This window comes from Scomber scombrus, chromosome 13 (genome assembly GCF_963691925.1).
Source record: "Scomber scombrus chromosome 13, fScoSco1.1, whole genome shotgun sequence".
Classification (NCBI taxonomy): domain Eukaryota; kingdom Metazoa; phylum Chordata; class Actinopteri; order Scombriformes; family Scombridae; genus Scomber; species Scomber scombrus.
The window spans coordinates 12,789,404-12,860,362 of record NC_084982.1 but is presented as its reverse complement, the minus strand read 5'-3'; the positions used below and the strand labels follow the sequence as shown (position 1 = coordinate 12,860,362).

At 38.9% G+C, this 70,959-nt stretch overlaps 6 protein-coding genes across 8 annotated transcripts in view; 3 read left to right on the top strand and 3 right to left on the bottom strand.

Annotated features, from left to right (window-relative positions):
• Positions 1–11,037: 11,037 nt before the first annotated feature.
• On the top strand, positions 11,038–21,461 carry glra2 (glycine receptor, alpha 2). Of its 3 annotated transcripts, none has more exons than XM_062431617.1 (9): positions 11,038–11,123; positions 11,837–11,958; positions 14,136–14,203; positions 15,460–15,683; positions 16,764–16,846; positions 16,965–17,102; positions 17,189–17,403; positions 20,232–20,381; positions 21,180–21,461. In XM_062431617.1, the coding sequence occupies exons 1-9, from the start codon at positions 11,038–11,040 to the stop codon at positions 21,459–21,461; spliced, it is 1,368 nt and encodes a 455-aa protein (XP_062287601.1). The 3 variants fall into 3 exon arrangements, with proteins under 3 accessions (XP_062287601.1, XP_062287602.1, XP_062287603.1); XM_062431618.1 differs by lacking the exon at positions 14,136–14,203 and adding an exon at positions 13,993–14,060 and having other exon boundaries at positions 11,056–11,123; XM_062431619.1 differs by lacking the exon at positions 11,038–11,123 and having other exon boundaries at positions 11,880–11,958; positions 20,232–20,420.
• A 6,105-nt stretch (positions 21,462–27,566) lies between these two features.
• Positions 27,567–33,295, bottom strand: fancb (FA complementation group B). The gene is made up of 8 exons (XM_062431636.1): positions 32,372–33,295; positions 32,118–32,273; positions 31,899–31,988; positions 31,390–31,518; positions 30,262–30,434; positions 28,924–29,345; positions 28,589–28,829; positions 27,567–27,984 (listed from the first exon to the last, which is right to left on the bottom strand). Exons 1-8 carry the CDS (start codon positions 33,293–33,295, stop codon positions 27,567–27,569), a joined length of 2,553 nt encoding a protein of 850 aa, XP_062287620.1.
• A 409-nt stretch (positions 33,296–33,704) lies between these two features.
• mospd2 (motile sperm domain containing 2) lies at positions 33,705–49,403 on the top strand. Its single transcript, XM_062431635.1, has 15 exons — positions 33,705–33,849; positions 33,955–34,006; positions 34,442–34,597; positions 35,673–35,759; positions 35,927–36,081; positions 37,257–37,317; positions 37,487–37,525; positions 37,651–37,775; positions 38,555–38,728; positions 43,102–43,220; positions 46,330–46,423; positions 46,773–46,869; positions 47,522–47,642; positions 47,811–47,913; positions 48,780–49,403. Exons 1-15 carry the CDS (start codon positions 33,814–33,816, stop codon positions 48,930–48,932), a joined length of 1,572 nt encoding a protein of 523 aa, XP_062287619.1. The 5' UTR covers positions 33,705–33,813; the 3' UTR covers positions 48,933–49,403.
• A 4,773-nt stretch (positions 49,404–54,176) lies between these two features.
• LOC133993204 (ankyrin repeat and SOCS box protein 9-like) lies at positions 54,177–58,403 on the bottom strand. Its single transcript, XM_062432085.1, has 7 exons — positions 58,249–58,403; positions 58,008–58,087; positions 57,654–57,761; positions 57,178–57,328; positions 56,776–56,910; positions 54,524–54,715; positions 54,177–54,394 (listed from the first exon to the last, which is right to left on the bottom strand). Exons 1-7 carry the CDS (start codon positions 58,331–58,333, stop codon positions 54,243–54,245), a joined length of 903 nt encoding a protein of 300 aa, XP_062288069.1. The 5' UTR covers positions 58,334–58,403; the 3' UTR covers positions 54,177–54,242.
• A 3,586-nt stretch (positions 58,404–61,989) lies between these two features.
• gpr143 (G protein-coupled receptor 143) lies at positions 61,990–68,474 on the top strand. The gene is made up of 9 exons (XM_062432049.1): positions 61,990–62,260; positions 63,356–63,465; positions 63,838–63,932; positions 64,323–64,415; positions 64,749–64,858; positions 64,948–65,056; positions 65,490–65,607; positions 65,693–65,948; positions 67,887–68,474. Exons 1-9 carry the CDS (start codon positions 62,005–62,007, stop codon positions 67,988–67,990), a joined length of 1,251 nt encoding a protein of 416 aa, XP_062288033.1. The 5' UTR covers positions 61,990–62,004; the 3' UTR covers positions 67,991–68,474.
• Positions 68,475–68,629: 155 nt separating this feature from the next.
• tbl1x (transducin beta like 1 X-linked) overlaps positions 68,630–70,959 on the bottom strand; it is a gene marked incomplete at its 5' end in the record, with an annotated part of 22,946 nt that continues 20,616 nt past the window's right edge. The window contains 1 exon segment of the mRNA XM_062431911.1: positions 68,630–70,959. This exon segment is cut by the window's right edge and continues 32 nt beyond it.

The window sequence follows — 70,959 nt, the reverse complement described above, 5'->3', positions numbered from 1 at the left end:
TTTGGATGAAAGTATATATATGATAACATACGTATATAGGAACAATGTATCTTCTTTAAAGCTGTTGTGTTGTCTAATCTGATTATATGATTTGTCCAAAGGTGTTTTGATGTGCACTCATGGCCACTGTATCATTTGGATAGTGCTGGGAATTTGTGCAACAAATAAATAATTCAGGATTTATTCCATCATCATCCTCATCAATCATAATGCGATGCAGCAGAGGAAGAACACTAATAATAGTTAAATATGTAGAAACAGAGCATGACTTGAATGTTTAATTTTCAAATAAATCTAAATATCATGTTTCCTCAGACATTCAAATGAATCTTCTTTGTTCAACAGAGCAGTCTCGCTCATCAGTTAGTACGCAATGGCCTTCATTTAAGTAGACAGGTGCATGTACAAATGTCACATACAGCCCATACCACCCGTTTGTCAGCCGTAAGTCGACATTTTCAATTAACAAGTGGCATTAATATGGTTTTTCTTCCTATCACAAAACGTTGAAAGTAAATTTCTCCAGAGGATTCCTGTTATGGCACTTGGCAGATTAAGAAAGAGTTTACCTGAGGGAAATTATCAACTCATTGGATGACAGGCGACTTATGTTATTTGAATAGTATCACCTCCAAGCAGCTGTGCTCCTGTTGACTCTCCTGAGTCTAAAATGAGAGTATGCAGTCGTGTGTGTGTGTGTGTGTGTGTGTGTGTGTGTGTGTGTGTGTGTGTGTGTGTGTGTGTGTGTGTGTGTGTGTGTGTGTGTGTGTGTGTGTGTGTGTGTGTGTGTGTGTGTGTGTGTGTGTGTGTATGTGTGTTCTCTACATTTATGTCCTTTTTGAACTCTTAAGATTTACATTTTTTAAAAACATGAATCCACAGTACAAGGAGCTGATTACTGGACTGTGAAAAGCTTACCAGCGTTTATCTAAACATAATTCACAGTTGATTCATGTTCAAATTGTTTCCATTATGTATAGAGAAAAGGAAGAATGCATAGGCACAGACGATGAATTTTTTAAAATATTGTGTGTTTTACTGTAGAACAAACCCACAGTAACTACACATGTGATTATATTGCTATGTGTTATACTGTTAAATGTATTGTGACTTGAAAGTGTTGACTTGTATGAATAGAGAAACAGTCGCAGAAACAAAGCAGTGAAATATGAGAATGCTGAGAATGTACAAACTATTGAAGAACAACAACAACAGTTGAAGATGAGATAATTGGCATCACAGTACGCACTTCTCTGAAAAGCTCCTAATGTGGGTCAAAAGCAGAGCAAACCGCAGTTTCACCACAAATGAGAAATTACTGCAGAAATCTTGTACAATCGACTGATTTTCTGCTGGCGTCCCCACAAATATTGAGCTAAATCACTAACTCTTATACCATATACCAAAAGAGGAACACATAAAACTAGAGAGCATGTGGAATCATTCTTTTTAGGAAAATTAAAACATATATTACATATATATTACATATATAAAAACAAACAGACATACACAATTTAAAAAAAAAAAGTTTGACACCTCAACAACAACAACAACAACAACAACAACAACAACAACAACAACAAATGCATGATTTTTTAGTATAGAATCAGCATGTATTATATTTTGAGGATGAAACATTTTTCTGAAAATAATTACTGATTATTCACAAAGGAGTAACATGACAGTATAATCAGAATTATAAATCACTGGAGAGATTTTTACATCATTAACTGTAAGCTCATAGCACAGAATCAAAGCCGACTGGATCCTATACAGCAGTGCTTCTCAAACTTTTTCACATCGAGGACCCCTACACATACAGAATTAGACCACAGACCCCCATTTAATAAGATTTTGTCCCATGGCCCCCCATTTTACTTTTAGATATTTCAATACAGAAAGTGCTAACATAGTCACACATTCAGTCGTTGTGTTACTTACGGATGAAATTATAGTGAAAAGAAATTATTCCCCTTTTTTCTGGGGACCCCCTGGAAACCCCTCAAGGACCCCATGGGTCCCCAGACAACACTACAAACATGTAGTGATATTTTTGACAGTATTTCAGTGTTTTAAGGAGTGTGTTCCACCTGCATTTGATGAAAGTCCATTAGCTGTTTAACATTTTCAGATTTTTAAACATCCATTCTCTCAGGTGTGATTTAAAAAAAATCATTACTGAGGATTTCTTCCTCATTAAAAAGAAAGACACATGTTTAATTGTATATGAGTGTAAATATGTTGTGACCAAATCAATAAATTGATTGGCTCTGTGTATGGACAATCTTGAATACTTGTTCTGTAAACATCTCTGAATTATTACCGCTCCCACAAACAATTATGGTGAAATGAACGGTCGCATCATTCAACTTTTATATTGAAGTAATGCATCATAGTGTCCATTTTCAGGTTGATTACTCGCTGCAAGCCCTGAACATAATTTCCCTGACACATCTTTCACAAACACAGTGTCAGGGCTAATTAGCGATAAATGTACCTTCTCATATTTTATTCATTTGCAGGTTTGGTGACCTCCAAATGGAGATGTTTCACTGTGGTTTTGTACCTCACTCCAACAAACAAGACAGAATTCTCGGAGAAGCCATTAGTGCTGTGAGTCGCACATTAATACTCTGCAGATTGTCTCTCAAGTAGCTATTATTAATAAAATGAATCAATTTTAAGAATAAGTAATCACTTCTATCTACATGAGCTCCCTGTTGCTGTCACAGTTCAGTTTAGAATGCGCTTCACTTCTTCATCTCTATACACACATTAGATCAATTTGCCAGCACATGCTTTAACATGATCTACATGATCTGCAATTTTGCCATAATCATCAACATAAACCGCAGCATTCTTACCTGCAGCCCCTGTGGATCGAGGGAAATTGGGCTTTTAATATTGTGAGCATAATGGTAGATTGTTTTTTGTTGACCTGGTAATAGCAGACCTTCATTACCATTTTCAATTATTTTACCGATGGCTCACTGAAGCTTTTAAATGATGCGCTGATTTTTAGTGTCTGCCACGCTGGACCATTTTGACCCAATTTTCTTTGCTTTAGATATGGCAATTTAGGATGGGGATTTTCAGAAGAGGAACTTTCCATTTCTCTTGCAACAGAAATGGCTTTTCAGGATGCTTCTATCTGTGTATCATTAAATAGTGGTGTATTTTCTACTCATAGCTCCCAAAGTACAAAAAAAGAGTGAGGAAAATGACTGGGCTTTACTTACTGAAGTCCAGTCCAGTAGTATGTCATTTATTCCCCTCTGGAGGCCCTTCTTCATTAGAAAACAGTCCTATCTGACTGCCAGCATGGAATGAGTTCATCACTAAGCCTCCTCCACATTGATCCACACTCAGAATGAGAAATGCATACTTCTGTAGTGTGTTTGTTTGCGTGTTTTGTCAGGGCTTCTCAGACAAACCTAGTGGGGGCATACTTCAATTACAATGTGATATTTGCTTACATTTTTTAACATTACCTGACAGTGGACAGTCTGTGTTTGTCAACGTGGTATTTCACCATCTGGTTCACCGGTACTCTTTGCACTCCACAGATCAACATGCTGTTGATAAAGCTGTATTCTCAGCACTTCACGGGGGTAAAAAGTCTGTGTTTTTAGGTCAGTGCTCTCGTACTTTCTGTGCTGCCCTTCCAGGACCCAGGAAAGCCACAGAGGGGAGATGTGCTGCTGTCAGGCAGAGCATCTCTCACGACACCATTAGTTATCCTGTGATCAAGTTGTTCTCTGTGTGTTTCCTTCCAACAGCTGAGTCTCAGCCCATAACCCTGCTGTAAGACTTAGGACCCTGGTATGCAGGCACCCAATATATTTAATGTGTGTTCATTGTACACTATTAATTAAACAAACTTTCAGTGGACATGTTACAGGCTGTGTTCTTCAGAGTATTTTGAAACAAAGTGAACAAAGCAAACATATTGTGCTAGCCATTTAATACATTAGTTGTATTTTTTTAAACAAGTCTGACCATTCTTATTTTTCATCTGCTTAAGACTATTGACTGATGGCAAATTAAACTGTGCCTGATTGTTTCTCTCCAGCTTAATGAGAACAGCTGCACCAGATCAATATATCCATTTGTAAAGTAAAATCTAATTGGAAATTGTTGCCCATTTACAACTGCTCTCAGACTCAGAAGCAGGCCCTGCTGGCTGGCTGGCTGGCTAGCAGACAGGCAGGCAGAAAGGCAGAGCCAGAGGGTGCTTTGGCAAAAGCCAGATAAGAGTAATTTGTTATCTGCCTCATAATGAATAACGAGAAATCAAACAGATTCCTCTGCTTATGTGGAGCCCTCTTCTCCAATATATTGGCAGCGTTTAATTGTGTGCGCCAGCTGAAACCCTCTCAGCTTTTGAGGTTTCATTCGTCATCTGAGAAATACAGCTGCGCCAATCCGCTTATCAATGTGTGTCTCGGCGATGTTTCCATGGAAACTGTGTTTACTGCCCCACAGTGTTCTAAAAATGGTTCCAAAGTGATAAGGTGCCAGACAAGTGAGAGCAAAGCAATGACAATGATTGACACTATAACAGGTTAAATGAAAACATAAACAATAATATATGTATGTGTTTATGAACTGTAGAAACAAATTTTGTGCATCAGATTGTATTGCTTAACATTATCAGGTGCCAAATTGTTTGTCTTTAGCCATTTTTCTCCCAGCGATTATTTCAAGCACAGAGACAAATTGTGAATTAACAGTGAAGATTTCTCTCACTACCTCTCCTTTCTCCGGACGCTTTTCATAAGTCTCTGGCAGCTCTGGAGAGGTGCTGACTATGCTTGCTACGACTACCATTTAGATAGAGGCAAATTAGAAATTAGAGTTGACCTTGTGGTAATTTCCTGCTCACTGTGAAGTCCAAACAGGGGAATCAAAAAGGCTCACCCATGTCATTATTTCTCTTTCGTCTTCTAATAATGTGAGTTTTTGTTGGCACGTTATCCAAATCTGGACACCTCAGTATATTTCCTGTTATTCCACAAGAAGATTTCAACCTACTGAATTTTCCCCCCTCAGTTTTTTCACATGAAGGTGAGCGACACGATTGCAATATTCAACCTAATTGGATTTATTAAAGCATGAAATAAAATACACATTAAAAAAAACCTTTAATATACATTTATTCAGTCATTATCTGCTGAATTATATTTAATTCCCTCTACTATCTAGTTTCCTGTCCTCACACTATGCTTGCACATGCTGTAAGAAAGTGTTTTCAAGGAGACGATTATCAACTGTCTTAGATGGAGGAGACAGTTACTGCTGTTCCCATGGCAGACAGAGTGGAGGAAATAACTTTGCATTTGTCAAATTTAAAGTAGGATTTTAGTATCAGGGGGTTTCTGTAAAGCCCTAAATTCTTGTTTAATCATTTGAATGTGAACTTTTTATGTGGATTGAACTTCTAAAAGTTAGATTGTTCCTTTGTTCACATTATATGGTGTCGATGGTTGTGATTTCTCTGTTATGTCCTGACATTCATTAGTTTGTTCTGAAACTGTTGAAACTTTGACGGACAGTACAGCATGATGCAAATGACTTCATCCATAGTTGTTAATGACAGAAAGAAAATGCTGTGATAGTTCTTATTAAATTATTCATCAGTCCAGACCACTTACTGGTCAGGGAGTGAATTCGGTCTATCTTTGACTTAATAAGAGTGGAGCAGCTCCATATATAAGACCAGTGAGCTGTCAGGTAACTTCTCTAACCATGCCTCATCACCAGATGATCTGACAGCACCACAGCGTGTCCACCACCCAACAAGGCCTTTTTTCTACAATTACATCTGCACTTTAAAAATGTGATGCTGATGAAGTGAGTGCTTGAAAAAAAAGTACTCTCTGTCTCTGAAAAAATTCTAAATATAGTTTAAAAAATAACATAATCCATTTTCTTTCCATTTTGTCATTATTTTAGAACATTTTACATCAATAAAATTTTATTTCACAAGAATATGTTGGCATGAAACTCTATGACATCTTCACTGAGTGGCAACATGTTGACATCTTTCTATGTAAAAGCTGCATATTTGACATGTACATGATTTAACCAATGCTGGCACTTGTTAAGTGCTTTATACTTTGCACAAAACACACATGTGAATACAGATCAAATGTATTATTCCTTGTTTATTATTTACCTCACCAAATCCATGGAAACCACAGAGGAGGAAATGTCGACAGAATGATGATGAGTAGTGAAAGACTTTTTCAGCTTTGAGACAAGTGATGTGTCTTCAGTATTTTGCATATTCTTTGTAAGTCAGTCAACTGTGGCGTATTTGAATATGGTTTATAAGTCAGTGTGGCCTTTTTTGATGGGTTTTTTTGGAAATCTTAGTAAAGTTGTGTGTTTTTCGATTCAAGAAAACAGATTAGTGTTTTCCAAGAATCAAAGTTTTAATTTACAATTCAGAATTTAAGGTGTGATTATTAATGTTTCATGATTAACTCCAGATTAATAAAAGACACACTGTACTATCAAATTAATGATAAAACACTATATCATTTTTGAGTGAAAATTTAAGTACGGATTGTGAGTACAACTGTGAATATAGTAAACCTGCAATGCTTTCTGGTAGTTAAAATAATACGAACATAATAAGTAGGAGATGAGACATGGCAAGTGTCCAGTCCGCAAGACCTGATGCTCGATAATAGAGAACGGTGTTTCTGAAGGCTGCCAGTGATCCTTTACTGCTGGTCTTCAGGATAACACACAGCAGCTCACAATCTGAAAATGTAGTGCTTTACTTGTGGGTGGTATTTAAATTCACAGCTGGAACAAAACAAAACAAAAAAACCCTCACTAGTACAGTACAGTATGCCTCTCACTTCTATAGAACTGGATTGATTTTGAGTGTGACAGTCAGTCATCTTTAATGTGTTCTTCGGCTTGACAGGCTGCATGCTAATCACTTTTATGAAGACATGTTTGTGCAAGCACATCATGTCTTGTGTTCTCTAAATACAGTGAATGTACCTGCACATACTCCACTGTGACAAGAATCATAAAGTTCCCTATTTCTTTCTGTTCCTTCCTCACCAAAAGGAATTTCCAACCACAGTTTTAAAATTGCTAAATTATGCTGGAATATCAGCACACATTAATATTCAACACAAGCCTCTGTTTATAAGAGATTAGTTTCCCCATAAATATCTAAAAAAGCCAGGGAATAAGCTCTGCCGCTTAGCCAGTGTTCCTCTCATGGGTAATTGGTCTCATAACATACTTCTAAGCTTTGCTGAAAGGAAAAAAAACTGATGTAAACTAGTTAAGCAATTGAAACGGCATTCAATCTTCAATCTATTCTTGCATCAGTTTGACAGCTGCGCAGCTCCAGTGACAACGCTCAGTGAGACAAGCCTGCAAGCTAGAAATAGATAAATCGTGAGCCAGACTCAACATGGAGCAGACACTGGCTGGGGAAAAGGAGTATATGTGTTATTTAGATTTGGATGACTGCACAGAAGCTGGAACTCAAGGGAGGCATCCTCACATGCAGATCTGAGTGAAAACATGATAGATTTCCTCTTCGGCTGCAGCTAGTACCTTGCTCGAAGAGTAATTGCTTAACAAACTGAACACAGTCATTAGCGTTCAATAGCATGTATGCATCCTGTGGCATTTTATTCTGCTATTTGAAAGACCAGAGGCAGAGCGACTATGGAGCGTGTGTGGGGGTCTAGACTGGGGATCAGTGGGTTTTCTGTGCTCAGTGATGGAGAAAGGCTCTGTGGCTGTCAGGTTGCTCCCACTGATGAAGTGGGGCTGTGATTGACAGATGAGCTCTAGTGAAGACCACTGCTGCTCTCCTCACTTGGCCTGAGGGATAACATGACCTAAGGAGCAACATCCTTGTGGGCATTTAGGCTGCTCATTCACCCATGGTTCACTCTATAGCTCCCACTATCTAGGGATGGTATTATTTTAAACATTATATGTGTGCATTGCATCAAGGATGTGTGTATATTCTAAAATTGCTCATTCCATCGTGCGCCACATGTGAGCTTTAAAATAGCTTCATTTTGCTATGACAGAGAGATTATGATAATTGTGTTGTGTGTTGTGGCACTCGAGAATTCACAAATCCTCCCTTCTCTTCAAGAATCCACTCATTAAATCCTTTGCACTCTTCCTCCGGTGTGTCAGTGGTGTGGCAATGCTTCGTCGAAACAGCTCCCACCACAAGTTACTTTCGCTGTATCCTTGCAAGGCCCGGGATCAGCTCCATGAGTTGAATTATAGAGCGAAAAAGTCATTAAGTGGGATAAAGATACAAGGAATCGATGGAGCAATGGATACTCTGCAGCTCTCAATTGTCTCCAGTCCAGTGAGCATGAGCATCTCCAGCCGGTCCACAACAGTTACTGAAGGGGATCAATAACAACAGCCTACCCAGAATACATGGAGCTTTCAGCTGGTTGCTGCTTCGACCTCAAAAAAGGTACACAAATAACACGCTTATGAATACAAATATAGGCAATATTATTTGGGGGGTTCGATGTTATAACAGAGAGATTATGAAACCTTTTGTTTGCATCTTGAAGTTATAAATTGTGCTGCAAATCCTTTTAGAGAACACAATAAACCACATGATGTAAAACCCTTAATTCCCCACAGAATAACAGGCAGTATAGCGACCAATCTTTGTTGTGTGTGGGCAGCTTTAAAATAGCGCCTTCGCCTGTCTAGAGCCTGTAATTTTAATGGCTGTGTGGAAACTGCTGGATAAGTGAGACAGACAGTTCTTGTCCAAAGGATTGTTCTGTTTTATTCTCTCCTTTCACACAGAGGGGTACACTACATCTGCCTCTCCCCTTAATGACACACAGATTTGACTTTTTCTCCTTTAATTATGTGACCCACCTGGCCCAAAGTCTTTCCTTACGGAGACTAATGGCCAATTGAAGCTCTAGTTGGTTGTTATTACACAGACAAGCCTATTGCAGCTGTCTCTGACAAGGGAAATATATGACTTGAGCACGAAGTGGATTTTGGCATTTACCAGTTGGAAATGTATTCATTAAAGTGACTTCAGAGAATATTTGATACTGTGAATGTTATTTTTGCCTTGGATCAGGCACAGTAACATAAGAGTCATCCGCATAAATCTGGATGATGTGCTGCTCATCATACTACCCACCTATTGCAAGACAAAACTGAGTTTATTTGTTTCCCCGTGTTAATTAAAAACCAAACATGGACAACACAGTACATGTGCCTGCTGGTAAATAATTCATAGAGCACATTCAGTATTTATGGAGTCAAACATGCTGTAGAACACAGCATGCACAAGACCTCTGATGACACACCGATGTAAAATCCCCACACCAGAGCAAGCCACACATTCCCAACCATGAGATACAATGTGACACTTGTAATTCGGACCTTAGTATTAAAAGAGGAGGAGAGAACGATGACTCGTCCTCAGGCTGAGAAAGGCCAAGATGATCTGGAAACTGGTCAGTAACCAAGTGCCAGACTAAAGTGTAATATGGCCCAGAGCATGTCACGGCATTGAGGCATGTGATGCGCTGAGAGTAATCTAACAACACGCTGCCTGTGTTTGGTTTAATGTGAATGAAATTCTTTTTTTCTCCCAGTAAGTTTTAATAGCTGTTTCCTCCACAGCACATGCCCGTGTATTCATGTGGAATGAGTCATTCATGCCTGTGCTCCATGAAGCCTCACAGCCCACTCACAACCACAGCCTCATACTGCCAGGTACACATCCAGCCTCAGTATCAATACCAAGAGCTTATAGAGGCCTACATATATATTGAATAACAATTATTGAATCTTTGTGGTGGCCCACTAAACCCCTTTTCCTTCACCTTTGGGTTTTCAGCCAGCCTTTAGTTTGTTTCCTGGCGTCTCCGTCTGTGTCTGTGTCTGTCAGTCAGCTCTCCTTCGTCTCGCTCTGGGAGGCCAACCTTGCAGCATTTCCGATGATGTGCCTTGGAAATCTGTTTCCAGGGCAACCGGGGTACCAAATACTCTCCCAGCGGCTTCTCGCTGGTGCGTCCTTTGTTTACACTTTTCATATCTCTGTGAGGATGTAGGCTGTTCTAAACATACATGGGTCTGACCAAAACAAGCAAAATGGGTAAAAATCCAGCCACAGATGATGTCAGAGTAACTCTGTTATATACACCCACGTTATAGGTGTGATGATCAGTCTGATTTCAGCCGAATTTCATCCCTGAATAATTATGGTTATACATAATTACAACTGTGTGGGTACTGAGTTACATTTTCGCTAAAGGGTGTAGATTTGTGTATAAAGTATCCATATATATAAGTACAGCACTGTCAAGCATTAAAATTAGACTAAAGATAGTTGATCCTTGATGCGCAGCTGCGCGCAAAGGGAGTTTCCCAAGCAAACGGATCTCGTGAGAAAAAAAGCTGTGTTATTAAAAACAGATACATTTTGTTATGTAACAGACACTGACTACAATATTTGGTTGGGTTTGTGTTGATTGCCTTCCTCGTTTATTGGACTTAATTGAAAACCAACTCACGTCCACCACTTTTAAGCCTCGCGCTTGCGCGTAAAGCAAAACGAGAGCTGTCCAAGTGCTGAAATGAGAAAAGGCGTTTCACTCCCATTCCTCAACAGAGGATGGTCCTTCAACTGCGAAAGATTTCACTTCATCAGTAACAACACAGACCTTCGGATTTGTCTTCATAGAGTGAGCTTTTAGATTTGAGCAAACGCCAAAGCGGAAAGCTTCCAGCGGATGCGTTTTGGAGTTTCACCTTCTCGACGCCTGATGTTTCTTCACACGTCCGCTGCAAGAAATCTGTTTTGGGAGTCAGAGTTTCATGAAACTAAACTATGATCTGTGGCTGCGTTAAGGAATGTCTCCTGTATTTTTGTGTGACACAAGAACACCCAAACGCCCACGACTTGGTCAGGAAGAAAGAGGTGCCCCTATTTGGATTATGTGTTTGACCAATGTAAACATATGGAAGAAATAAAAAAGTGAGCACATGAGATCACCGCCCGGAATGAATCTCTCCTTTATTAAGGTTTTGGCAGCTTTATTCACATATTTCATGGAGACAAACAACTTCAGGTAGGCCAATTTACTTACCAATGCTTATTTATTTCATTGATTTATAACAAATTATTCCTTTCTTGCAAAGTTTCATTGGACAATTCATCCGAGTAACTAATGATTTTTTAAACTTTTCGGCAGAGACTAAGTTAGTATTTGCCTGAGCGATGCTTTGAATAAGATTGACTGTAGTTACTCTGTATTTTCAACAGCTTGAATTGTTTCTGTCCTAAAATATTCCTAAATATATAATATTGATTCGAGGATTTTTTTTTTAAACATATGATACAGTCAGTTTACCTTTACGCACGTACTGGTGTTATTTTTTTAATTCTTCTATGGCATCACAACAATCTTAGTTGTATAGTTGCATCATTTGTCACGATAGTCCTTTAGAAAATACGTACGACGTCGAAATAAATGTGTGCACTTTGACGCATTTTTTTTTATTTTTTTATGTCATCTATTAGTTAATTTGTAAGAGAGAAGCAGAAAACATTGACGGTTGCAAAAGCAGTGTCTGATGTGATACACATGTATCTGCTAATTTCCAACATAAGTCCCTTGATGGGTAACCATAGCTCAAGCTCTCATTACAATTACATGTTAGAGTTTAAAATCAGTGCATAGAGTTCCCCTTTGCCCATCGTTGGGTGACAAATGGGGTTTAACTGCTGTGTTTGAGCTGTGACTTCTGTCCGACTTCTCTCTGATCACCGTGTGTGTTTCAGAGTTGTGGATGCCAAGGAGCACGATTCCAGATCATCCACCAACATGTCTCCATCCGACTTTCTGGACTCGCTGATGGGTCGAACGTCCGGGTATGATGCACGAATAAGACCCAATTTCAAAGGTTTGTGTATTAATATATTTGTTCTGGGATTTCTTCACCTACTCATGATTCTCACCGTCTCCCAAAAAAAGCACACAACCACCATCTTTTGCTACATCAGTTTTTATTACTAAGGAGTTGGGTTTTTTTTTACACAGAACACAGTATACATACCATCTAATCATTATCATTGTAATTATATACACACCAGACTTTGACATTATTTCTTATCCAGAGATCCATTCACTATTATCTGTTGCCAAGATACTGTGCTGCTGGTCCTTTGATAAGAACAATCACTCACTTCAGTTGACAGTAACATAGTTGCCCTGGTTGGAATTAAATCATGAGCTCACCCCTCATTATAACATTGCATGCTTGCTTTGATTTTGTAAAATCTGATGTGATCCATCCTGATGCATATCCATTAAATAATCAATCAGAAACTCGAGGGCAAAGGTAAATATCGCAATCAACTCTGAGGTGTGCAGATAGGTACTTGCAGCAGACAGGGATGCCACCATGACAGGTCAAATGATGGATGGTCCCCCTGTGGCAAGGCTGCAGGCTACTGACTTCCTGTGTTGCTGTTGCTGTGATGCTGGGGACACGCACAGCATCTGTCACTGGATCGGAGGTGCGTGAGGAGAGGCACCCTACTGCGGCTCAGGCCCACTCCAGGCTGGGTCAGACGGGCAGAGATTTGTTTGAGGGTTTGGGGATTCCAGTTGTTGAAGTGGCCAGACAGTATACAGACACAGCAAATTGATCAGCAAGCCTCAGCACAGGAACACACAGCCCCAGATCTTTCCTTTCCATCTGGGAGAGCTGTTAAAAGATTACTGCAATGGACTCAAGTTGAGAGGACAGCCTGTTTAACACTGGCTGGTATTTTCTGGGGAGGGATGAAGTGAAAGCAATTGTTTCTAAGGATGAGGATGAGACCACAGATGCATGTGGTTGCTGGTTAAATTTGTGTTCTCTTTTTATTTTTATTAAAGAGCTGCCATTACATTTAAAAAACACCATCTCCCTGCCTTGTTCAGCTTATAGCAGACACTTTTGCATGAACCCACTGCAACTTACAAACATGATTTTGGTTGCGAACCTGCTAGTCATACTTTGAAGAGAGCGTTGAACTGTATTTCTGAAGGCTGACCTAGATTTCCTTGCTGAGTTTGTTGTGAGTACGTACCACTTTATTTTCCTGCTTCTGCCGTTAAATGTAGCTACCTGACGACAAACGGAGGCAAATATTAATACCAAGTCCTATACAATATTGATGAAGAAAGCATAGGGGAAGGGCACAGGGAAGGGCTTACAGCTTCACTTATCAGATAAAGAAAAAAAAATTGCTGTGACTTAAAGACGGCGTAACCTGCCAAGCCTCGCAAAGAGATTTCAGTTTGGGCCACTCTGTGGAGTAAAAATGACACTATTCATTAAAGCACTCTGGTTACATTTTACTCACAGTGTTAGATAGAAAATACTCTGGTTGGATGCTGGAAATAACAAATAATTGTTTCTGAATCTGCACAAGTGTGTGTGTGTGTGTGTGTGTGTGTGTGTGTGTGTGTGTGTGTGTGTGTGTGTGTGTGTGTGTGTGTGTGTGTGTGTGTGTGTGTGTGTGTGTGTGTGTGTGTGTGTGTGCATGCCCACTGTTTGAGGGTGGAGAAAAAAATGTTTTTAAATAATGTTAACCATAAAAAAATCCCAAACATCAGTATACAAGATATCATTCATCATCAGACTGACACAGAATCATGTAATTACAAATTATTTAGTTAGCTATATCCCTGCTAAATGTAGAGAACATAATTTCAGTCTCTACTAAAACAAATCTACATGTTTCATGTGCTCTTTTGCATTCGATTTAACAAAGCATGCAATCTCACCATCCACTCCTAGGGCTTCCACAAAACAAAAAACACTACCTGTTGGTATTAATGCATGTTGAGATACATAGTAAACCAGCAGCTTGTTGCCACCAGACCCAATTGATGATATGCTTTAAGGCTTATCTTCCTGTCATGTCATTGTCATTCCATTTCACAGGTCCACCTGTAAACGTTACATGCAATATTTTTATCAACAGTTTCGGCTCTGTCACAGAGACAACTATGGTGAGTCCTCTGGCATTTTGGCTGATTTCTGCCCTGCACAATGTGTCAATGTGTTATCTGTCCCTCAACCTGCAGGTCCACCAGTTAATGTTACCTGCAACATATTTATCAACAGCTTTGGTTCTATAGCAGAAACTACAATGGTGAGTGGAGTGTGTGTGCTCAGACATGTTCTAAAGCCCTGATCTCTGCTCTGGAGTTAAGACTGAATCATCCTGTTTTTGTTTTTTTGTTTGTATTTTTATTTGACCTTTTTACTTTTGTCATTGCTATGTTTTACTCACAAAAATACTTAGTTTTTTGCCATCAAGGAGTCTATTGGCGAATCCACGAGACACACAGACACTATAAATGAGAAAGATGTTTCTGGCTACCCAAATAAGTATTGCCTTCTACTCCCATGATGCCCCCTTGTGTACTTATTACCCAGGTTTAACATTTCATTCAATTAAACCCAACTAATAAATCACCTTAAATGGAGCCATTAACTGCAAGTGGGAGGCTGGAGCTTTCAAACAAGCTGATCTACAATAAATGATATGTGACGGCATCCAACTGTCAACAGGATAAAAATATAAAACCTGCGATGCTATGCTGAAACTCATAATTAAAGGATTCATAATGAGTGATAATAACCACTTAAATCATGAATGGAGGGTGTTAATTTACGCAGGAGCTGGAGCTCATAAGATTGCCAGTGAATTTCATGGCTTTAGACATGAATGCAAATATTTGGAACCGCCAATATGCTGATGAAATGTCAAACAACATAAGGGTTTCTCATCATCATGACATATCAATTACTCTGAGCAACTATGACACTTAGTTTTACTGCTAACTGCACTGTCAAAATACTACATCTTACAAATGCATCGCTTAGTGTCTATTATGGCTCTTACATCATGTTGATTAATGAGAGAAGGTTGGTGCTTTGCAAATGAAACTTGCATCAATAGATAACCATCAAACTGGTCATGTCAATAGATGTGTGGAGCTCATATAGACTCTTGGATGATAGTATTAATGGATGATATACATTTAAATTCATTTTCATCCGTTTTATTATTTGTCATATGTTATAATTCATTTTACAGGGCTATTAATTAAAATATTTTGTGTTATCACACTAACTATATCTGAGTGTATATGACAATATGTAAGAAAAAAATAAGTGAATGTTTGTTTGCTATATTTATAAATATCATAAAAATGCATTTAACATCTATGAAAATAGTCAAACATCTATGTTTACCAATGCCATGCTACAATACACTTCATTAAAAAAAGGATATACCATATTAAAAACCAATACCGATAACAGATGTTCTGTCACCAGCATGCTCTCATAACTTAAATCACTGCACTCCAAAATATGCAAAGCCGCATGTCATCTCTGCAGGATTACAGAGTGAACATCTTCCTGCGGCAGAAGTGGAATGACCCTCGGCTTGCATATAGCAAATACCCAGATTCTTCCCTTGACCTGGACCCATCCATGCTGGACTCCATATGGAAGCCCGACCTCTTCTTTGCCAACGAGAAGGGAGCCAACTTCCATGATGTCACCACAGACAACAAGCTGCTGAGGATCTTCAAGGACGGGACAGTCCTCTACAGCATCAGGTCGAGCAATTCAAAATCTGCTGATAATTGAATATATACAGTAAAGACAACGTTTTACATTTGTGTTTTGCTTTTGACACTGTAGGACTGTAGCTGAGGTAGGAATCTGTACTAAGTGCAGAATAATAGTGCAGAGAACCAAGAGCTCTAATGCATATATTACCCCAGGACATGTTCCCTCATTGCTTTTCTTACATTTCCTCTCAAACATCAAAGGCTGTCAATCTAAAGGATACAATTTTAAATGAATTTTATCTCATTATGATCACTCCTTTGAAATGGCATAATTCACTGAACTACAGTACATCCCTGTGTGCAATGTAGATGTTTAATAAAGGAACTCTGATTGCAAGAGGGCAAGTTAATCTCAGGGGTATTGTTGAGAACCCAAAGCAAAGATAAAAATAGAAATCCTACTTCATGTTGATCTCTGCGCATTTAGAATTTTTGGACTCCACAAACACATCGGGAAAGACTCCAAAACATGCAACCCACTCAGGCTGGATGGTGCTTAAAGGCCTATCAGCCCAAAATTTGAGCACACCTCAGTACAAGATATGAAAATATGTTTAATTTAATTTCAATACAACTTCAATCACACACGGCATTCAATTTTCTCTGCAATGATGCGACATAAAGCAGATCAATTTTGAGTCCATTTAGAAAGCAGCTCAAGGCTGAGCGGTGCTCAGGTGTGGAGGCGGAGTGGGTCAATGGGAGAGATGAAAGCTGGTTAGCCACTCTCTCCATTCATGAGAGAAATGACAGAGGGAGCAGACTGCTGGACCACAATGCATCACAGAGACAATAAGTTGCAGTAATGAAAGTGTGATAGGAACCTGCTGAAGGGAATCCTACATGATCTGTCAGAGGCTATCACATAGGAGAAATAAGCACACAATACCAAGACTACCGTAAAATGTAACAACTGTAATTTACATTTTCAAAAGCAAATTATTTTCAGTTCATGTGTCAACCCTGCAATACAATGTTTAATAAGTATACTTGTTCAGAATCTGATAACATATATTCTTTGGTGTAGTCCGCTCACTATATCTTATTGTATGTCTCACACCAAAGGCTGACTCTCATTCTGTCCTGCCCAATGGATCTGAAGAACTTTCCGATGGATGTCCAAACTTGTACAATGCAACTGGAAAGTTGTAAGCATGATTTGTATGATTTGATATGATGTATTGTTTGTCATTGTGTTGCAGAAGTTAATATATATAGATATACTGTATATATAATTTTGAACCACTAATCCTTTTCTGTCTCTAGTTGGCTACACCATGAACGACTTGATCTTTGAGTGGCTGGAGAATGGTGCAGTGCAGGTGTCAGAGGGGCTCACCCTGCCTCAGTTTATCATGAGGGATGAGAAGGAGCTGGGCTATTGTACCAAACACTACAACACTGGTCAGAGGACATACACACATACACAGAGCTAATATTTTCCGTGGTGTGGAAGCTGAATAGTGTTTGTGTTTCTTGCTGATGAACAGGTAAATTCACCTGCATTGAGGTCAATTTCCATCTGGAGCGCCAGATGGGCTACTACCTTATCCAGATGTACATTCCCTCCCTCCTCATTGTTATCCTGTCATGGGTGTCTTTTTGGATCAATATGGATGCTGCTCCTGCCAGAGTGGCATTGGGTATCACCACTGTGCTTACCATGACCACCCAAAGCTCTGGCTCCAGAGCTTCTCTTCCAAAGGTAAACCTCATTCTGTTGAGACAGTTTTGACTCGATACAAGGCCTAATGTATTGTGCTAATTCAACATCAAAGCACAAAACAACCTCTAATGGTGGAACAAATTGCAAAAAGATTGACATAATACAATGATTGCATGCATTTGTAAAGAAATATTTAGAAATCCACAATTTTGAGGTTTTAACGATAAGAAATTGCAGAAGTGGTATATATTTAAATTTGGTTCAGTTACTCAGATATTCAGCTGTTAATGAACTGCTTGCATAACTGTGCTACAGGGTTAAAATAATTATGTGAAATATGCTGTGTGTACATTTTTGTGACAACTTTGTAGGATGAATTTAAGAACATGTTGTTATTTCAGGGTTTGAGGGTGGCATTTTGGAACGAGAAAATGTTTGTCTTGGCACGTTTCTGCAGTTCTGAATGGATTGTAAATGGTTTTATTTTTATCACATTATACAAGAAAAATGTGTCTGATATCAAAATTCACTGCAGCATTACATACATTTTGATTTCAATAATACCCTTACCAAACCTTTAAGTCTTAAGATTGTTTGGAAAAACAAAACAAAGATTTAGCTGTAACCGGTAATTGGCGGGTTCAGACCTTTTTGTGCTCGATAGAAGGAAGGCACCAAATAATTGTAAATTAAAACCACAAACAAAACAATGTTGTGCAAAGTCAGCTCAGCTATTTGTCTAAAGAGAGAGTGAGACCAATCACATACTTTTTTCATCATCAGAAAGTCTACAGCTTTTCAATAATTGCATACTCAAAGTTTCCCCATTCCTCCCCCCTTCATCAGATTTGAATGAAACTCAGTGTGCATGTTCAGGAGATAGTCAAGATGTCTTAAGTGAGTTTAATCAGGATTGCTCATAGGTATCTTGAGTCATGAGTAAATATGTGATAGGCCACTGATCAGTATGGCACTTCAGATTTTGGTTTTGGTTTGGTTTTCAGATACACTTTTGTCGCATTTTTGGCATCTCTTTTGTGTCAGGCTTGAAATACTTTGGTGGACATAATCCCAATCATGGAAAGAAGTTACACTGTTTGTTAAGCCCTGTCCTTTGTAAAGATATTTCAATTAATGGCCGTCATGTTTTTTGACAGATCTGTCTCATTTAAGATAGAAATGTGTATTTCAGTTCCTCAAGACAGTATACCAAATTTTCTGTTGATTGAGTAAAAATCCAAAAAGTATATGTCACATTACTGTTTTTCACATTATACAAATGAGCAAAATATCCATCATGACCAACTTTTATGGTTCAGGGGCTTTTTTGGAAAGCCCACTGAGCTGCACGTGTGTGAAATTTCAAGTCAATCGATCTTACAGTGTGAGGGGTGTAGCCTTTTCAAAATTGCATTTGTTTGGCCTTAATTACAGTGCCATAATCTGGCTGATTGGGCTTGTATTTCTTAGGAAGTATATGCACATCACTTATTATTGAAAGAATTTATTGAAAATGAAAATGAAAGTAATGATACAGCATGATCAAATCAAGACCAAGCCTAACATTTTTTCATTACATGTAAAAGTTAAGGTTAAAAAATTGAGGCTAATCAATGAAAGTTTCATTAAAATATAATTCAAATTAATATGAAGTAATAAGTAAATAGGACTAAAAGTGGAAAATGAACCTGGCTACAAAGTAAACATACACACATATTCACCACAGTGTTTCTAATTGTTCCTCCTCTATGCAATAACATGTTTAATATACTGTACATCACTAACCTTGGTAGGAACATATTTGCATTTTATTAAGACACTGTGTGCATTTGACAAAATTTCAAGAGACCAAACTGATGAATAAAACATGGAATTGAATCATTAAATGTGCTCCTTTAGCACTGTATTATACTCAGCATTCATGGTTAATTACAAGGTCTGAAGTATATGTAACTGTAGGGACCTCAAGGTCTATATACATTTTACCTGGCAGAGACACAGTTTGTCTCGTTCACATTTCACTATATTACACCAAAAGACAAGAAACACCTTTTTCATCTTGTACATGATTAAACCGTACTATGCCAGCCCTTTTAACATGATTTCTATGTATCTACATTATCAACAACAATGGTATCCTATTTTCAATCAGGGCAAATTGTCATGCACAAATTTTGAAGGGTACTACAGTACCTAGAGTGGGATCTTGATGATCAATCACTCTTCACATGGGCACAGAGAGCCTATAGCCACGTCAGAGATTCTTACATAAAAGACACGTATCTTGATAAATATTTAAAGAGAAGCCTTTGAGAGCCTCTATTCAAGAAAACAATAACTCAATATGCCTTAAGTCCCTCAAAAAGCTGAGCTGTTTTTCCAAAAATGCTAATCAGCTGTCACTGAGAGACGAGGTTACACTGATGAGCACTGAAGGCTTTCATCTTCATCCTCACTTTTTCAAACGAAACGGATCCACACCAGTGCTAAGTGTACAAACTATTACCCACAGTGAATCTAATATAAATTATGTGGGTTTTTTTAGTAGTCAAGGCAACGATTATTTCCCAATGATATTGGCCATGCAAACACTGACATTACTGGCAGTTCTCATGCACTTGTTAGCAAACACCACCTCTAATTACACTAATTCAGTCGTCAGTAACTGGCATAATGAGTTAAATAAAAGGCGAAAAACAGAAAGAAACTGCAGATCAAACTGATCCAGGACTACAGAGTACAGAGAGGTTAAACAAATCAACCAATATATGAAATCAAACCACAAATTGACACTTCATTTGGACTGTTAATTGATGTTCTAATATCAGAGGATCTAACAATAAAAATCTGTTTTCTCTCACTCCCAGGTCTCTTATGTGAAAGCCATTGATATCTGGATGGCTGTGTGTCTGCTCTTTGTATTTGCTGCATTGCTAGAATATGCCGGGGTTAATTTTGTCTCCAGGCAACAGAAAGAGTTCCTTCGCTTGAAGCGAAGACAAAGGAGGAATCACAAGGTAGACTGTCTAAGTCTTTCAAGGTTATCAAACTTTTTAGCCAACACTAGTGGTATATGGCTCTAGGGATGGCATTTGTCAATTGGTTTGTCAAAATTAAATATCTTGACAACTATTAGATGGATTGATATTAAATGTTGTCACAGATAGTCATTGTGTCCAGAGGATGAATCCTAAAGACTTTGGCAATCGTCTTGCTTTTTTCACCTGTGCCACCATGATGATATCCTTGGTATTCTGCCCAAGTACTGAATGAATTGTTATAAACACATTAATGCCTCCCTCAGGATGAATTGTAATCACTTTTTAATATTAGCACACTCATCAAGTCTAAATTTAAAATGCCCAAAGTTTGGTTTTCGACCAAAGACATACAAAACTAGTGGCAACATCAGTATTGTGTTTAGTGCTCAATACTGGCATGTTATTGCATTAAACTAAGATGGTGAACATTCTAAACACAATACCTTATGTGCATGTTAGCATATTGATGTTAGCAGCTGATGTTCAGCTCAACAGCACCACTGTGCCAAATTACAGCCTCACAGAGCTGCTAGTGTGGCTGACTCTTATTGGGCTGTTGAAGTCGCACAACATTATTATTATTTGCCTGAATTAAGACTCATCCCCTAAGCAGTCGTTCTAAGTGTTTTATCATTATGGTGCATCAGGTTATCTTGGCTATTTTATTCTAATTTAAAATTGGCAATTAAGAAGTGAAGTGTAACATTTGGGCTGCAGTCTTACAAAAAGACCAAGTGAGTTCACTCTGTCCACATGTGCATGTGTTTTTTTCAGGATGATGATATGCGAGAGGGCCGCTTTAATTTTGCTGGCTACAACATGAGCCAGTGTCTGCCAACGAAAGATGGCTCAGCTGTTAAGAATGCCGCTCCAACTCTGAACCCTCAACCATCAGTCCCAAAAGACATAGACACCATGAGGAAGAAGTTTGTGGACAGAGCCAAGAGGATAGACACAATTTCCAGGGCCGCCTTTCCTCTGGCCTTCCTCATCTTCAATGTCTTCTACTGGGTTACCTACAAGATCATCAGGCATGAGTCCGTCGACAAAAAGTAGAGGCTTTACCTTTGACATACAACATTATATTTCTCATTTCTCAGATTGAGAAATGTTTGAAAAGCACAGATCATGAGATAAGATGAGAGACCATGCGTTTAGAGGTACAATGTTGACAAAGGTGGCGTTCTTTCAGGGATAATGTACAATGTTCATGCATCATACAGTAATGGTCATGTTCTGATAATGTGAACAGCTCTTGAGACACAGATGCTTTTTTGTTGTACTGCTGCATAATATTTTCTGAAGAATTTGGTAAACTCAAGGCGTAGAAACATTCTGGAGAACACGGACCAAATGTTTTTGAATCAATTCAGCCTTCACGTCTGTACAACCAAGGATCAAAGAAACATTCCACGGATTTGTAATTGTAAGGTAGCTTAGTAAGACCCTCAAAGGCTTTTTGTGATTGCAACCAGAGGTATTTCTTATTGAGGATGTTTAGGACTGTTTTATATTGTACTATTGTCATGGCACTTCCTCTCTGTTTGTACTAAACAAAGCAGCAAACATCTAAAGTATACAAGCAGAAAGCACATACAAATATTAGGCAGCAGCAAACGTCTCAGGCGTGAAGCAGATGAAAATCTGGAATTGGGAATTGGTTAACGGATTTTTATGAAATACCTGAGGCCTTAGATATCAAAGATTTGGTGAGATGAAGAGCTATGCTTCTCTATTTTTTCAAGAATCTCCTCATGTTTAGTGGTTTATCAGAGCCCAATGCACCGTTTGAGCTTTTTCTACCTGTGGCCAGACATCCAAAGGTACTTCTTGTTGTTGTTTCCTTTTTCTCCAAATGTATTATAAATCTAATTCATGGACAACGGATATCACCTGAAGTCAATGTAAGTTATTCAGATGTTTTGAAGGTCATTCATTAATTTTAATCTAAAGTCATATATTTCACAGGCTATGTTGATAAATGGCGTTTGAGCAAGTGTATAGGTGAGCCTGCAAACTATGAACATGCATTGCATTACTCAGTGTTGTCATATGCTCATATCCACATGAATTCATTTATATTCCAGGTAAATACTCCAGATATCTTAGGTATGGTTTTAGAGTTTGAGACTATGTTTTTTGTAGATTTAGTCTGATGAAATATTTATCGTAATGGAGGAAAGGTTATGTTTATTTAAAGAAAAAAAAAAGCTTTCTGTATACTTCTTCCACCTCCGCTGTGGACTGTTTCCCATCACTTGGCGTGTTGTTGCTGGATGGTGACATATGTTTGTAGATGGATTCAGAAGTGAAGGACAGATCTGCATAACATTCATGGTGTAAAGCAGCTAATGGTCCTTGCACTCCTGATATACTGTGGTGAAGAACTCCTTTCTTGAAAAAGGTTGTTTACCAGCCTGTACATCAATAAAATTGACTGTGCACCATATTTACTTTATTTTCACTTCTCCTGTCATGTATAAGATAGAGATCAATTCAACAGCTTTTTTTTCTCTGGCTTTGTTTTATATTTCCATGAATTTATTAATGAGGTTACAAACAATATTGCTTTCTTTTTATATAAGAAATGAACAGATGGATCCCTTCATGAAAAAAATATCTGATCAAATGAGGCACAAACACACAAAAATGCTTTTGCGCCTGGTTACAGATCAGATCAAAGGAAACGCCAAACACAGTCTCTTCTCCACATCGAGCCCATAAGTCAGGGTGATGACACATGCCATGGATCGCTGGGTGGCCTGGGGTGACACAGATATGATCTGACAGTGGGTTTCCATTAATGCATGATAATGGACTTCACACTGTTGTGTAGAGATTCTATCAGATGGGGCTCACCTACCAAATAAAAGGAAAATACTGGTGTATTCACAAACACAGGAGGACAATTGTATTAGATATATATACACTGGTTAATAAAGATGCATCTTAAACTGTTCACACCTGTTGTTACTGCATGCGAGTTCAGACAAAAGCCATGAAAAACCCAAATGTATTATCCTTAAAGAGGCAGGAGTGACCACAGCTATTTATATGCAGATTGAAATCCTGTAATCACATTATCCTGCTAACAATACCAAGATCCATCAACCCTTACATATGCATCTATATATGCGATGAATACTTGGCCTTTGGCAGGTTTATTGAGGGGGCTGCATGAGTCATCCAGCAGCTTTTTTATGCCCAAAACACAGGGATTATAAACTAATCAATAATACTAATCCTCACACAGAAATCCCATCCATTTCACAGACACAGCCTTACACCACAGTCCATTGTTATTGTTGTTTGAATATGCAATAGGCGAGCCTATATGCAATCAAGTTTTAGTGCGGCGGCATTATGAAAGGAAAATTATGTGCAGCTTATAATTGTGTTTAAGAGGGAAACAACTTTCCATCGTTCATTAACGTTTAGGGAGGCTACTATGTGAGAGAGGCAAGAAATCAGAGTTGCCATAGCAACTGCACCGCAATTGAGAAGGCAAGTGTGTGAGAAAAGCGGGAAATTGGTGGAGTTAAGAACAATGGTATATTACTTTGCCAAAAGAATGCCTGAACATAAAAATAATAATTTTCTACTATATTAATGCAATAATAAAAAAAGCACTACATTCTTTTTTCAGTAGTTTATTCAGAGGATTATGTTTCTATGACTCTCCTCAAACTACACAACAGGCACTGAGTGTGGTATATGCCTTACAGATGTTGATCTACAGTGGTACAGTGAAACACATAGCACTCCATCTACAGAGAAATTGACAGTTGATGTATGATCATTTTCAAAATTGCTGGTATTGATCTTAACTCCTTTCTAATAGTTTAAAGTAAACTTGCCTATAATAACAGTGTCTGTAATTACTTTAACACACACTGAGGAGTGTTTACTCCATGAGTTAACATTCAATTTCAAAATGTATCACCATCTGAAAAACATCATTATAAACCATCTCCATGACAACTGAGCAAATATCTGAAAAGATGGCCATAGGTTGTAGTTCAAGAATCATAAAGTGAATATTTGTTAAGAATTTCTTGTCAGAACATCTTCAGTAGTTCAGCAACCTTCATACTCAGTAATTAACTCATTGCCTGGTATATTTTGTGTATACTGTTTAAAGTCTGAGTAGTATTATGCCTAATAGCTTTATAAAAATGTGTTGCTAGGAGATAAGCAAAAGGTACAACCTCAACTAATGACTATTATTTGATACCTCCAATTATAAAATGTTTGGTTAGATGAAAACAATAGATCTTCTGTATTAAATCATTTAAAGATGCCCTCTAAATCTGTTAGGACATAAAAAAATGTCTGACATTTTCCACAAAAAATGTTCAATACCTATGTAAGAAATCTTTAAAATGACATAATCTTCTCACTCATTGGGAAATCCAGAAAGTATAAATCTGCAAGTAATTTTCATTTTACAAGTTTAACCTCTGGAAAACCAGATGTTGCCTTCTTCACTGTAATGTTCATTCCCAGTATATGTGCACTGGGAATGAGGGGCTTCAAGTTTCCACATCACACTTGTGTTACTTTATTGGCTCCAAATAAGCTGTGATGACACAAATCATGCTTGTAGGTACACACCTTAAACTTTGTTTTTAGCGGAGCACAGAGAAACTATCCACTTTCAGCAGATGAATGTGAAAACAGTCTTATGATGTCAAACTCCAACTGTAGGAACAAAACAAAAACAAAAACATTTTTGTGTGGAGGGGGGCTTTAATGGTAATTAACTAATTAAATTAATTAAAATGAAATGTTGCAAACTCATGAGGATTTTCTCTCTTCTAGTGTTGCCTCAAATGGCAGCTTTCTGCAAAAAGAATCACATACACTACTGTGTGAGTGGGCTGTGGACTATGTTGAAAACACTGTAGATATAATCAATGGCCTCCCACTTAGGTTGACCCACTGATTCCCAGAGTCCAGCGAAAAGGAAAGCCTCTGACCCTGATCGATAAAGAGTCGACTGCAGGCATAGACATGGCCAGTGCCCTCATCATACAGCATCAATATTAACATGGCTTAGCAGCCTCATTCATCACTATGAATGTCTCAACTTCTTATTGTTAATATAGAGGATCAATCTGTAATTCAAATGTACAAATGGGTCAACTCACAACTAAATTTAAAATGCAAAATTGAAAGCTGCTGTCATTCACAGATTAAACATACAAATCTGAAGGAGAAGTTTCACATTTTGGGAAATATGTTTATTTGCTCTCAAGCAAAAGTTAGATAAGAATATTGATATGACTCAAAAATCTGTGAGTGGTATCAATCTTCTCATCTAACAGTCGGCGAATAAGCGTATTGCCAAAGTGTTAAACTACTCCTTTAATAATGCTTCCTGATGCTGTTAAATGTTTGTTTACATCAGTAATATTTGTAAACATAGCAATATAACTGTCCTTTATTTTAGATTCCCTTCAGATGAGAAAAGCTCAAGAGTGTCCATCAAACTCTATTGATTATAAAACATTATTATAGGTTTGATTGGGTCTTAACAAGTTATTATCATTCATAAATACATCAAAGGGGGTCAAAATATGCAGAAAACCATCAAATAACTGTCATAATAATAAGCTGGATGGAGAATTTATCCAGTTTTCTCCATGTCTGTGATGTTTCATAACAGCAGCAACATCACACCACTTCATTCTCCATTAAGGTGAGAGAGCTTCAGTGCAGTGTTTCGTCCTCCACTCAGAGTTAATAGAAGTTAACAGACAATAATGGGATGACAAACCATATATTTTACTCTGGGTGGCAGTCAGGGCTTTAAGGGAACAACAATAAAATTGAATTTTCATTTTCACATGTAATCCATGTCCCCCTGGCCATTTACTGGTGTTATTTACTGTACAGGATTCGCAATTCTGCTCCATTATTAGAAGTGACAGACGTGTTTGTCTTGCAGCCAAAAGAGGCCGGGTAGTAGTTTGCCTCTTTTCTGTATGTGAGGGATTAAAGAAGGAAAAAAAAGTGTTGATGTGTGTGATCAAATTGCATGGTGACAGAAGTTATGTTGTCTGAATACGTCAGCCAAAGCTAACAGAGCTGCAAACAGGAGCTTTATTTTCAACATAACCAAAATAGATTTCTCTTAACGTTTTATGCACCCACAGAAGCATCACCATCGTAAAATAACATGTTGGGAACCACACACGAAAATAGAGAAATCTGAAGTAAATGCTTGAGCTATATTTAGGGGAGTCTTGTGGCTGGGAGTCCGGTGAAAGCTGTTGCAGGCATTGAGGCAGAGACATTAAAGGTGTGAAAGAGGGAGAGCTGATATCTCCTCAGACTGAGTACTACAAACAGAATGAGTACCTCAAGAGTTCTGACAAATTTTTCAGTCCCTGTTGAAAAAAAACAAACCTTACCAACCATTTTTGTAAACACTACTGGTCGAGAGACCTTGTGTATCCAGCAAAGACTAGGTCCTTTTAAGTAGGGTTTGATGTTCACTTGGTAAAGTGGCATTTTAACTAACAGTGCTGACAGCCTGTGCAGCATCATAGGGGAAACAACATCCAAGGACTTTTTTCTTTGCATCGTTTCACAGAAAAATAACTGAACCGTGCAGGGAAAGTAGCACTAAAAGCTTTCAGTCAACTGCAGCAGCTGAGCCGATGTATCTTTCTCTACCATCATCTGTTGTCTTTATTCATAACACAAACCATTTCTTACTTCAGGATGAAAGTAGTTTCTGCTACTGAATAGCAAAGAGCAGCAAAAGGCATTAAAGAGTGTTTCTGAACACTGAGGGTCTAAAGGGACATGAACAGAAGAAATAAGATGAGAAGAGAGCAGTATCACATCAGTATCAGATTAAGGCTGTGAAATCCAGGGGGGATCCAATGGAAATAGGCTGTTAAAGCTCTACACAGCAACAGACAGCGATAGATATACATTAGACCCCAAGAGGTTGTCTGTGAGACCCGCACAGTTCAGCTCGGAACACAACCAAGTCAGCAATGGGAGGATGGGCTCTCTCTACAGGTGAAATGTGCACAACATACTCAATGAACTGTCTTTTTAGGTGATTTTAGCACCATGGATCACTGGTTGTCCAGGTAACATAGATGCAGCAGTGTGATTTTGTAAAGCAGCTACATCCACAGCATATTAGCTGAGCAAAGTTCTCTGGGTCTCTATGAGAGCTGCCAAATCCCCGTCAAGCTGGACTTCAAAGAGGCTTTGGGTAAGCTTGCGATATCTCCCCACATCCACCAGGGGGCTCAACCTCATCCTACTCCTCTCCACGTCCTGCTGCCACACCTCTCTACACCTTTTGAGCCCCTCTACAGAACCTGACTCAGTAGTCTCCTCGTGTCCAGTGCTCCTCCTCCTACTCCCTTCATCCTCCTGTTCTCCACAGAGCAGTAATGACACAAACTCTCTGAGTGACCCCACCTCTTTTTCCAGTGTCAAAGAAAATATTTGAGATGTACCCTGCCCACGTGTTCCTTTGACAGATCGGACAGAGCAGGATGCAGGGAGGTAAGCCAACAGAGAGTCCAGGAACTGGAGCATCGGTAACTGGCTGCAAAGGAACAACAGACCCAGCATTTGAACTATTACATTTAATATTATATAACACATGTTGCAATGAATGAAAACATGATTTGTTAATGTTTATTTCTCATCTGTAATTTGTCAGTTTCTTCCCTCCCACCGTAAAACTGAGTTTTGCAGGATTTGTATTTTTAAGTGGCCTGCTTGCCAGATAATCCTAATCACTTTGATATTCAGTGGAATATCACAGATGTGCATCCTTCCCAACTTCAAAGCCTTGACAACTTTGAATCCATTAATATAAATTGAGCAGTGCAAACTTTTACAGGAAAAACTAACTTCCATGTTTTTTAAATAAAATTGAATAATTCAAAACAATACCTGGAAGTATCTTTTGAGCCAATACACAGATCAGTAATATCAATGTTTGCAAATAAACAGAAAATCTGTTAAATTAATGATTTTGTTTTTTCCAACCTGAAAAATCTATTGGCACGTTTAACTTTGTAAATTATGCAATCTAAAGGAAAAAAATAAATAAATAAATAGTAAAAATACTCAATTTATGAACCAATAATGATTATGGCCAAAACTCAATACTATCCCAAACTTCATACATAAAAATGACTTACCTGGAGTGGATAGACAGTTCCCCCTGGAAAGGGGTTATCTGATGCCACTGCAGCAGCATGACAGCAGATGGTCCTGACGAATTTAACAAAAGATACTGAGGGTTCACTTCTATCCTCTCACAACCCACTCTTTTCTGAATCCAGCCATCGATATCACCTAGGCTGTGATCAGGAGAAGCTATGTGGAAGACCCAGTGATCCAGCACCACCAACAGACTCAGCAAGTCCTCTGTAACCTCATCTGGGCACAAAAAAGAAGACAACAATTAAAATGTATGTGTTGAAATTAAAGTCTAAAGTTGAGGGTATTTGGATTTTAAATCCATGCACTTTACCTGATTTGAGTTTAGGGTTTTTCAACAGTTTGGTTTGAAAATCACTGTGGATGTCTAAAATGACTTGACCACAGTGCAGGACAGCCGGTGTTGGGTTGCTCACGAGGGCAGTAGCATCTTGTCTCTGGACGTAATGGAGCATGACACGGCACTTGACACGGCCAGAGTTCAACAAAGGTGTCAGCCTGGTCACAGCAGTCACAGCCAGTCTGCATGTGTTGAGATCATTTGATCTGCCGGCGTTGTGTTGCTTGGTTCTTTTGGCTGCCGGCTCTAGGAACATGAAGGCAGAGGAGGAGGAGGATGATGATGAGGGACTGAGAGCGGGGAGCCAGAACACTTGGCTCTGGGTCTGGATGACTGCGGGCGTTGAGCTCTGTCCCGTCTCTGTCAGGATGGATAAACTCACACTGACCACTGGTCTGGAACAAAAATAACACATCACTAACAATCAGATATCACATGGACAGATAATCAGGCTGGAAATCAAATACAAAACTATAGGACTGCGTGTGTGAATGAATGTGTAACTGCTGGTGAACTGAATAACAACAGCGATAACTCTAGATGGTGAAATTACATCAGCTCTACAAGTGCACCAATCAAAACAGCAATATACAGGCTCTTGAGGCAATCATGCCAAAAGTAGTTTTCCTCCACATGTGCTGAAAAAAAAAAAAAAAAAACTCAGGAACAAGTGGATGGAGGAATCAGATAGCTTCTTGTTCTCACAAAAGGAGCTTGGAGAGTTATTAAAAACTTGTTGCCATGGTGACCACCTAGCCACCCTGCATGTGCCTTAGTGAAACTCATAAAGTCGGAGGCAATCAAAAAGGGGATATCATACTTACTAAGCTAATGTTATTTGAAGACAGTTTAATGTAGGTGTTACATTTCTTTACAAGACTGCCTCATTGATTTAATCATGAAAAACTGAGTTCTTTGAAGATACGAAGCTGCAGTCAAAATTTGATCTCACATCTGAGATTTTCCTTACAGGACACCTCAGCAAATGTCACCATAATGTTTCAGTTGGGGAAAATCTAATCAGACATCAATGGTAGCATCTGACAGCTGGACAGTCACACTTCTGACTTGATTACATGTTGCGTTGTGTTAATATTTCTGGTATCTTTACCATACATCACTCGTCTAGATGAAAAACGCAACTCATTATGCCTGACAAGCCATTTTAAAGTAAAGTGTTTAAAGATAATGTCATGTTCAGTGGGGCATATTTAGGAAGACTGATACCTCAGTCCACACAGCTCACATACTGTATCTGTACGCAGTAGATATACACAGTCCAATTTCAATTAAAAAACAAATCATGTTTACACAGAGCCGTCAGTAGATAGTATCACTCCCACAACCATTCGGTCCTCAACGATGCGATGCCACAGCTTGTCAACTTGAGGTTTTGAAGACATTGCTGGCATGTCTTGCGTCTTGTCTTCCAAGACCTCATCCTTTGACTCATCATCACAGTCCCACAGAGCAATAAGGCCTTCCTGGACAGAAAGTGCATAGACTATAATCAGCGATGACAAGCGTGCGACAGCATTGACAGCAATAGCAGTTTATGTCGGACATTTCAATTTCAACAAAAGAACATTAGGTGCAGAAGCAGCAGCCTTTTAAAATGCCATTCAAAAAACACGAGTGATTTCACTTTGTATGAAGATCATCATTTTTCTATTCATTATCCTGCATTTAATTCTGCTTTTCAATGAGGCTTGTTTTGGGCCATGTGCACTATTTGCTGCGGATGTTGTTGTAACAGTACAGCTACAAGGTATTTGGATTGTGGCTGTCAAGGTAAGGCCATTAACCACAGCACAAAGAAATCATAGAAACAGCAAGAAAAGGCACTTCACTAACACCAAGTAGAGGACAAACAAAATGTTTGTGGCATTTGTTTTTATTGCCTGCGTTTGGTCTTACTTCCTCAGTCCCTGTGGCAGCATTACGAACACTGACTGTCACAGCCTCATGGGAGATGACATTTCAAATATGACAACTTATCAACATGAGTGACAAGTGCTGGTACAAAGCTTACTGACTGACTCATAATTACATACCTCACTGCTTTAAGTTTCCTTTCTTTTTTTTTTTCTTTTTTTAAATAATGAACTGAGCTTAAATGCATGTAAGAGTTATATACATATTAAGATTATGAAAATTCAACTGGAAATTACAACAGCTGCTATCCAAATTTTGTCATTACCATGCCATATGGCCTGTCCCAGTGCCAAAGGAAAGGTACAATTTCTTATATAATAACACTCTTTTTGCTTGTTCAATAAGCATTACTAATAGAGTCCAGTCCTCTAAAAAATGCTTAATGCTATAACAGGCTGTCTTGTTTGTTTTTTTCAAAAAGTCATGATTGAACAGTACCAGTCAAAAGTATGAGTGTGTTAAAACTTGTGACTGGTACTTTTTTTCCCCTTCCATGTACAGTACCTGCTCAGGCTGGGTAAGAATCATCTCTCTCTCTGATACAACATCAGTGAGGGCTTGCACTGACTGCTGCAGAACTTTTTCCTTCACTCTCACTTCTCTTTGAAGCTCTTGAAGCACCATCAATCCACTCTAAAAGATAGATCATATTTCAATATTTGACAGTGTAAATTATATGATGAAGATATAAGTGATACTTTGTGAAAATAGGTTAATTTCAAGAGGTCATCTCAGAGAAATAGCATCATCAGGTCATTGATTGTGCTGCATAATAAGGCCAAGCATTATGGATGAAATACAATCATTATCACAGCATCAATACATTTTTTTAACCAATATATAAAAAATAAAACAAAACATGAATTACTCCGTTTTTGCTCAATTCATTATTGACAAAATTGCGTAGGTGTTTTTTCACTGATTTTAATATTGTGTTATTACTATTACTGATAACAATAACACTGACCCCCCCCCCCCCCCAGCCTTCCAGCATAAAGTTTATAAATGCTCACCTGAAGTCTGGACTCTAAAGCTCGAAGAGTGAGGAGATAGTTCTCAGGTGGAGGAGGAGATGACTTCCCCACATTGCTGTCCTGGCCATGCTAAAAACATATATTTTCACTTAGTGATGCTGACCATTCACCATCACCAATCACATTTTCACTTTATCAAGGGAAATACCTGTAAATGTGAATTAGCATTGCACATGGGAAGTAAAAAGTATGACTCACAGAATACAAAATGCCACAGAGGTCAGTGATGATGAAATGTTCCAGTGGTTGCCCTGGTGCACCTTCATCTTTAAAAATCAACAGCATCTGGTCTGTTCCACATCCCAAGAAGTCGTTGACGTGGACGGAGCTGACACCTGACCAGTGGGAGGCTATCTGTATAAGAGAGTTTAAGAGATCAGGATTATAAAATGTGTAAACTGATAATAAAGTTATAAAATAATACAGATTGTCCATAGATACTGAAACCTTACCTGAAATGTTTCCTTCCATATAGCGCAAACATGACCCTGGTGAAAAGACATGACAAAGAGGACTCCATTTCTTCCTGTGTTGACCACCTGAATATCATCAGGTTGATCAAATGGGACCTGACATGTGTCTTTTACCATGCCATCCTCGAAATAAACAAGTTGTCGAGTAGAAGTTGCTGCAACCACAGCAGATTTCAGGACACCTTCCACTTTGTCCGCTGACAGTACCAAGAGGCACCGTGTGATGCAAATGTAAGGATGAGGTAAAATCACAGAGCCATCAAACATCAGTCCACTCTCAACAAAACAGCCCAGGGTTTGACTTGTGGACTGATTATCAGAGCATGGCTCTGAAAGCTTTTGCAGTCCAAGAACAAATGTTTGCCCTTTGGGAAGAGGAAGTTCCCCAAAAACACTATGGGACAACTGAAAGGGGATCTGTCTCACCTCTCCAATCTGCAAGGATGTATAGAAGACCTTGCCAGCATGGCTCCACAACACTGTGGGGCCCTGGAGGATAGACACTTTTTCCCTTATTTCATAAGGGAGTTTAAACTCAATGAGGGGCTCCAGTCGATTTGAGTTGCTCAGTGAGAGAAGACTATAATGGACACTCCCTGCTTCCTTTCTCTTATTTTCCACTAAGACACATGGTGTGGTGACTCTATTCTGAACATCCACGGCACATTTACATGTCACAACATCAACATGCGCTGATCTCTTCCTGCTGATGACAGCTGCTCCGTCAGCTGCCTTCAGGAACGCGTTGTGTTCCCGTTTAAATGAAAGGCTGTGGAACAATAACTCACTGAAGTCGCTGCCGTTTGTGGGCGAAGCACGTTTGCATTTAAACGAGATTATCTTTCCACAGAAGGACAGTCGATGGCGATTTTGATGCAAATCTTCAAACAGCAAACTTTCCATCACGTGAGGAAGTTTTTTTCTTAACAGCTTCAGCCAGCGTTATTGCTAAACTCGGACTTGTGAGTCGTCACCAAGGCGTACAAACTGACGACCGGTTGCTAAATCTACTAGTGAGGGCATAATTTAGCCATTGTTCAACATTTCTCAACAGCTGTTTGTATCTGTTGAAGCGGCGCGCCAATTTCTACTGAGCGCGATGCATTCTGGGTGAGGGCTGGTTAACCTTTGAGTGAGTTGACGACATTAAACTAAAGTGTTAAATTGTTCAAATGAGACAGTTGTATGGATGACTCATTCAATAAACGCCCCATTTCCTGTTATCTTGACACAGTTAAACACTCGCCGTACACAGCTTATTGTCAAAAAAAAACAGCAAAGCGGAGAGGTGTGGCCACGGCTGGAGCCAAAATGGCAACGACAGGGCGTCAGTTTCTCACTTCGCACTGATTCCGCTAAGCTAGTTAGCTAGCTAAACAAGGAAACTACCAGAGGGAAGGAAATCCGGGGACGGTTGAATTATGGCTGAACTTGATCAACACGAAGGAGAACAGCAGGTATCGATAGAGCACATTTTTTCCACGTAGCTGTTCAGCAAATGTACGCCATTTGATTTTTAAAAAACAAGTCTGTCTAACATGAAGTAACTCTGTTTGTGACAGGAGAAGAAAATTGAGGAGACGAGACAGAGATTCAAGAATGAGTTCCTTCAAGGTAACAGTTATTCTGGGATAAGCTGTCATTATACTTTTTCTGCGGCTAGTTAGTCACTTCGGCGTTAAGTTTTGGTTAGTGTCATCTGTATTAATTTTTTTATATTGCAGGTTAAGTGTCCACTAACTGTTGGTTTTCTTTCATGATGAACATTATGACATAAATGCTTAGATAACAGATAACTAGCTAAGGTTAGCTCTATACTTCCACATGCCAGCCATATCAGACTAGTGCATCCTATTGGTGTATGGCCTCCAGGTGGGTTTTAGTTTAGTTTAGCATACATTAATGCCACTATGACCATCCGTACTGATATATTCTTTTAATTATTAGTCTGGTAAATTAAAAATAGGTCGCCGGATGGAAGTGAAACCTTGTGATTGACCTCAATTTAAACATCATTTGATTCTGCTTTTGTTTGTTTTGTGTTCACAGATTCAACAGATAAGTATGACTCCAGAGATTTGGAAAGACTTGAAAAAGATGATGCTGTGGTGGAGAGTTACTTGACATGGAGACTTAATGTTGTTGATGATGCCTTGAAGATGATTGATGAAAGTTTACAGTGGAGAAAAGAGTTTGGTGTGAATGGTAAGAACTCATGTTGAATAGTTTGTAATATAATATTCTGAATTTCACAATATCTAAAAGTTGGACTGTGCACCCTTTTTGATGCTAGTGCCACCTCAGTTTCAAGACCTATACCAAAATAAACATAAATTAAATTCCTTACTGTATAAAATGTTAATATTCTTCAAACTCTTTTAGTTTAACAAGTGAAGCCAAACTATCTGATCAGAGAATAAGTTAACAAGATTAGGAGTTTGCCACTTTACAGTACTTGAAAGATTTTGATATCTGGAGCTACAGGCACAAATCTCTCTGTATCAGAAAAGTGCTGAAGTTCAATATACAGCTCTACCGATTGGTAGAAATGTTGACATTGCCTTACTTAGATGTTTGCATATCAGTAGTTCTCTTTGTGCTGCTCTGGGTTTAATCCAAACAGAGTGTCATTGTGTGTTAAACACCATATCGCCATGCATAGGCTGCCCCTGAGAACAATCCCCACTGTTTCTGTTTTTTGAGAAATTTCTCCAAGTTGCTGTCTAAGTCTCTTTAATGCAGCAAATTCAATTTGTCAAACAGTTGTTTTTAGGAAATTTGATTTACTCAGCACATTAGTATCCAGGGGCATCACTGGCATTTTCACTTAGACCAAATGTTGTTAGTTCTTTTATTTGTCAATTGAAAATGTTTCAAGTGTTATTTTCTGTTAACTCAAGCAGTTTCAGGTTTTAGGGAAGCTTTGTTCCTCAGCAAATAACCTGCTAAATTACAGTAAATGAGAGACTTCCTCCAGAAACTCATGAAAGTACAGTTGTCTAGTCCTGGTTGACCACTGCTGAAATGGTGTAAAACATACTATTTCAGTTGCTGTAGACCAATTTTTGTTATATTTTGTGCTTATTACTTATTTCATGCAATTGAATAGGATGGCTTTCCCGCACAGACATGATGAAAAACAATGAAAACTTTCTAATTCAAAACTACTTGTGTGTCAGATAAAAACTGAAGTTATGAATCCTGACAAGGAGTCATGTTTTTTTTAATAATAACAAACACTAGTTAATAGTGTTAATGTGTGTCTGCCTTTTTTTTTCAGATATCACTGAAAGCACCATTCCCAAATGGATGTTTGAGACTGGTGCTGTCTACCTCCACGGCTACGACAAAGAGGGCAACAAGCTCTGTATGTATATTATTTAATTACAGACCCACTTAAACTATACTGTTATACACTTTAACCCAGTATTTTTTTAAAAAGATATCTGTCCCATTAAAAGACAAATTACACACATTAAGGATCTAAACAAGTACAAAAGTACTAATTTTAAACCCTTTGTTTACTGTGTTTAGTCTGGTTCAAAGTGAAGTTACACGTGAAGGATGCAAAAACCATCATGGACAAGAAGAAGTACATTGCCTTCTGGCTGGAGCGGTATGCAAATAAAGAACCTGGAATGCCGCTTACTGTTGTGTTCGACCTGGCAGAATCTGGCCTCAGCAATATAGTGAGTGAATTATGATGGTGTGTCAGAAAATCAGATTTTTGTAATATGTCAGTAACTTCTTTTCTTGTAGTTAATATCCTAGTCTCCAAAACAAAACCTGTTTTGTAATCATATTCCCTTCCCATTAAACATGCTTCTCATAATATATATAGAGAAAGTATGTTTTTTGCTGTGCTGTGGCACTGAAATGCTGTCGAGTCCCCTAATATTTCTGTCTGTTTGAGCTGTGGTCTTGCAGGGACTGATGCTCTTCAATGGTTTTACTCTTTGGAGATTATTGTAACCTTTAAATCCTGTTGGTCAATTCTGTGGACTGTATAATCCGTAGACTCGCTGTTTTGCAGACGTTAGCTCCTTCATGGACCTCTCTGTCAGTGACTGTTTTTCAGCGACTACGCTCTCACGTAGAGAAATGACTCAATTAAATACAAAAAAAACAACACTAGACAGACAAAAAATATGAAATGGGTAGATAAGAAGATCAATTTGGAAAGCAGCCTTATTGAAGCTTGTTGAACCACAGTACGAGCTGGAGCACAGTTAGTCAGTATGATCTCATTAAGGCTTCGGAGTGAGTCTCCTGCATAGCAATGAGGTGTCTAAGCAATTATGGAGCCAAGCCAGGGTATAGGGGCTATATCTATTGACATATCTGCTGTTTTTCTGATGATTGTAATTAACATAACACAGCAAGATGAACATCATCTATTATATTCACCTTTTGAAAAGGAAGTGTGGCAAGAAACAGTCACATGGTATTGCAGTTTCTACCGGAGATTTTAAGTATTTTTATCTGTAAGCCATGAAACGATTTTCTGGGGGTGTTAAGAGTCGATAAAATTATCCCTTATTATTTATGTGGAGAAAATGCATTACTGTTAATGAGAGGGGTGAGTAAAGGTGCAGTCAAAAGGTGAACAATAAGTTATATAAATGTCTATTTTGCTGATTGATAATGTAGTATAGTTTTAAAAAATATATAAAAAATACCATGTCAAACCTCTCTGAGTCCTTGCGTTTGACTAGGAGTGAGAGGGATCATTCAGAGGAGCTTGTAATGAATTTTCTGTCTCTGTTAAGTGGGTCACTTCACATCTAGAGGCTGTAAAGAAACAAACATTCTCCTTACTAAAAATCCATAAAGCGTCCTTGTTTGTTTCCACTTTGTTTTTCAGGACATGGACTTTGTGAAGTACATTATTAATTGCTTCAAAATATATTATCCAAAGTTTTTATGTAAGTACTTTTTTTTTTATTTTATTTTTTAATATATACAAATATAATAAATATTTAGAGCCATTAACTCATTAATAGTGATTTACATATACTCAAAAGTCAAATCTGTGAAGTTTTAACATAATGTTGATAGACAAGCTTTTTGCCTTTTTTTTTTTTTCCATTTCAGCCAAAATGATCATCGTGGATATGCCTTGGATCATGAACGGTGAGACTGAGCCTGCCCTCTCTTACCAGCCCGCATAATCTTGTATATTATAATTTCTATTAGTAACATCTGGATGATGATCTGATCCTGACGTCTTAAGAATAAAACATGTCTCTTCCTTTCAGCGGCATGGAAGATTGTGAAGTCATGGCTGGGTCCAGAGGCAGTCAGCAAACTCAGGTTTACAACCAGAAATGAGGTCCAGACATTCATTGGACCCGAATATCTGCCACCTCACATGGGTGGAACGGTATGTTGTTATGTTTCCATGTGTTGTAAAATTACAAATTTGCAATGTAGCCTCACATTTTGTATTTTTTTTATGTCAGACAGAAAACATACAGTAGTTACTAGAAATGGTCAGCAATTCAGTAATATTTATCTTCTTATCATCATATATTGTAATGATGTTGTGATTTTGTGTAAGATTTAATCATATTGAAAGTACTAAAAGAAAGGAACTTTTTGGCGCGCAGGTGGTCGAGTGGTTTAGAGCGCATGCCATGTACGCAGCGGACCCCGGTTCGATTCCCGGCCGGCGGACCTTTCTGCATGTCACACCCCCCTCTCTCTCCCGTAATTTCCTGTCTCTCTACTTTCAAATAAAGGTGTCTATGCCAGAGAAAATCTTTAAAAAAAAAAAAAGAAAGGAACTTTTATTAAAGGAAAGTAACAAATAACTCCAGTTTTGTTTGCACCACACAAAAATTGCATTTGTGTTAATTAAGGAAACTTCAGATTTCAGGTTAGAGTATGGTAAAAAATAATGAATGTGTGAGGAGCTCTCCATTCTTATACAAGAAATGTTGATCAGGTTTGTTTAAATGCAGTGAAGTGTAACTTCGTCACTTCAGTGAAATAAACAAAACTCAAGCATTAGTTGATTCAACAGAATCCTCTTTGTAGAAGCCATATGACTAATGAGTCATGAGACTTTATTTACTTAAGGACAAATTACTTACTATAAATTGACTGTTCATGCTTTAAAACCATACTTGCATTGATATGATTTATCTGGCTGAATTCTAGGACCCATTCAAATATAGCTACCCTCCTCTTCCCGATGACGACTTCCAAACGCCCATCTGTGACAACGGACCTATCGTTAGTGAGGACGAGACAGAGAGTAAAGAGGGTGAAATGGAGGGCAAAGATACCCTTGAGTCCAGCTTCAACTCTGAGGTTGCAGTGAAGCCCAAAAAGGTACATTTTCTCTCAAGTTTATATCTAGTGATTGTCAGGCTTTTCAGAATTTATACTGGAATATGCAGAATTACTACACCCTTTAATCTCATTGTCTGTGAATGTGGATGAACAAGTGAACATTAAAAAGAATAAAATTAGTCAATATAATGTGATTTAAATACTGTTGAAACTAATAGTTAGTGGGACCAGTGTTGTTCCAATGTTATCAGCTTCAAGTCATGATTAATTCTGATGTGGCATTTCAGGCAGCGGTGTCTATCTCTTACAGATGTGACACTCTGCTCCTCCTCTCAAATTAGGTGCACTATGGTCAGAGATTCCTCCCGTTTCTTCTTTCAGTCGCTTACTCAAAGTTGAGCCTGAGATTACAGCATGTAATCAGAACGCTCTGTGGAGACAGCTGTGAATTAAGTGGCAAGTAATGCCCTGATTTGGTAGACGTTAAGCTCTCGCTCATTGTCTCTGTGAAGGTGACTTCTAATGTCTTTGGCTGCAATTAAATCCTGCCAACAAAGCCCGTACATCACAGCCAGCGCACTGCTTCTCTCATCCTCTCAGCTCATCATACAGTCCACAGAGGCAGTCAAGTCTGTTACTTAAGCTCTTCCCTGCTGTAGCTGGATTCCTATTCCCGCCAAACAGCAGCACGTAGCCCCCATGAAGCGCCATCAGTGAGACGCCCCACAGGCTTTGGCGTGAATATCTCCACAGTCTCTGTCAACCTCCCTCTCACTCCGATGTCGCAAATCGCACCCTGGTTGCAGTTTGTGTGCAGCTTATGTTACAGATTCTACTCACTCCCCACAGGACTGTCCAGCCCTCGCCTCATAATCTATTTAGCTTCTTTTCTAGCTAGCAGCATGCAAAGAAAGCCTGCATGAAAATAGATGAGGGGTATTAAGAGGGTCATCTGAGGGGAGTCCTGTTAAAGACTTACAGAAAGTTGGTACCTGTTGTTTTCAACCCTGGCTATTTATTGTTTGCTTTGGTCTTATTTAGTGTTTCAGCTGTCATTAACAGATATGTTGATGTTTTGCTGTAGGGAAGCAGCAGACTCGATGGTAAGCTACATTTGATGTAAGGATCTGATTTTCAGATCTAAATCTGAAAATGTTCTTGTTCCAGCTTCTTAGATGTGAATATTTTGTGGTTTCATTAGTTTAGTTTCTTTTCTGGTTTCCTCTTTTCTTCTATGATGGTAAACTTAATATCTTTTAGTAATGGGGGGTTGGCCAGTACAAAAGAACAAGAGCATTTTAGGTTGCATCTTGGGCTTTGGGAAGCAGTGATCCACATTTTTCACCATCTTCTGACATTTTATACATGAAATGATTTTTTGAGAAAATGATTTCCAGATTAACAAATATGGTGCATTTCTAATTTTACAGCAGCTATTGAGGCTTTTTGCAGTCTGCTGCCTATATTAAGCACTGCCTTTAACTGTTGGGCCCAGCGGTGCTGCGTCACCCAGAGTGTATCCCATGAGCCTGCTAAGCTTCACAAACAAACAAGGGCCCCCATTGTTAATGAACACCACATTGGTCACGCACAACCGATTTAGATTTACAAAGCAGAGATATGCAAATCAGTCAGTTGTTAGCCTCCGTAATCTACTGAAGCAAGTGTGAAGTGAGTTGATTTCTTAACTGTAACAAATAAGCGTTGAATCACCTGGCAGTCCTTCTGGCATATTTTCTGGGTCAGAGGTGGGTCTACTCACCTTGCATAACCCCAGAGAAAAGGTGTCGAGGTCACTATTAATGCATCATTGATTCCATTTCAGAAGCAGATGCTTAACCCTATAGCTGAGCTATAACGAGCACTAAAGCCTCCGAGGTGTCAGACTGGATATCAAAGTGTTTGAGTCAGCTCTGTGGGGAAAAGAAGAAGATACTTTTTCAAGTTAGCCACAGTTATACAACCGCTCTGCAGTGACACCACACATGAAGTTAGTCTCTTAATCGAAGTGAAGTGAAATACTCTATGTATGACTCCAAACAATGGTCTTAAATAGTTGAGGAAAAGGGAAAGGGAAAGCACTGTTAATACAGTGCAGTATCTAAAACAAACAAACAATATAATGAAAGGAAAGGGTTATACTCTTGTTAACATTACTTGTTAGATGAGAGGTGAGAGTTTAAGGAAAAGTTGTGAATGTTTTAACAGGTTAATTATCTGTCTACTGTAATTTCAAATCTCCAGCACTCCAGCATGCATACAGTGAACTGGTTTCACCAGTTATAATGGAACAAACCTTATCTCGGGGTGTCATCGCCTGTGCCATGACTCAACCTGTGGCACTGTGTTAATGTACCAGCCTGTTGGCACTTCAAGTCTTTCTGAATACATTTGTAGTGCTTACGCTGAGCTCTTTTTTCTGAACTGTCTTGTATGTATAAATAAGGAACTCTCCCACCACCACCTCCCATCTCCCCCTGAATTGTTCTGGGTCCCAAGCAGCTCTGCACTGAAAACTTGATGGCTTCAGCAAGCTAATTGCCTTTCTCTCTGTTTTGAAACAAGGGCTGGAGGTGGTAAGGCAGTGTAGGATCATACCCACACAAGGAACAGAGTCTGGAAGATTTCTGCGGGCTGGAAGGGCAGGTGTACTCACATGACTCAAAGTATTGTGCTTGTACCTCCCTCACAGCTGACTGATGTCGTCACTGCCCCTCAACATGCTCATCCTTAGTCCTGTCCTGGACCCCCTCATTTCAATTTGTTCCTCCTAAATTCAAGGGAAGAGGGCTACATGATTGGTAGCCTTCCTTTTGCACAATATCATGTAAACATTTAACCAAGCAGACACTAATTTCAAAGTGTAATCAGCTCAACAGAAATAACATTTCACATCATTAGTATCTTCTAACCTCAGATTAAAGACTAACATGTTAATTACTGTTATGTTACAGTAGACCAAGCTATTAACCCTCAGCTCTAAATCTTAACTCTGCCTGCCTTTGAGGCAAATTGTTGAACCCTCTGTGCCTTATCCCTCAAACACTATCTAGTGTCAGGTCTGTGACTCTGGCGAGTGTTAATGAAGTAGAGCATCCTGCTTTGTACCTTTTTTTAATATGTACTTTATAATCAATAGACACTCTATATTACGAGCATTTCACTAATCTTTCAGTTTAAGTTGATGTCAAATCTTTAATGATTTCTTTGTCTTTGCATTTCATAACCTACAGTGTATAGAAATCATTTCAAGTTCTCTAGTTTAAATGTATTTTATCATGGTTGATTTTATTTCTATGTAAATTGTTGTTTTAATTTGTTTGTGTTTAAATTAATTTCATAAAATAAATCGTTTATTTTGTTCTTTGTAAATTGAGAATGAAATGTTGTATGACCTTTACTGACACAGCAATATGCTGATGATATTCTCACTAAAACATTGTACTGTTAATTATAAAATCTGTATGAAACAACCCATAATTTTAGTTTCATTTTTAATTAAAAAAAAAAAAAGTCCTACTCGCATTGCTACATAATTGTGTTAAGGTTTCTCTTTACAATGATAAATAAATGGAGATATTTCATCAGCAGCTGATCATCTCTTGATGTCTTCATTGTGGCAGTTGCTTAAGTCAACCATTTACTTAGGAGGACACAACCCACCCACCCCCCCTCACCCTCTGAGTCACAAATATTCCCATCACATGAGTCAGCTCACCTTTGACCCCTGCCCTCCCTCCACTCGAACATGATGTTCTCAATCTCCCATCTGTTTTGCGTAAATGTTTCGCCAGCAATATTGTGAAAAGCCCAGAATCAGTTTCCCCAACTCACCTACATCTGTAATGTGCAGCACTCATACAAACATTTCACAATGTCTATCTGGTCAGCAGTTGTGTGTGTGATCTTGTGGTGTGTCTGTGGACGATTTGGGTCAAAGTTTGCTGGTGTTTTGCTGAAGTGAAAGTTTCAATGTGTGAGTGATGTGATGACTTCTGGCCTGGTTGAACTACTTCCGTTCAAAGTTCTTTTGTTTTGTCAAAAGTCACGAGTTGACAGGTTATTTCGTTCTGCATTATAAGATGGACATGCTTCATGTTTGTTGCTTCCTCTAGAGACCATGAGGAACAAGGGTCATGTGTCATCATGGGAGGTTTTCTCAGTAAAAGAAAAAGTTCATTTTTCAAGAAAGATTCTATTTTGATAACGTAACGCTTCACCATTATTTCACAAGAACCGTTTATTAATCATTAGGGATGACTGTCAAGACCTTCATTAAATGATAGTCTGACTCACATGAAGGGCAAAGGTCAAACATTGCATTTTCAAAGAAGGAACCAGATAAGAGTCACGTGATCACGTTATCACTATTCTGAGTCTCTTCTCTAATTAAGTGGTCTTTGTTGTTTCAGGTTAATTTCCTGGAAGACAGTTTGAGGGCAGAGGACAATGATAAAGGAGACACATCCGCCAGAACCAAAGGAGCCAGGAAGCCACTGACCACCTTCAAAGGCCCTCTGTTGGATGTTAGGTACACATCCTACTCTCGCCCTTCTCCATCCTGTCATCAGCCTACATGCCTGTACTTCAGTGAGAAAGGAAAAGGTGACACTGAAACTTGTAAGCTTCCAGAAAGTGTATTGATGCAACATTTCATACAGAGTATATTGACAACAGTCCTTTCTTTAGGACAGTATGTATGTGTGTATTTGTATCTGCATAGAACATCTTTATTATCATTGAGAAATACAAGTTAAATTTGCAATGTATTTATAGCAATAAAAAAGGTAAAACTAGAACAACAAATAAGATAAAATCGCAAAGTGGAAATGAAATGACAAACAGTTTGAACAGTGACCATCAGTAGTAAACAGTACAAAAACTCAGATGTGCAATGCAGTAACAGAATCCATACAGTAAGAAAAAGAGGCAATTAAGTAGCAAACAGTAAAGCTTAGCAGCATGATCAATTGTTTGAGGGTCATTGGTGTTGTCAGTTTTGGTCATTGATATTTGTCTGATGAAGCCTTGATAGCTTGACGTGTTGCATCAATAAAGGTTTTGGGAGTTTGCAATTTCATTGTGTGCACAGCCTTTCCTTTTCCTTTTATAAGCCGTTTGTAGCCATGCTAGCGGCGCATCTCGAGGGATTCCAATGTTGATCAATCCATCACTGTTAGATAGTTTCCAATGAAATTTTGTACAGACATTTATTATACCCAGAGGATGAATCGTAATAGCTTTTGTGATCCTCAGACTTTACCTCACCAGCAGGTTGACACTTTTGGCTTTGAGTGAAATATCTCAACAACTGTTGGCAGGATTGCCATGAAAAATGGTATACATGTTCATGGTGCCCAGAGGATTAACTCCAGTATCTCAACGTCTATAAAATGGATTGGCACAACATTTTGTGATTTTGGGTGAATTGACTCATCAACTAATGCATGGATTGTCATTGAATTGTCCCCCTCAGGATGAATTATAATGACTTTGGTGATTCCCTAAAGACCCCCTACAAACAAGACGTATAAAAAGTGTTTTGAATCATTTGTCTCACATGGTTTTTCCATAACAAATTTCTATTTGCTGGTTAGAAGCTCTACAAATAATAGACTCCTTCTTCCTCATTGGAAAACCCTGAATCTATGAATGTGTTTTCTTTTCTTTTTCAATTTACTGTTGCATGATGTCTTTTATTTCAGAGAAATGTTACCCAAATGAAAGTGTGCACACATTACACACCTTTTTTGATACAGTCACAACTCATTGGTGTTTGTTGGTGGCAGTTGGGAAGAAGGGCCCGAAGCCAGGGAGGCCACCTGCTAATCAACGGATTAGCAGAACTGAAGGTGTATTCCAGTTGTTCATCTACTCGTCTATCTTCTGCTCTCAAAATGTCATGTCCCTTTGAGCAAGGCATCTCAAACTGTGGCTGGCTTTACACTCCCCCCTTTTTGAATTTACTTGTACATATTGACAAAAATGTTCTCTTTATATACGGGCTCAAATCCATTATTGATGTGTTTGTACCTTTATGGCTCTGGTCACACATGAGCAGGAATTAAGGATGCTGCCAATCAATTGTTTATGGAGTAGTAATGAGTTGGTGTTGTTAATTATTAACGGTCATAGAGTAACCAGTGAGAGTCACTGGCCAATGACCAATTCATCTTTAAGAAAGAAGCACTTGGACATGTTGTCAAGCGCATCAAATGTTTCAAACGGCATTTGCTGAATTGCAAAAGGTGTCGACTTCAAAAGCGATGCAGTGCATAGGACCTCACAATGATTTGGTTAGGTTTGGAATAAATATATAGGAGAGCATGCCCATGCTGTATGATATTACTCCTCATTTTCATAAATAATGTCCGTTGAGGTCTGTTTTTTCCAGCTTTGATGTGAGGATTTTGACAGCTCAGGGCTATGAATTAAAGTGATATACAGATTTAAATGAGCCTTAAATGCAATTATGTTTCTGAGCTGTGGTAGCCTTAATTCGAGACTGGGGGCTTTAGAAGGGAGTAGGGGGCTTTGATCTAGTGTTTGCCAAAGGTTTCCAGAGCCCGGAGACTCACTCTGAACTCAAGTGAGAGCCAGACTCCACAGCTGTTTTACTGCGGAAAAGAACACACGAGAAAGAAAAAATGTATATACTCCATTTGTTCTTAGCAGTTCTAGTTCATGAAACATAGCCAAGCTGCGTCAGTGAGAAGCTTTATACATACTAGGCAGATATTATAATCCATTTGCTACGTTCGTCTTGGCAAAGTCCCTAGTGCAGTAAGTGCTTACTGTTCACTGTGGCTGAATTCATCAAATCACAAGCTGTGCTGTGTGTTTAAGTTACACTGAAAACTGGATGCACACCAACAAGAAGCTCCAACGAATGAAGAAAAGTGACTCATTTCAAATTTTAGGACACAGATTTATCAGCTTTGATGCGTGATCCTGTATAAACCTGATAACAATACAATTCATTCAGTTTATTCCTCACATTTCCTGTAAAGGCTAACCAGAGATGTGGCGGCCCAAGCCAACAGAAAGCTTGAGACTGAGCCACGTGAGTCAAGAATAAAGACGATATCAGAAGCTAAAAGAAAGGTTTGAAGAAATATCGTCAGGAGTTGTGGCAAAATTTTGGAATCTTGACGGAATTTCTTTTAAGGTTATTCAAACAGGACGTTAATCGTGCTCAGAGGCCCATTTTCATTGTGGGTCAGTTGGCTCGTGATAATATAATTAATTGCAAATACTGTGTGTGTGGATATATACTGGAACATATGAACTGATAACCTGTTTTACAGAGGGTCTATGTTTAATCTGCCATTTTTCATTCTCCTAAAGAAACTTGTCTTAAAACAAATGTCCACAAACAGGTGGGTAGTAGAGGCAGGGGACCCCTAAAGGGTTAATCCAGACATGACTGGGGCTTTTATTGACATCTGACCACATCTAATGTAAACACACTTGACAGAAATTCAGTGTAATCATACCACATAAGCACGAATGTACATGAAGCATGGCAGCTTTGTTTGTGTCTATAAGATACATAAAAGAGCTTTCAAATGTCGTTGTAGCTGTTGCACAATTTTTTATGTGTTTTTGTGTGTGTTTGTTTTTTTTCTCACTCCCTCTAGCCCTGCAGAAGAGCTTAGTTTTGGTTCTGGAGAGACCGAGAAGAAATGCCTCATTATCCTCAGCAATGTGACCAAAAATCAAGTGGCCTTCAAGGTGAGTGTGAAGGCACACAGTGTATGTGTGTTTAAGTCATGGACTGCTTTTGGGGGCAAATTTCAGACTTGGGACCAGTTAATTGGGGATGGCTTGTACAATTGGGAACAAAGGACATGTACCCAATCTGAAAAAGGCTGATTTTTAGGTCATTGGTTAAGGTTAGCACAAGGGTTATGGTTAAGAAAGTATTGGTGACGGTTAGTATTAGTCTGTGTGTGTGTGTGTGTGTGCACTGTAGGAAATTGTGATGGGTATTTTCCTTTTATTGTAATTTTTCATGCACTAAACAATAAATTAATTCATCAAAAGATATGGCCTATTAAAGTTGGTGCTTGTGCCTCCACAGGTGCGAACCACAGCACCTGAGAAGTATAGAGTGAAGCCCAGCAGCAGCTGTTGTGAACCTGGAGCCTCTGTGGATATTGTGGTGTCCTTACATGGAGGTACTGCACTTTAGCTATGCACTCTACTCCACTCACAGCAGATGTTTCTAAATGCTGAACCTCAGAATAATCAAACGGTCCAGTCTATTACCTGCCCAAAGTGCCCGGCAGCCACTTTTCTTTGCTGGACATGCATATTTCAAGAGTGATAAAAGAATCATCTTCCCAAAACAAACTGTTAGACAACTGACAGTGCTGCGTGAGTTAAAACATTTTTATGGACTGTGAGCACTGAAACGTCAGTTGTAGGTTATGATGTACTGTACATAGCTCAGAAGAATCAGCGTTACCTATTTCAGGGTTGCTTTTTTTGTAGCTTTTATGTTATGTGTTTTCCTAATACTACTCTTGCCCAGCTACTTTTTTTAAAACATAGCCCCACTATTTCTGTTTCTGACCAAAGTCTACTTTCAAGGCTACTTTGGTTTGGTGTTTGAAATAGCACTTTTTTTTCCCACATTTACTGTAAAGTCTAACTCTTTCTGTTCATGTTTCTTTCATGTTATGGGATTCAAAGATATTCAAAGGAATTTCTTATAAAAATGTGGATATCTTTTGAGGATGTAAGATGTATAAACAAACATTTTATGCTAGTAGCATTATTTTAGGTGAGATTTTTGTCTTTAACCTTGTTCCGGATGGTTTTGTGCAGGTTCTCAGGCCTCTCCACAGGACAGATTTTTGGTCATGGCTGCTGAGATGGACAATGTTGGATCACAAGAACTTGCACAGTTCTGGAAAGAAGTACCGAAAACCAAGGTCATGGAACACCGGTACGCATCCGTGCTCCTTATTTAGCCATGTCTGCAAAACACACAACAGACTTTGTACAACAGTCTCTTGATCCTGTTGCTCTCATTACAGTTGGGACAGTGGACAGGACCTGTAGGCTGCATATTATCCTGATGTCCTCCACTCATTAGATTGTGTCTTCCCCACAGATTGCGCTGTCATGTATTGGAGAGTGTGAAGTCAACAGTGAACTCTCTCAAAGAAAGCCCTGTGGACACAGGAAGCAGTGGACAGCAGGAATTAAACACAGTGGTAAGCTCTGGTGGAGAGAATCCTGAAATACTTTTGAGTGCATTAATGTTTTTTTTTAATGTTTCATCAGTTGTATATAAATATACATTATACTCATCATTTACTGAATACGACAGGTGTTAGTTGTTTGTGTGATCTCCTAAAATTGAAATTTAATGTTTTTTAATTTTATTGCATATTTATAAGATATTCACCCAGGCACCAAATGATAACAAGTTTTTTAATTAATTCTCATGTCTGTGCATTAAGTGTACAGCTGGAGCCAGGAGGCATTTAGCCTAGTTTAGCATAAAGACTGAAAGCAGGAGGGAAACAGCTAACATGGCTCTTTCCAAACTTCAAAAATACATCTACCAATATCTTAAAAGCTGTCGTATTAAAACGTTTTATCTCGTTTGTTGAACACTTTCACAAACAGAAATATAGAAACAACTATTTGCGCTTTGGTTGCCTGGTAACCTCTCAGTGAGGAGGGAAGTCGTTAACAAGTCGTTAACAATTTGCAATATGGAGCTGTTGGTGAGCGTACTTTGGAGTAAATTTGGAGCCCCCAGTCCTAAGCAAAGTGAAGCTAGTGGTCTCCCTGATCCAGTTTCATACTTTCAGCTCAGACATTAGAGTAGTGTTAATTTTCTTATTTAAAGGCATCAGTATGCTCCAATCCAAGTGCTTGATGTAAGGTCAAACAGCTTCTGAAACCTCCTCCACACTTGTCTAACATTGTAAAGGGGAGGCTGCAAACATTTCTGAAACTTTCTAAACCAGACCCACTTTATGCAGGTGGCAAATCCACTCTACATCTGTAATAAATTAACTTATTTAGGGGTTTGAAGAACAAGTCAGTGAACCAGTTTTTCTCCCACCAGCTCATGCGAATGATGGCCAGCCACATGCGCCTGGAGCAGAAGCTGAACACGTGTCTGTGGGTGCAGAAGGTTCTCATTGTGTTGGTGCTGGTTCTGGTGGTGCTGAACCTGCTGGGTCTCTACCTGATGGGTACAGGCCAACAGCCATCTTGACCCGTCATCACACCCTCCGCTTGCATCTGTCCACCACAGACACACAGACGGTTCCAACGGGGCCAAAGTCGACCACCTGAGGAACGGTCGTCCTCAGCTAGTAAATGAAACCAGAGCAGACCATTGCCTCTCCTCTCTTCTCCCCTCCCCCGCCCCTCCCCACAGACTGTTGTCATGGAGAGGAAGAGTGCTGACTTTAGGGACGTATGAGATGTTGTGGAGTTATTATACAGACAGATTGTACTTGTCTCTTTTCAGGCCCTTGAGAATTAACATAAGACACTTTTAACAACATGACAATGTAAATCATTAATGTATTTTTTTAAACTGATCCTGAAAAAGTAAACCTGTATTTATTGCAAAGTATGCAAAATGTAGGAAAGATTAGCTATTTTTGTGATTACAAGGTGCAATTTTTTGTATTATATAATTCTACAGCATATAAAAAAATAAACTCTTTTTGTCAACGGATCACATTTTGTTGGACACTCTTTAATAAACCCTCATTAGTACAGAGGTGTCTAATTGAAAACATTGCAGTGTATGACCTGCCTAAACCTCTCCACTCTAAAACCAAGGAGCCACAGGAGATCTCTGTCTCCACTATCTCTTGTATTTGTTTTAATTACCCCGACACTGCAAACTAAAAATACCAAAGCAATTACTGCTGAGTACAAGGACATGGCACTTGCAGCTTATTGCAAAGCACTGATATCTACAACAAGATCCAGCTCAGAGCAATCAGGACATGAGTCTTTGAACAAGGAATGATTACAATTTGGTTATTCGATGTGTAAGTGTATATAAGAGTTGTCTGGCATCAACATTTGCAGTTTGTTTTCAGTAGTTGGCGGCTGCTCACATTCAAGGGATGATTGGAATGATTCAAGCAATAACGAGCAAATTAATCCTGCCTTGATTATAAACACTAGATTGTTTTGGAGACACACAATATGTTTATTCCCTGAAGATTGCATTGTGTTGCATGTTCTGTTTTAGTAGCAACTCTTCATTTCACTCCTCTTCCTTCCACGCAATCGCAGAACTTCTTTTTGTAGCTGTTTTAAAAGGAATCGGATAGTTTTAAGTGAGCGTGTGCGCCAGATGTGAAACTTGCATTATGTGTTTCACTTTAACCCTCAGTGAGAAATGCATTAGCTATTTGGGTAGTAAGTGCCAATGCACTCAAAAAAGGATGGGGGTTAATGGAGTGCTTGCCTCTGGAGAATCAAAGTAAAAGGTTTGGTATCACATATAGGTGAGTTGATTTTAAGTGCATCTTAGTGCCACACAGTACCTGACTGAACCCAGGAAGTCATTCAGGAGATACGCTGCACTGCACAAGAGCAAAACTGAACACCACTACCAGTAATGCCATGGTGACTGAAGTAGAAAAATGATTTGAATGGTCATGTGACAGTGAATCCCAGACAGACTCATCTTACCTGATTGTCCAGATGTCAGTAATTACAGGCAGTGGATTCCTGGCAGCTTCAGAAGTCAGAAGCTCCTCCGTAGTATTGATTTAACATTAAACGCCAGTAAAATCGAAACTTGGTTCAATGTGTGGCTGGCCCTGGGCGTTCATGCGAGGTTTGAGGGGACAATGATTTAGTTCAAGTGGCAAATTGGGACAAGGGGGAATCAATGGAAAGTTAATGAGTGCTGCATTTAACTAGACGGGGGTGTGTGAGTTAGCAACTGTTTCTTTTGTCACCCTGTAGAGGATGATGATGTTCTCAAACTGCCACGCGATGCCCTTTTCATCATTCATCGTTAAATGACCTGTTGGAATTGAGGGTTGTAATAACCCGGTGGTGGAAGTGAAAGTATACAGCAGAGTGAAAGTACTTCATTACAAGTAGCCTCACATTCAAAATCTGGCCAAATCCTTAAAGTACAAAAGTATTATCAGTTGAATATACTAACAGTGTTACAAGTATAAAAGAACTGATTTTAGGTGGAGTGGTCTGTTTCAAATAGGTTTATATATAGTCAGATAGTTTAGTCTAGGGTTTACCAGTTGGGGGTCGGGCAACTTAAAAAAGGGTCACAAAATAAATCTGAGGGATTGTGTTATGATTTAAGGATTATTGGAGTAGAAAATTTAAAAAAAATGTAAAGTTCAGAACATTCATTTTTCTCTATTTTTTGCCGTTTTGTGTAATGTTGGATAATTTGACCTCTTTGGTTATTTAAATAAAACCATTTGAAAACGTTCTTTAGAAGAACTGCTGACAATTTAGAGACATTTGAAACAGGACAAATGGCCCGGACTACACACTGCTTTTTTTATAAAGCCTCTCAAGCTAAAAAGGGTTGGCAACCACCAGTTTAATCTTTAGCAATGTGTTGTTTTTAGAAGCACGTCATGTTTTTTTAATGTAAAATGTTAAGGCTAGGTTCACAATTTTTCCGGTCTCTCTTAAAACAACAGTCAGGTGCTCAGATGAACGTTGAAACAGGTTTCGCTGGTCTTATTCCTTTCAGATGAATGATTACAGCAAGAAAGGACATGTATTCAATGTATGTTGGAGAACCGGACTGTTGTTTTAAGACTTGAAGAATTGTGAACCTGTTCTTCAATCTGCAAAGTTACAAGTAACTCTAGCTGTCAGATAAAAGCAGCAGAGTCAAAAGTACAATATTTTTCTTCGAAATGTAGTTAACACAGCATAAAACGTAAATAATCAGGTAAAGCCCGAGTACCTCAAAATTATACTTGAGTTACTTTTCACCACTGGTAACACAGTGGTGGTCCAACTCATTGCTCATGATTGTGCAGTAATAGCAACATGTCCATAGCCAGTAAGTCCACACAAAAAAGGTTTACTCTCCTTACTCGAGCTTTTCCATCCTCCTTGCCTTTCTATCTATCCTAAACCTGTTTTCTGCTTCCCCTCCCTGTGGGATCTGTTAGCCGCACTGATTGGCTGTATGCACAGACAAACCCAGAGAGGTCAGAGGCCAGTGAGCCATTGAAGAGTAATTTTGTTTTTCAACATGGGGAAGGATGGTGACAGCTGACATGCTGCTCTAGGAGCTTTGGGAACATTACGAAAGATGCCCCACTCACACTCAATATTTATGGGGCTTGTGTGGACAAAACTATTGAGAAAATCAAGAAGAAGAGATGAATATGTTTTGCATTGCATGGTGCAGCTGGAGGGAGCGGATAAACAAATGATTAGCATAAAACCAGCCAGCACATCAGAAATACGAGATCTAGATTGGGGCTATGGAGAGAAGTGGTAACCTAAATAAAACATTGTATTCTCTGGTTTGACTCACAGGTTTCTATCTTCTGAAATAATGGGAATCCAAAATTGTGTAGATCAGTGCTCTGTCTTGGCAGTGGTGCCCTCTCTCCTCGGGCTACAAAACCTTCATTTCTCAGACAGGCACAAGGAGGCGCATTTATTACACTGATATAAAACTGTCCTCGTGACTTTTCTGAACTGAACATGGGTTTAAGTAAAGATGAGCAGCATCTTACTTTTCTATATAATGTGTTTCTTTTATCCATGTTCAAGGTTCACATTTTCCATTTTTTGCTTCCTCCTCATGTTGTGCGTGTATAACATGAACCTATTAGACTCCAGGGAAACAGCTTTATATCTCAACACACCCTGTGTACAACCAGATGCAGACAGATACATTTATAAATACACGTCTCTTTTCAAACATACTCTGCAGACAAAATACAATGACATAATATACAATGCATGTCTTGAATATAATTTAATCATTTGCATGTCTTGAATATAGTATAATCATTTCCCTGGATCCACATGCTCAGAAATAATTTATACTTCAAGAAAAAATGATACAAATAAAAGATTCTGTTTGAAATGATCAAAAGTCATATATCTTGTTAGGATCTTTAATTAAACATACGATATTTCTTCATGAAATATAGTATTTTATAGAACTGAGTTAGTGAGTTTGTTATTGTTCACAAGTCTTATGTTTCCAGAATCTATCATCTATCTGTTGTTGAGAGCATACATTTGTGTATGTGCAAATTACAAAAAGCATGTGAAACCTATATAACAGTATGATCCACTGCCATGTATGGACAGAAATACAATTTCTGGCAAACTATGTAATTATGTGCTGAACTATGTTTGCCAATATCTTGTTTATGTTTTTGGTTTGGCCGTTTTTCTCATATGTGGTTTGCATTTGAATACCAACCATATACTTGAAAACATATGGGGCACAATTGAAATGTGAATGCAGGCCATGGTGTGATATTGGACCTGAAAGCATTACATTTGTTATTACAATATGTGTCAAGTTATTACATGTTTAACAATAAGTTGCCACTGGTAAACTCAAAATATAATAACTAGGGAAAATGCATAATGTAAAAACTGATAGGTAATTACATTATGCATTAAAAAGTATCAGTTCAATCAGTTTTTATTAAATTATTTTAGTACATTATGTGCAGTTATTACATTATGAGTTTCTACAAGGCGTCAAGTTTCCACATCACACTTGTGTAAGCTGTATAATGGACCACAAAGATGGGTAACATCCAAACTAGTTTTATTGTCACAAAATACAGGTCCATGTCTTCAGTTCAGTTTTCAAGTGAGCACAGAGAAACTTTCCCTCTTCAGTAGATGAATTCAAGTGTCAAACATCATTCTCCACAGTGGAGGTCAAACATCCATGCATCCAGTAACAAGAAGCAAAACACATTTCTGAGTGGAAGAGAGCTTTTAGAAGATATAAAAAGAAAGGTTTTCTCTAAGGATCAATAGCCATTTCCAGGTAGGAACAACATGGACCTGGCATGTAAAATATTTCATGAGAGACAAATTCGTATCTACTGTGAGTCCCAAGAGAAACATTTCATCACAACAGCACCAAAAAAAACAACAAACCTTCCTGTCATAAATATGAAAAACTGCGACATATACAAAATGTAAATACTTGTGTAATATAAAAATATAGTTCCAGTGTATGAAACTCAAAACGAATTGGCATTTATTTGATTTTATGAGGCCATTATATTCTCATTTTGTGTTGCTTTTGTGCATGTTTAATGTCAAAAATAATAATATAAAAACTCTTGTAATCATAGAAATCTTGCTTTAAGACTTTTAGGTCTCCATATGAAAGTCTACATTAATCTTGAGAATCAGTATGTTCACAGAGGTTTGTCATAAATAAGAATTATTCATTATATTACCATTACACCCAAGCGCCATGATGTAGTCTTCTCTCTGCAAGATTATCCAAGTCCACCCCCTGTTGGCCTCAGGGTGAAATGCACTAAATCTGGCTTTGACAGTAATTTCAGTGCATTATGTCTCCTCTCAGGTCTGATTGGTAGAGAAGATACTTTTTCAATTCTGTGGGGAGGTGAAGGTCATGAATCCCGCCTAGTCTCTGCTTGCCCACAGTTTTCCTGATGTACAGCCGGCACAAGTGTATCAGAGGAGATATTCCTGGGCAGGAGGGGGGGCATAAGCCATGACAGAAAGATGTTTCAATTATTACGTCTTACTGCACCAACTTAATTTCAAGGCCATGAAAATCTTCACAGGTAGCCTACTTGGTTATTTTGACAGCAATACCTCCAGCTTGTCTCAGCAGCCTCTCTGCCAGGCTGTTGGGAGGTGCGAGGTCCAGTGGCCGTTTGCTCTCCAGGTTCCTGAGAGAGTGATCCGCCCCGTGGTCAAGCAGGACAGACACCATCTCTGGGTTTGACAGACGGGCAGCAATGTGCAGGGGCGAGTCACCAGACACACTGCTGTTCACACTAGCACCTGAAGGAGAGCAGAGACTAATGAGGTATGATGTCCTCACAGGTGAAGAACTTCTCTGACAGTTCAGGAAGAACTTTATCCTAACTTTAACTTTACAGCACAGAACAGTAGTTATTCTTTTTACTGCTTACATACAATTTTTGGGGCATTTCTTGGTTAGACTACACTTACTCAGGTTATGAATATTCAAATCCTAAAGAATGATTATTTTTAGTTTGCAATTTATTTCACTTTTTTTTACATTTACCCAGCAGATACATTCACATACAAGACATGGGCATACTGCATCAACAATAGTAATCACTGTGCATAATGACTGCTTCTACTTTAAATTAAAGTTTTTTTGCTTGCTATAGTCATTTCTTGGCCACTAAAAGATTTTGATATTGTTTTTTTCTGTATATTTCTCAGGTATATATATATATATATATATATATATATATTTTAGGACATTTAAAATATATTAGTATTTTTTTTTCATCTGTTAAAGAATTGTTGCAAGTCTATTTTATTAAGAAACTTTGAAATTAATAATTACATATTAATCAAAAATATATTGAGTGGGTATTTACCAACTAAAACAACATAAAATGTTTCTCAATGTTTTTAAATAATTTGTACCAAACTGCACGACCCTGTTTGTAAAACGCCCTAAAAATTAACACTCACTCACACACCAGTTTGTATAAAATGAAGAGGCTTGCAAATTTAAGCACTAAAAAGATTTTTTCCTAATGTGCTTTCGATAAGTGATAGATGGAAAAGATCTTCTGAAAATCATCACCTTGTCGTGGTGGAGGGGTTTAAGTGTCCAGGGAGGGGAGTTGCAACCCTGTGGGCCCAACACATACAGGGATAAAGACTGAGATTGAGTGTGTTGCCAAACATGCAGGGGCAGGGACCAGGATGTGCTGATCACAGACATCATAAACTGGTTCACCTCCCTGCAGGGGATGGAGCTGGAGTGCGGGAGGTGAAGTTGTACCGACTGGGCTGACCTCTACACACAGCACTGGTTCCAAAACTGAACTCACCCAAGTGGTGCACTGATGTGCTAGCCATGGATTGGCCATAACAACCACCATGTTCAAGCATAAGATTGTTCATAAGTGTACCTGGTACCAGGACACCTTAGGCCAAAGACTGATGACTTTATAGTTGTCTCATGTTTGGACACTTGGGTAAAGAGAGGAGCAGAGCTGTCGCCACCTGGTGCTGAACTGAATCAGGTGGCAGGGGAGGCTGCCTGACAGACCTGAGAGACCCAAATGAGTAGTGATGGTGGATTGGGAACGTCCTTGTAACCAATTCTAATCTCAAGGTGCAGCTGGGGGGAGGAGAGAGTCAGGTTTGGAGTCCTCTGGATTCCTTCTCTGATTTTTGAAGGATGAGTTCTGCTGCCTTCAACACACTGTGACCTCCAGGAGGCACTGTTACAGTTTGCAGAATCTGAAGGGGCTGGGATGAGAGTCACATCCAAATCTGACCACGGTGCTCAGATGGAAAAGGTCAACTGCTCCCTCTGGGTTGGGAGTGAGTTGCTGCCCCTAGTGAAGGAATTCAAGTATCTTTGGGTCTTGTTCGCATGAGCATGAGGTTAACAGAGGCCAAAGCCAAAGCTCAATTTACCAGTCGGTCTACATCCCAACCCTCACTGATGACCATGAGCTTTAGGTAGTGACTGAATGAGATTGTGGATACAAGTGGCTGAAATGAGATAGGGTGAGGACCACGGACATCCAGAGGGGGCTTGGAGTAGAACCACTGCTCCTTTGCATCGAAAGCAGCCCGCTTTCAGCTTAATTTTGGAATATATTTTTGCAAACAACAAGAACTGTGGATGTTGTCGCACATTTCTGTCATTGTAACCATTCTCGGAATGGATCTCTAAATGGCCAGTAGGAACAGGGGTAATGATTACCGCATGCAAAAACAGTGTCCTTGTTCATATCTGACTATTGTTTTAAGACAGACTTAAAGAATTGTGAACCTATTCCATCTTCAACCTGAAATAATTAATTAATTTGACAGGTTAGAGGTAAAGTGACAAGCATTCTTACCAAGTCGAAGCAATTTCTTTACACTACTCAGATGCTGATTGGAGCAGGCAGCATGGAGAGGGGAGCCTGATTGGTCGACATATTGATCCACATCTGCACCATACTGAACAAGAGACTCAATGCACTCTGGATGACCTAGACAGAGTTACAAGAATCATCACAATGAGAGGTAAGGTACTTGAAAGGTTGTGCTTTGAAAATATGCTTGTGCTTGGCATCACGGGGAAGAATATGCAATCATTTTACTTTGTAGCTGACAAGAAACACACAGTATTTTTTATACATTGTTCATTTCAAAGAGCTTTTCTGACATTTTGGCACTCCTTGTGCATTTTGTAGTGCCTGATTAAACTGGTTCAGCATAGCTTATCGGTGCATATGCAGAGGAATGCCACCTCTAACCTTTGGCTGCAGCCATGTGGATTGGGGAATTTAACTGGCTGGTCCCAAAGGGAGTCGCTCCATGTTGAAGGAGCAGCGATACACAGGTCATATGGCCCCGGGCACAAGCTTCTGACAGGGGGGATTGTCCATCCACTGTTGAAATGTTTACCTGACATAGATAAGAATATTTTTGAGAAAATCCATCAAAAATTACTCAATTCAAAGTCAGATGCAGGTGCAGATTTATGCTTGTTAATGTGTTATTGTGCATTCATTGATGGGTCTGCATGCCTGTTTGTATCCAGGTCTGGTTAATCTCTTACTAATATGCACCAGCACAAAGTTAAATCCAGCAATAATTGATATGGTTGTCATCTAACTAGACTACAGTATTATTTGGGAATTTCTGTCAAGAAAAGACACAAAACACACTTCTTAAATTTGGGATTTCTGTCATGTTTGTGAAAAGCCTAACCAGATGATTGCTTACTGACATTTGCCCCATTTTCCACCAGAAGCTTTGCACAAGCTATATGGCCCTGTATACATGCTCCATGGAGGGGAGAAACCTGGTCCAAAGTGCTCATATTTACACATGTACCCTGTGAACAATACAAAGTGCATTTAGATTCATTGAAATACTTTAAAAGCACATTAGGAGTTTTGCTACAAAATTAAAAATCTACAGCAAAATGAAATACGAGAGATGTTTGTTTATAAAGTATTTGCATCAAATATGCATTTTTCAGTCGGTAAAAGATGTTTTAAATGCTTAACAACTGTAATTAAACCATTCATGCAGTATAAAATAACCCTTTAACCTAACCAAAAACCCCACAAAGTTTTACCTGAGCGATAAGTCTCTGCAGAGCAAGGAAACGTCCATTAAATGCAGCATCATGAATCGGGGACCAGTCTGATTCAGTATCTACGAGTGGAAATTATAGTCAATAGTTATTCATAATTTAATCAGTATCATACATTTAAATGACATGAATATGCATTACAAGGACGTGATGAAACTTTCTGTGTGAAGCAGTAAATACACTCCAGCTGCAGTTTGAGCTCACGCTGCCAGCTGCTACTCACCACTCATCAAAGGGTTTGAGAAAAAAACAACAGATCCAGTTTGACATATACTGTCCCGCAGTGTTTCTTTTTGTCCAGCAGACATATTTCACAGTGATGTTCCAAAAGCTGTTTTATGCCTCTTCAGTCTGCATTTGAGGCTGAACTGTGCACAAGTCAGAGTCCTCATCTGTTTTCAGTGTATTGTTGGCAACCCAAGTCTCAGTGCTGTGATGTCACTTCCTCTCCGGCAAAGTGTTTGCCATGCAGGAAGCAGGCTGGTTGAATGTAGTTGTTGGGTCTCAACCAATGAAGGTGCAGAGAGTGAGAGAGAAGGGAGGGAGGGGGGGGAGAACGGCCTGTTGAGCAGGTCTGTGATGTGTGTGTAATATGACACTGCACATCCACACCCATCCTCTTCTGCTGGAGAGGATGTGTGGCGTAGAAGGGGAGCTCATTAAGTCTTTGTGGCTACAGTCAAGACACACTGGTTTAAGAACTTAGCAGTGCATTTAATTACATCTGTTTATATTTATTTACATTGTTCCTGATTTAAGAGCAATATTTTTTTATATTGTGAAACTCTATTTTGGAGATTCTTCATGTATGTTGACGGCCTTCATTTTTAAACAAATTCTGTATATTCAGTCTGAAACAATCACAATAAAAACAATTTTACTGCCCCCAGCAATGATTCAGACATGGCTGCCATTGCAGGGATGTGAAATTTGAATATCTAGAAATGCACATTAAGTACTGTAATTTTGCTTTATTGGTCTATTCCATGTCTGGGGGGTCTAATGATACAAGAGACTGTACTGCTGTACAGATTGTAAAGCCCCCTGAGGTATTTCTGTGGTCTGTGATATATAGGTACAGTACATAAATAAAAATGTACTTGTAATGACTATTTTTTTATTTGACAAACAATTCAAAGAAAACTAATCAGTAAAACATATTTTCATTACAAGAACACGCAGTCATCTCCAGTAATTAGGGTCTTAAATCCTTTAATGGCCAAATTATTCTTATTTTGTTTCCTTATTTGTAATTTATTTCAGATTAACACTGATTTTTTTATGTTGTGATGGTATCTGCATTTAACACTGAAGAAGCATTAAAATATTAACATTCCCCAGATATTTATTTTTTCTGAAGCCAAAAGTACCCTGGATTAAACAGTCTTTTGTGGTTTGGCCTTATATTCAGAATAACCAGAAAGTAGGTGGGTGGTCTTATGATTAGAAAGACCTTCCTTAAACTCTAAAAGGGTGGGTTCATGCACCCGTGTTAATAAGTTAATAAATATTAATAGTTGCTCTGCTTTGGTGTCCTTGTGTAATAAACTGAATCCCTCCCAGCTCCAGCAACATGCTAATCTGATCTCCAGCCTCTTTAAAGGACGCAACCTACAAAAAATTAAAAATCCCCTACAGGGGTCATTTAAGTTTCTATGTAACATCTGTATGATTCTAATGAAATACACTCAGTTTGAGTTGGAGACAACAGCTGTGTTATGGGAACATGTTTTTACAGAATCAGGCTAGTGGTAGAGTTTGTGTGGACTACATTTACAATATCAGCTTGTGTGGTTGCTAAATCATTTCACGCAGTGAGCTTCAGAAATGTACAGCACAAGCAATATCTATCAGATCTTGAGAGACACGTTATATTTTGTCAGGGCCAGCAGAGGGCAGCAACAGAGAGCAGACAAAGACAGCAGAGAACAGCAAGTCAATACTTAAACAATTGTGTTCTCGGGGGAGTTGTTAATCCCTGGCAGCAGGCTACAAACTTGCCATACAATTGACTTTGTGCCTTACCAGGGAAGCTGCATATGGATTACAATGCCATTGTAGAAACTCAATGAATACCCTCTCTGTAGTACTGAATAATGAAAGTCCTTGATGCTTTGTTTTTCCAAATAAAACCGCTTCAATGTCCACTTGTTTCCTCAGATCTTGGTCCAAGCAGGCGGATCCAGCAGCTGCCATGACCTCTGCTGTATCTGGATGTATTGGAGAGGAATTTATTGCAAGAGTAGGCTCTTAATTGTGGGGCTAACTTGTGTAAGCAAAGCACACCAAATGTCATCTGTTTTGTCAGGAATCTAATCACAGGGCTGAACCAAATTTATTCTCGGGCTTCCCATCCCATTTCCCGACATTTAACTTTTTTCTCTTTGTGGCACAAATTTAACATTTTCATGACTGCCTTAAAAGATAGGTTCACGTTTTTTTTTTTAACTCTGTCCTAAAATAATGGTTGAGTGCCCAAATGAATACTGAAACACATTTGTTCTCTCTGTAATCATTCCTCTTGTTCATATGACCAGTAAGAGATCTCCTCATAATGCATTTTCAATGTAAGTAATGTAAGACAAAAATCCACAATCCTCTTTGTGTTCATGTGCAAATTAATTCTTTAAGACTGTGAAGTGCTTTTATGTCAGTTCAATAGTCAGACATTTACATACTGTATGTATGTACAAGAAAAATAAGTGACTTTTACAGGATGTGAAGAAACTTTCTTTCATGCTGAAACATACAAGAAACACTCCTACAAATAGCACACAATAGCTCACAAAAGGTAATCGAACAGCACCATTCACCAGCCACCTAATCTGCACGTAGCATGTGTTGAATGCATTTCAAAGGCACCGCCAAAATTATCAAGTGGATGTAGAGTTTGACCCAGTTTCACCTGTAGAAGGCTCAGCATAATGTGGTGGCATCCCGGATTACCACCAGACGCATTGAGGCTAATTGGATCATGAGTTCAGAAACTTAATTATATTAATAATAATGCACTACAGTAATGGCTGACTCCTCTTTACTGGACCTATCAGGTTATAAAGATCAAATGTGCATCATGTGTGTCCAGGGCCTGATTAACCCACAAGTGGGCCCCTTGTATAAAGAAAAAGTTAAATGTTGTTCCCCAACTTGGTCTGATTATTTAGCTAGTTGGTTCTACTAATCTACCAAAATATAAACAGTATTAATAGCAGATTTTGACAAAGGAGCCTGCTACAAGACCTAAAGTTTAGTTAGAAATACAGGAGTTGCTTTTAAGTCTTTTCCATTTCAGTTTATATGAATCAATAAATCAGATTTGGCAGAAAGTGATCCCATGCCTTTGAGGCCCCTGAAAGTCTAGGCCACTGGGGTAATGGGTCACTAATGCCCAGTTGGTAATCCAGCTTTGGTTGTCTGAAATACTTCATCTACTATGGTGTTGCCAGGATAAAATACAAAATACAATGTTTACTGCACCTACAGAGTTACAAACTCCCAACATATTATATATTGATTATATATCTTAATATTATCATGATTTGTGAATGTGGAGGTTACTGTCTTCCATCTGAAGTTCTTATATTGACTTTTATTGACTTTTCTCCCAGGAGGACAATTAAGTGTATCTAATCATCCTATTATCCTTTTTAAGGGCATCTTCATCAGAGATACTGCACAGACCAAGTTCAGTCAATTATTGTTCATTAATCAGCTAATTAAAATACACAGTAGCTTTCTGAGCTCACACAACTTAAAAACCTACATCACACTCCATCACACAACGGCCTATTGTCGGTTTTTTGTATTGTGGCAAAGCTACAACTGCGGGGATTAAATAGAAGCACATGATGATTCAACCCCGTGATTTCTCAGAGAGTTGGGTCATGGATTCAGTCATTTCCTTTTTCTTTTCTTTTTGTTCTTTCTCCTGACACCGTAGCCCACTTCTCTCCTTCTCTCTCTCTCTCTCCGGTCCGTGATGGCCTCCCCTCGGCTGGAGACTTTCTGCTGCCCGAACCGAGACGCAGCGACGGAGTTTGTGGTCACCTTCCAGCCTCTCTTGTTCGGGGCTTTGACTGTCAGCAGCGCGTCCCTCAGCCTCATACTCTCTATTCTGCAACTGCTGCCAAAACGCAAAGGATACAGAAGACTTGGGCAATATCCTGTGCCAAGGCCCGCATCCTCATCACGAATATTGTTCATCATCAGCATTTGTGACATACTAGGATGCACAGGTAATGAGCCAAATGCTGCTGTAGGCCTGTTTTTGTTTAGTTATTTCAGAGGAAAAAAAGAAGAAAAAGGACGAGTTGCTTTTCACAACATCGTATTTCTGGATCCAATTACGCACGCAAATATTTTGTCTTTAACCCTTTTGTTGCTCTACATTTGCCTATGTCACCAGCCTCATTCAAACTCAGAGATAACATTTGACACGTTTCTATACAGCTATGCAAATGCAAATGTATATGTAGAAAGAAAGAAGGAAAGAAATAACTAATAATACAGATTGATCTTACATGAGCTACATGTCACCCTGTTTCAGTTGGAAACTTGATAACAAACTTGCAATTCAGGGCAAAGGTGTGTGAAGAAAATAGATGTATTTTACACCTTTTAGTTAAATTGATGCAGCTTCTGTCTTTTTGCAACACAAAATTAATGAATCATGGACCTCTCAGTAATGAAATGACTCAATCAAGAACTTTTCTGATGGATTATGTTGATTTGGGAGGTGATCATGACTGTGATTTGAATGCAGCAACAGCCCCCAAAACAAACTAATATTTACTCCGTTAATGACATAAAAGGCTGTGAATCATTTTAAGACTGCTGCACGACATCAGAACTGTTCATTAATCACTTTGTTTCTGCGCTTGGTGAAAGGGAAGGCAAATGAAGTCATGTATTTCTGTGTACTTAAAGTACCCTGTGAGATTTATCCAGCACTGCAGACTAACAGCTTGAAGTATGCCCGTGACACAGTTTAAAACAAAAATAACATAACAGCATGTAGTCTGCATCACATAATGATTCTGGGAGAGCTCCTGGATTTTCCATTCCATGGGAGTCTCATGTCGGAAATGGAAACCCCCTCCCCCTTATAAAACACACCTGGAGGCAGTTCATATTTCCATGATGTAAAGCTGCAATTAAAAGGACTCATGGCTGAACACAGTTAATCATACCAAAAGAGCTTGATGTGTTTTAAATGTTAATTAAGACCAGTCCTCTTTTGTGTTTATGTTCCTCTCTTCTTCCTGGCAAAGCAGGAATTGTCTCATTTGCAGATACAATTAGAAACCATGTGGTCCTTTTCCCTCCTCCAGGTATCATTGTAAGGTCATCTGTCTGGCTTGGCCTACCCAACATCATCGACCGCATCTCGGTGGCCAACAGCACTGTTGTCTGGCCAGAGGTCTTTTGCGTTGGAAGTGCAGTATGTATGATGCTCTTTGGCAAAGCCTCACCTTATTTAACCCTCCATGTGAACTGAGCAAAGGCACCTGCTTTATTCCTGACAGATGACATGAAAATGACTATAGTGAAAGAACAAACACATCATTTTGTTAATTATAAATCATGCATGATCCTATAAAATCCAAATTCCATGGTAAACACATTCTTATTTGTTTTCATTCATGCTTAGCGAGCATGTGCACGGCATCAGTTACATCTTTTTAAAACTGTAAAGACACAGATTAACTTCGTAAACAAGGCATATACATGATTAATAATGCTTTATTATAACTGTGACCTGTATAAATAGTATATTACAGAGGTGCATTTAACTATTATATATGTGTTACAGATGTGGATCCAGTTGTTTTTCAGCGCCTCTTTTTGGTGGACCTTTTGTTATGCCGTCGACGTCTTCCTGGTGGTGAAAACATCTGCAGGAATCAGGTGCTGTCATCCTCACCTCTCACCTACCAACAGTCATTATCACCTCCCCTACGCACTGAGGCAATGGGACACTTACATTAAGCAGGATGTGTGAAACATCTTTCTCTCACTTTGCTTCACTGTCTAAAATAGATTCACCACCCCCATTTACTGAAACTGGTTTGAATTTTTTACGGAAAACATTTACCAAGAGATGGAGATGTTTTTCATATAAGCTCCTTGTGTTTCAAAGGGCTAACAATAGGTTTCGCTCCACAGTCTGTGCTGTACATTTGTTTGGCTTTACAGCAGAAAAATATGAAAAGAAAAAAAGAAAAAGAAAATCCCTGAGATACAGAGCTGCAGCAGCATTGTGAGCTCAGTCTCATGACTTGTTTCTTTCCCCAACAGCACCATTATCCTCTACCACATGATTACATGGGGTCTGGCTGTGCTGCTGTGTGTTGAAGGAGTGGCCATGCTCTACTACCCATCCATCTCAGAGTAAGACACTTTGTTGTCCTTGAGACACCCCCCACGCCCAGTCTTGTCAGGAGATAAACAGAGTTCATAACCTTTTTGTGTCGCTGTCTTTTCTCCTGCGAGAGCCTGAGCTTATTAGAAAATATTATAGATCAACTTTCTAAAAATATGCAGATTTAACCATTTCTTTTTGTGTACTTCCATAGAAAAGTGTTTGTGAAACTAGGCTGATGATTTCTGTCCCATTGTTGTTTGACACTGATAATAGAAAGAAGACTAAATGACGTATGTGTCCCCGTTTTAGCGCCGTGTATTCATAATTCCCAATGCTGATATTATTGCATTTTCGTGCAGTTGTGAACAAGGCCTCCAGCACGCTATACCTCACTATGTCACCACATACGCGCCAATGCTGCTGGTCCTGGTGGCAAACCCAGTCTTTTTTAGTCGGACAATATCTGCAGGTCAGTTTCTTGCTCTCAAAATACAAACATTTTTTAACAGACACAGATGGGCACGAATATGAATGACCTCTCTCGTCTTCCTCCTTTAGTGACATCTCTACTGAAAGGGCGGCAAGGAATCTACACAGAAAATGAGAGACGGCTTGCCAACGAGATTAAAATACGCTTCTTTAAAATAATGCTGGTGTTCTTTATTTGGTATGTTACCTCTCTTTAACAAAGGGATCGACTTTAAACATGCCCATGTGTTCCTCTTATCTACAAATCATGTTTTCTTTACATTTATGTTGACCATATTAGATTTTTTATGTTTGTATGGAGACATTTCCTTCCATTCATTTTCATACAGTGTGAAAATCTATTAGCAGACACTTGAATGTTGCTACAGTTGTTCAATCGAGGTCATGGTTCAATGAGGCCATCTTGCTGTGGTGTCAGTTTTGAAGTAATGTGACTCAAAATGCAAGGTCACAGAGGTCAAACTAATTAACTACACTTATTTCCACAGCTGTTAATAATTAGAGTTGGACATCAGCTGCCAATGTGTGGAAAAGAATAATACATTCTGTTGTTAAAATAAGGACAGCCTCATCTAGTGAGACATGTTTAAAGACAGTTACCTCTGTTATAGCTGGGTGCCCAACATCATCAATGAGAGCCTCCTCTTCTACCTGGAGATGCAGGCGGACATTAATGACAACAGTTTCAGGAACATCAGGAATGCAGCCCTCATCACATGGTTTATAATGGTGGGTTACAATACATCGACACACTGCATTCAGAACATTTTTAAATGTCTTAACACCTTGTATTGTGTATTTTTTGCTCTTTCAGGGTATCCTGAACCCCATGCAGGCTTTCCTCAACACTCTGGCCTTTCATGGCTGGACAGGATTTGATGTTGACCTCAGCCTGCAGCGGAGGAGGGAGCTGGCCTGGGACTCGGTTTCTACCTCAGTGCCAAACACAGGAGGTCATAATCCCATAGGGGGAGCCACTCTGCTCTACCAGGGTCACGTCCAGGATGGCAAAAAGAGCATGATGAGTAATGGCCAGCAACATTCTGATGCCATCAGTGTTCTCTCAGAAGGTAATTGGGCTCCCAGTGGCACTAATGACTCACCGGTATATCAGGGCTGGTGAGGCTGACACATTTCCCTGATTCATGGTGTCTTCTGCTGCTATGGCTGGACTGTCTTTTCTCTCACTGTATATTTTCTTGTGGATGAAATCATTATGGCAAAATACTATCCATCGAGACATCTGATCCAACTGTCTGAATTTCTTCTGTAGAGAAGGTTTTTTCTTTCTTTTAAGGTTAAGATTTGGAGCAATTAACCAGGACAGAGTTAAAGCTCTCTGTGATGAATTTTAGTAAAAATTAAAAGTAAAAACATTTTTCAGCAGTGTTGCAGCTGATTTGTACTGCATTTCATAATAATGCACTTGCATTACAGCAGGATGGAACACCATGCAGAATTGTCTGTTTTGATCTATGGTGTACTAAATAGTGCAGTAGTATGAAATTACACTACAAGTTACACATTCCTTTTGTGATAATGAACAGAAATGATAGAAGCAGCGTTTCTATCATTCTGCTTGTGCTTCTTAATGCACTTTGGAAGGACATGCATAATAACTGTGTAACAACATCATGAATGCAAAAGTTGTTCATGGTGCACTTACTTTGCTAAGTTATCACAAAGAGCTTTAAAGGCTGATTCATGCTCCTACGTTGGGTCGACGGCGTACCTACGCAGAGCTCTCTGCGTCGCCGTGAACCCCTACGCGTCGAGGCAACGCAGACCGCAAGGGCTGTGATTGGTTTGCTTGGTGCAAAAAAGTATACAGAGATATAATTAATAAATAGAACAATGTTGTGTGACAAACATGCGCATTACAACAAAACACTGCAGAAACTCAAAATCTTCTAGTCAAAATAAATCTCATTACACTTAAAATAAGACTCATCACCAAAAAAGTAACTTGTTTTTAAACAACTTTCACTTGTTTCAAGCACATTTTCACTTGAAATAAGTAGCTCAATCTGCTGTGGAGCAAGTTTTTTAAAATACTTGCTCCACAGCAGATTAGAAGTGACCATTACACAGAAAGTGTCATTATATGCTTAACGTGACATGCGGAATATAACAGCAAAGCTGTTAAATATACACATGAAGCAGGTAAAATACACCTGGTTCCTAGTTTATCAGGTACTTCCAGCTAAAACTCTTGAAGCAGTCATATACACCTGTCAATATAACCTTCATGAAGATAGGATTTATTGCATATTTGTTTTATTCTGTTAGGTGTTCCTCATAAACTGGCAACCGAGTGTATATTGAACACAGATGTGCATTTACTGGATAAAAATATATAATGTTTACGCTCTCATTCTCGTAACACAGTGATTACAGGGTGTTTTTCACAGAAGATATATTGACATTTCACAGTAGTGAAAGCACAGGTGTAACAAATAAAATGAATGATGGCTGAATTCCAATGACACACTCTTTACTGGGAATGCTTGAATAAAAGAGATCCATCGTCAGTGTTATTAGTAACGCCTATGCTTTTCTTACTTTGATGAATCAAAAACCTGCTGTGAAAACGGCCCCTGAAGACTCTCAAATGTATTTTGGGATGATTTTGTAAAGCATTTTATATCATTTTCTACCATTTTGTGTTTGTCATCACCTAGCTCATGTACATACTTTATTTAATGTTCTGTGTCAACATTCAGTGTCCCTGAAATGACAAGTCCTTAGAAATAAAGTTAATATTTAAAAGGATTTTGTTTTTCATTCATTTATACAGCCTTCAGTCTGTTTCCACAGTCAAATGCAAGTAGAGTTCAAAAACCATACAGCCCAACTGTGAATTGCAGTGCATTAATTCAGATTTCCCAAAATACATTTGTGAATCAATGTGCATGAATAGACACACTTATGATCTGTTAAATCAGCTGTCATTTGCATTAAAAGAAACTGACTTCACCCAGTAATATACCCCTATTTTGTCTTGCTAGGTTCAGAGTCTAGTACAATTGAAATCCGCATTTCCAGCGAGCTACGAGACTTTGAGGATGTAGACGCTGATGGAGAATCCTTGGAGAACTCTGTGAGGCACTAGCTGGGGTCATCAACAACCCGCCTTGCTCTACTTTGCTGTGTGACATTGTTCTTTTAGTTACTTTTGTTTTAAGTTTGTTTCTTCTTAGCTCCTCTAATTGTCCTGTTGAGATTTTCCCACCTATTAACTGGTTATGAAATTTCATTAGTTGGTGCAACAGAATGTGTCTATTTCCTGTAAGTAAAGTGTAGTGTTACATTACAGTAACCTGAAGTTACTGCACTGTCTCTTGTAGTAGTCATCAACAGAACAATCATGACATTTTCTTATTAATAACTGAGAGGTTGACCTTTAAAAGTGCCTTAAGTGCTTAATGAAACATTTCTCCTGGGAAATTCTCCGCTCTGGTGATATATACACTCTTGCTGTTAAGCTCCTAAGGCACAAAAAATAGAATAAGCTAATTAGTGTACTTTTTTCTTTAGGTAGTTACTGTATTTCCAGCTGTCCATCTTGTATTTTTGCACACTTGTTTTATACTATATTAAATATCAAAAATATTTCTTAAGGTTCTGTTGGTGATACTTTCTTTATATCTTATGAGTGGTTGCACAGGACCCTTCTGTTATTACCCTAGACAACACTTCCACTTCAAGATAGTGCAAAAAGACAAATCAAAACACATGCTCCATCTTTTCTGATATCAAAATAGAGTGATTTATTTGAGACACTGAATGACTTGAACATTTTGTATTGGAAACAGGTGACCACACCCTGGATCAGGATGTGAGAGATTGTAGCTGTCACAGCGCTTATTCCATTACTGAGCTCCTTAGCACGCCGACAATGGCTACCAACCCACAGCCCAATTCTCAGTCTGACACAGACAATAATGACTCTGAAAAAGTCAGAAAATGATGAACCACCCATTAACATCTAATTGTGACATTTTTAAAAAGAAAAAAAGAGAAAAATAAAATGTTGGCCCTTCACTTTCAGCAAATCTTAACATTTGCCAAACCCACCATGACAAAAAAGTGCACTTCGCATTGCTCTAGCAGAAATTGACTGAAAGGGAAAGAGACCAGAAAAATAACAGTAGGTCAAAACCTAGTGTATGGCTGGACCATGTAAGAGACGCTAGAGGTCTTATCAATGGTAACGACGGATACAGGAAGTGGCGACACTTGGCCGAGGCGACTAAAGAAGTGAAGAAGAACTTCATCACTCGGTCAGTTAGTGAGTCACAGACTTTGTGTTTATAAGGCTGGCCCGCTGCAGTCCAGCCAAAAAAGGCAAATCAAAGTGGGGACATGTTAGTTTGAAGATAATTGTTTTTTACATTAGATCCCAATAAGCAGAAACAGACAGACATACTGCACACTGTCAAAGCTTGGCTCACAACACAGGCATTTCAAATCTGATAAGCTGGTAGCATAAGATGGGCTCTGAATTTTCAGTAGACTGATCAGAGGCAAAGTGCCACAGAAAAACCATGGCAATGCCAAACAAACTAGTTGTTTTCCCTACTCGGGTCTGCATGATGCTCTCACAGGCATGATTTTGTTGAGTCTGTGATGCCCTGTTCCACGTACAACATCAACTTAAAGCAGTAAACCGAGCAGGAGACTGTGATGACTATTTCCTCTGAGGCTGTTGACCAGTTAATTCCCTGAATGCAGGTAATGAGGTGCACATTTCTTCCGTGGCTTTCAGTGATCAATGACGGAGAGCAAACTTGCTTAACACATTTGTCTCAATGCCATTTGTGACTTGCTGGGGAAAAAAACAACTTGATGCTGATATGATTGGCCGAGTTGAGAAAGACTGTATTAAAAAGACGCAGATGAGACATGCACTTCATTTAAAAAGAGGTCTCGTCTGGGATTATCAGCAAAGATGTGACAGCTCTAGCCATTAATGAGCCCCTACATGACGGCAATAAAGTGTACTGTATATAAACATATATACACAGTATATAAGTCTGTGTATTAATCTAATTTACATATCTTTACATTCTTTTAAATTTACATCCAAAAAAGGGAGAAATTTCTCTTTGTAAACCACACTTTTCACATCTTGTCCACAAAATGACATTTTCTAATCTTAAGTGAATTGAGCAGGTCATTTTAGGAGGTTAGGACTATTTTCTTGGCAGGATTTCCTTCTGTTGACCTGATGTTAAATGTGAGCTAAGAACTGCCTTGCAGCAGCACATTCAATTTTAACTTTCAAGAGTCCATCTGTGAAAAAAAAAGACAAAAAAAGTAAGAAGTACTCTTGAAACAAACTATTCTCCACCGAGGAGAGGTTCAGCACTATCAGCAGACAACACCAGTGCTTCAGTATTGATGTTACTTTTATCACGTGTCCAGTTAGTTCACTTGGACATTAAGTAACATTTGCTCAGAGGGATTGTAAAACCACAATTTCTTTCACAATTTGTTGCCTTTCACAGCCAAACATGCACGTCTCAGTAACACTTTTCTTTTTATAAAACTCATCTTTGTGTTTCCATCCTTACAACCTGATAACACCTGGACCAGTAGCCCAGAGGGATCACAGCACTTCCTCATTAGAAACCTTGTAAAACACGGATGAACCGAGGGAGTTGGATTTTGTCCAGTCTTGGGATCTCTTAGCGGTTTCCTTTATGTCTCAAACGGGCGCATCATAAAACACACATCAGCAACTATAGGGTGCACTGATTTCAGTTGGTGTTGGCTCCTCAGAAGCTACTCCTGTCAGTGCCCATGACCAAGGCACTGGCAAAAGACTGGAGTTGGTCCCCGGGCGCTGCACTGCGGCTGCCCACTGCTCCTAGTGTGTGTGTACAGGATTGGTCAAATGCAGAGGATCAATTTCCCCACGGGGATCAATAAAGTACTTCTTCTTCTTGTCATCTGGTTTTACTCCTGTGAAGGTTTTGTTTAGCTCCACTTCACAGCCCCTATTGAGCAAAGAGTGTGTTAGCTGATATCAGAAGAAGGCAATCTGCTGCACATTCCAGTATTCATCATCAAAGTCAA

Excerpts from the sequence above, each read along its gene's own strand:
- fancb (XM_062431636.1), bottom strand. The coding sequence starts at position 33,295 with ATGGAAAGTTTGCTGTTTGAAGATTTGCATCAAAATCGCCATCGACTG. Across the intron at positions 30,435-31,389 it reads TTCTTACCCAGCCTGAGCAG|GAAGGCCTTATTGCTCTGTG; the intron begins GTACTGTACATG and ends CTTTCTGTCCAG. Across the intron at positions 28,830-28,923 it reads AAACCCTAAACTCAAATCAG|ATGAGGTTACAGAGGACTTG; the intron begins GTAAAGTGCATG and ends TTTTGTGCCCAG.
- gpr143 (XM_062432049.1), top strand. The coding sequence starts at position 62,005 with ATGGCCTCCCCTCGGCTGGAGACTTTCTGCTGCCCGAACCGAGACGCA. Across the intron at positions 62,261-63,355 it reads TGACATACTAGGATGCACAG|GTATCATTGTAAGGTCATCT; the intron begins GTAATGAGCCAA and ends TCCCTCCTCCAG. Across the intron at positions 65,608-65,692 it reads TCATCACATGGTTTATAATG|GGTATCCTGAACCCCATGCA; the intron begins GTGGGTTACAAT and ends TTGCTCTTTCAG.
- glra2 (XM_062431617.1), top strand. The coding sequence starts at position 11,038 with ATGAGATCACCGCCCGGAATGAATCTCTCCTTTATTAAGGTTTTGGCA. Across the intron at positions 17,103-17,188 it reads TACCAAACACTACAACACTG|GTAAATTCACCTGCATTGAG; the intron begins GTCAGAGGACAT and ends GCTGATGAACAG. Across the intron at positions 20,382-21,179 it reads GACAAAGGAGGAATCACAAG|GATGATGATATGCGAGAGGG; the intron begins GTAGACTGTCTA and ends TGTTTTTTTCAG.
- LOC133993204 (XM_062432085.1), bottom strand. The coding sequence starts at position 58,333 with ATGTCTGCTGGACAAAAAGAAACACTGCGGGACAGTATATGTCAAACT. Across the intron at positions 54,716-56,775 it reads AAAGAAATTGCTTCGACTTG|GTGCTAGTGTGAACAGCAGT; the intron begins GTAAGAATGCTT and ends GCTCTCCTTCAG. Across the intron at positions 54,395-54,523 it reads GCTGCTGAGACAAGCTGGAG|GAATATCTCCTCTGATACAC; the intron begins GTATTGCTGTCA and ends CCTCCTGCCCAG.
- mospd2 (XM_062431635.1), top strand. The coding sequence starts at position 33,814 with ATGGCTGAACTTGATCAACACGAAGGAGAACAGCAG. Across the intron at positions 47,643-47,810 it reads ACCAAGGTCATGGAACACCG|ATTGCGCTGTCATGTATTGG; the intron begins GTACGCATCCGT and ends TCTTCCCCACAG. Across the intron at positions 47,914-48,779 it reads AGCAGGAATTAAACACAGTG|CTCATGCGAATGATGGCCAG; the intron begins GTAAGCTCTGGT and ends TTCTCCCACCAG.